Source organism: Primulina eburnea, chromosome 10 (genome assembly GCF_022965805.1).
Source record: "Primulina eburnea isolate SZY01 chromosome 10, ASM2296580v1, whole genome shotgun sequence".
Lineage (NCBI taxonomy): Eukaryota > Viridiplantae > Streptophyta > Magnoliopsida > Lamiales > Gesneriaceae > Primulina > Primulina eburnea.
Window position 1 is genome coordinate 36177673 of NC_133110.1, and position 72089 is coordinate 36249761.

Consider the following 72089-nt stretch of genomic DNA (forward strand, 5'->3'; position numbering starts at 1 on the left):
ACATTAGTTTATACATTTATCTTCTCGCTCAGAAGAAGAAGAAGAAGTCCCGACTCTATCTCGGTCCATTCTCAATCTGGTAATAACAATATCGAACAGCTATAATATCAATATACAACTCAATTCAATATCTGTTCTGATCAATATTCAAATCAAAATATACTCTGATCAATATCGAATCAATATGAAATCTAAATCAACACCGAATCTGATCAATATTAATCCCCTGATGTTTTGACGGTATAATAATATAATCTCGATAACCCCGTCAATCCAAACATCACAGATATAATACCAGACTTCGTAATCAGTATCAGTAGGAATCATAATCTCAATGATGACATAAATCTGATATCGATTCTCAATCAAATCGACTCCGAAAATCATAATAATTACATAATCAGTATGTTCTTCGATCTGGCTTCGATTCTACGATGTCTAACATGTCAAGAACATCATATATAAATTATATCAAATTCCTACAACATCATCTTTTCAAATGATACCAGAAATCAATAAAACTTACGTCCAGTTGTAGCTGTCGATACAAGGATCATAGAACTGCTTCCGGATTCAATTTCTGATAACTGATTCTTCCAAATCACAATTTGAAGGTACGATGAAGTTTGGCAATTCCCTGGAACCTTTCTCGGCCGTTTCCTCTTCAGAAATGAGGAATTGAGTTGTTATATATATCAATTGCATGGGAAATCACACGTGCCATCCTCCAAATTTTTTCCCAAATTCTCTCAATAATTACGAAATTGCCATCCAATAATTACGAAATTGCCATCCAATTTAATTCAAATATTTTTCCACTTAATTACCAAAAATGCCATCAATAATATTTTCTTTTCGGGGTCTCGTACAATTGATAACATCTCGGGCCTTACAATTCTCCCCCTCTGAGACATGATTTCGTCCCCGAAATCACAAGTAATCCATTTTTTTTATACCGATAATCATATTATATCTCAAACCAGATATAAGAAGGAGATGTACATAAACCACCGTAACTTCATATCAACAAATCACTTGTGATAGAATCAATCTCAGAACAATGGCTATACAACATCCGTATACACCCATAAATAGTTCTTAATAACTCAATCTCGGCTTCAAATACCGACAATCATCACCTGACGTTGGCATATTTCATATCAACTTCCGAGCTATCTTCATTGTTTCTGATTCCATCGCATTTCTGATTACAGATCTCTGATATTATCAAATCCAATCTCAGGCATCACCGCAATATCATTCCCATACGAAGGAAATCTGCAGTTCTCATGGTACAATACCTCGACTAAAGCTATTTTGATACTCATCTGATAGCTATTATTGTACAATAATTCACAAGTGACAATGAATCATGTCAATTAGTGCTAAAATCCAGCACTACAGTTCCTGGATATCCTCTAGTGTTTAGATAGTTCGCTCCGACTATCTTTCAATCTATAAATCATAGATGAAATATCACCTTATGCACTCAGCCAAAAATATAAAATCAAACGAAAATTACAGTCTAATATAATTAACTTTGGCATTCCATACAATCTAATCTCTGTTTCTGACATAATTTTCCATCATCTGGTCATGTCTGTATCTCTCCCTGTATAATATAACATGTACAGATTTGAACAATCGTTCAATCACAATCACTATCTTAGTAAGATTGCAGTAGTGTCATCACACAATCCATAGAAATGTACTCCCATGTCTAATCAGAAATATACAAATTCTGTAATAAATCTTCTGATTTCTATCTTTCTGTCTTCATTTATTGACAATTCAGACATTTCAGTACAATTTCTGCCAATATTTCAGTACAACTGATTTAATCTGTCTATATCAACACTATCTGTTCGAATTATCATGCACTGTCTGTTACCTGAACGAATACTGAATCCATTTCTGTGCGCTTCTGACAATACCTGTCATTTCAAATTCGAATATCTGCCACAAACAAATCAGCTAATAATATAAATTAAAGAAAATAACTACCTGATATTCGGTTCTGACTATCAAAATCAAGTTCTGAACAGTCTGATCAAACTTCTGAACTGCTTTAATTTTCAAAATCAGTTCTGACTCGACTGAACTGTATATAAGCTCAACGGTTCATAACAATCGGTATCAAACACGAACTCAGAGTGATAATAATATCGGACCAGATTCAAAATATCAATATGCAATACTGATTTAATAACTGCATAGAACGCAATTTCTGACAATTCTAGATTCTGCCATATTCAATGTCGTTCTCAGCCACTGATCACGGTCTCACTGTGTTACAATCAATCAGTATACTATCCTCAAATATCACAGATTCTGAATACAATCTATTACAATCCCGATTCATATCCGAACACTTCTGTATACAACAATCTCAGTTCCCAGAATATTAAATACAATTTCCACTGTTCGATTCAATCAATCATACGCTGCGAATATATCAAAATATCATAGATAAAACGAGCATATATCATGAGAATATCTCTGAATACCGGATTTATCAACCCATGCACAGAACTGAAGTATTTTACCGAGAAACATATAATCAGATGTAACTCTAACTCTTCAGGCAGTAAATCTTTCAACTGATATCTCAATCTTCTCAATTCAATCAGTATCAGTCTATAAGAAATTCTAAAATGAAACCAATTCCTGGTATCAAGTCAAGACTGAAATCACTCTCCCTGATACGGGACAAACCTGAAATCTCATCAACAAGACTATAGCCAACTTCTGCTACTAGTAAATCAATCCCTGATAGGCTAATCTTCAGTAATCAACTGAATATATGAGGAATTACTCCATTCCTTTCGATAATCATCGAATCATATATAATACGGATATCAAGGAATTCAAAATCAAGAATCCTTACCGTATATCATTCATTCTTTGGCCATTTCAGGTCCGAATCTTACCATCTCCTGGCAAGAATCTAAAATAGCTATGTACTTGTTCGATATATCAATATCAATAACGTAATCCGAATCAGGCAACACAAGTACAACACAGTTTAATTCGTTTTTATTCTCAACTTACTGTCGTATATAATATATCACAGAATTCACTGCTATCAATTCTTTTCCCCAAAAAGTATAAAGGTCAATACTTCAGTAATACAGACCCAACAAGTAAAGCATATATCAATACAACTCAATCAAGGATAATCATAAGGAATGCATTAGTATACATCAATACATATGCAACATAATCATAAAAGATCAGTACCTGTCACTGTATCATCAAATGTGTCCTGGGTCTGTTTCTCGATCCCTCCCACCAGAGGATTCTGCTCCCTGAAATCGTCGGGAACCTCTCTGTGGACAAGTTCTAGCAAAATGTCCTTGCTGTTTACAGATATTGCACCTACCAGTTACTCCTCGGCATTGCTCCGTGGAATGTCTTCCACCGCAATTCCTGCAATAAACTCCAGTATAACTAGGGCTAGAACCACTGGAGCTAGATGAACCACTCAGTCCGCTCCCCAACTTTTTAAACGGTATCTTTCGAGTTTTCAGCAAATCTTGCTTTCCACTCGTGCTGCCGCGATCAACCCGGAGAGAAGGTTGCTGTGTCTGGGGTTGCACCGCACACAACCTTTTTAGTTGTCTAATCAGACTCGTCTCCGCTCTCTTCGCTCTACTCAGGACATCAGCAAAATGGTAAGGCCGCTGCATATTCATCAATGCAACTATCTCGAGTTCAATCCTCTGATGAACTGAGCCGTTACAGCTTCATCATTCCCAGCTACATGAGGAGCAAAACGCAGTAGAGTAGAGAATTTATCAACATACCCTTCCATATTCAGTTGACCTTGGCTCAAATTCTCAAATTCTACTTTCTTGTCCTCTCGGTACGATCCTGAGAATAATCTTCGATAAAATTCAGCTTTAAAGACTTCCCATGTGATCACAGTACCACGTAGTTCTAATATTCCTTTGGTTGTAATCCACCAACTCCTGGCGGCCTCTTGTAACTGACGGGGCACCAGTTTAACTCTCTGTTCATCTGTACAATCAAGTAAATCGGACAGTATTTCTATGTCATCAAGCCAGTTTTCACAATCTTCAGACGTCTCGATACCACTCAGAATCGGCGGCTGCAGTAACTGGAACTCTCTCAACTTTATTTCCATCTGAGTTTCTGATACATCTATCTGATCAGACGAAGTACTACCCCTTTCTGGAATCCTTCTAGGAGGAATATCTGATAATCATAGATATTAGTAGTAACAGGAGACAAATCCATCTCAATCTCAATCCTGATCAGCTTACCTCTGATCAAGAATTGGTTTTGATCCAGTTCCAAATAATACATATTACCAAATCAACTCAGATATTCAGGTAATATGTAGCTTAATAGACAGTAAAAACATACTGGAATCTTAGCATATACAATGTAATTTCAATATTATATTCAATCATATGCCATATAAATCCAGGTAGTAAAACATAATATCATGCTAGCATACACAATGTAATTCCACATTATAATCAATCACATGCTAGCAATCAAACGCAGGTAAGAAAACTCAATCTACCCCGCTCACTCTCTTCTATCTCAGTGCTAAGGAACCTACAGTTCAAGGACCTACAGCTCAAGGACCTACAGCTATGATACTACCTGTTGTGGGGACCCGGACGTTAATCAGGTTTTAAATCATAATTATGACTAATTAATCAATTAGTATAAACAGGGATACCACATGTTGTGGGGACCCGGACGTTAATCAGGTTTTAAATCATAATTATGACTAATTAATCAATTAGTATAAACAGGGTCTACATTTTTTTTAAAATACAAAGCGGAAACGTAATGTAATTAAATTCAAATTACATATTAAACATATCCTACAATTATTGTATGTTCTACAATAATCCGACTGGATTCAACTACAAGTCAGTGCTGAATCCTAAGTTGCTTCAAAGCCCGGATCTCCATGCTATCTAGTCCAGCCTCGTTCTCTTCTTGACCCTGGTCCTAGCCCACATGTTGCCATGCACACATACAAACAAGACAACAGCCGGATAACTCCGGTGAGATATAAATATCCCAGTATAAATAATGTATACATGCAATCATATAAACAATATAAGAGCATATAACAGAAAATCATATCATATATCAGAATCATGATATGAATCAATAACAAGAATAAATCATATTCTAAACATGTACCAATATCAGGAACATAATTCAGTATTAATCAATACAATAAATTTAACTGTCACTCAGGCTCGTGACTCTACGTTGTAGACTAGATTCAATCCTAGCCTAGGGATCCCGATTTCCAGATGTGGTGATCCTATATCGAATTCCGTAATAGAAGGAACTCTGATCATATTACTCGATATAACCAAATATGGTGTTCCTATATCGAATTCCGTAATAGAAGAAATTCCAATTCTATTTACTCGATATAACCAAACATCCGGTGTCCTGACCTAACCGTCATGGACTGTAGCTCCATCGCTAACATCCTATCTTGAGACATCGTGCAATGTGCCCGTGGCGATACCACCACTATCAGGCACTTCTGTCACAAGATTACTCGTCTAACACCTGTCATCTATAATTCAAGAGAACAAGTATATCAATCAACTCCATGCAAATATCAATGCAATAAAGTAAAGTATGTGATTCAGGGAAACTCGAGTCAAACCTCACTCGAGTTGTGCAATCCCAACTCAACATTAGTTTATACCTTTATCTTCTCGCTCAGAAGAAGAAGAAGAAGTCCCGACTCTATCTCGGTCCATTCTCAATCTGGTAATAACAATATCGAACAGATATAATATCAATATACAACTCAATTCAATACATGTTCTGATCAATATTCAAATCAAAATATACTCTGATCAATATCGAATCAATATGAAATCTAAATCAACACCGAATCTGATCAATATTAATCCCCTGATGTTTTGACGGTATAATAATATAATCTCGATAACCCCGTCAATCCAAACATCACAGATATAATACCAGACTTCGTAATCAGTATCAGTAGGAATCATAATCTCAATGATGACATAAATCTGATATCGATTCTCAATCAAATCGACTCCGAAAATCATAATAATTACATAATCAGTATGTTCTTCGATCTGGCTTCGATTCTACGATGTCTAACATGTCAAGAACATCATATATAAATTATATCAAATTCCTACAACATCACTTTTCAAATGATACCAGAAATCAATAAAACTTACGTCCAGTTGTAGCTGTCGATACAAGGATCATAGAAATGCTTCCGGATTCAATTTCTGATAACTGATTCTTCCAAATCACAATTTGAAGGTACGATGAAGTTTGGCAGTTCCCTGGAAACTTTCTCGGCCGTTTCCTCTTCAGAAATGAGGAATTGAGTTGTTATATATATCAATTGCATGGGAAATCACACGTGCCATCCTCCAAATTTTTTCCCAAATTCTCTCAATAATTACGAAATTGCCATCCATTAATTACGAAAATGCCATCCAATTTAATTCAAATATTTTTCCACTTAATTACCAAAAATGCCATCAATAATATTTTCTTTTCGGGGTCTCGTACAATTGATAACATCTCGGGCCTTACATTGTTCATCGGCTAACATATATTTATTCATGCAATTACAAGCAATTAACTTTAGAATTATAGGGATAGCCGCTAAAATTCTTGTGTTTTCCTAAAATAATTGACCGAACCCAGCATCCAGTCAAAACTTATTAATAATTAACTGGGCACGATAGCGTTCCATATTAATTAAAAATAGCATTTTCGTTTTGTGAAAACAGTTAATCCTAAATCTAACAACCGAGATAGCTGCAATTGATAGATTGAGTTTCGTTGATTTATTTAGATTAAATATGCTAATTAAATTGTCAGATTAACCGAGATATAACTTTCATATAAATAAATCATAAATCAACGAATACTTGAACAAAACACGAATATTAAATTAAAGTGCAAAAAGCCTCACAGTGATAAATTGAAATAGTAAAAATGTCCCTTGAATAAAAAAAAATTAAAACTTAGCCTACAAGTGTGGAGAAAAGTTGAGAGAAAATCCTTGAGCTATTTTTCTTCTCTTGTGCGTGAGTTGTGGAGGAAAAAATCTGATTCTTGCTGCCACCTCCTTTGTACGTGAGTGGTTGGTGAGAGGTTTTCCAATTTTTGATTTTCAAATCTTCTGTTGCGGCTGTCTTCTTTTGTGGGGTGGTGGTTTTTATTTTTTGGGTCTAAATTATTTGATAAAAGCCCACTAATCTCTAATTAACCCTAATTCTTAAATATAAAATAATAGATAATATTTTATCTAGAATTTCCCTTCTTGTAATTTTTTTCGCAGCTGAAATATCGCCACAAGGCGTGGCCACGTCTTGTTCCATGATTTCTTCTGGTTTGGTCATTCACTTTCAAACTTTATCTTGGAAACTTCAAATGTGATAAACATCATCTTTTTAACTCAAATTTGCTCCAAGATCGTAAAAGTTCCTCTTACAATAAAATTACACGAAAATGTGTCAATTAAACATATCGGAGGTTAGAATAATGAGAAATATGAAAATAAAAATAATAACTATTACGAGCCTATCAGAAACCAAGAACAATATAGTTTAGAAGGGCAGAGAAGTTGATCATCAACTAATAGGATGTCATCCTAAGCATCGAGCACATCTTGAAGCACGATAAGAACACCTATAAAGAAAACTTTCAGAAGAGCACACACTCCAGCTAATGCAAGTTTTAAATATTGTAATTGATGGACATGTGGAGCAAGAGATCATTTAGACCAATTGTCCAGAAAAGGATAGAATGATGATAAAATGCTTCGATCCAACCCCATATATTGAAGAAGCGTTTTATTAATAAGATCTTGTTCAAGTATACCAGTTTGAGGATATTGTCTCAGATGAAAGTATATATGAAGAAGAATAATAATAAGAAAAATAAGTCTTGAGTCAAGAAGAATATAAATTAATAGAATCAGGATCTGACTGAGGACGAGGTATTTTGACACGAAACACATGAAGATTTTTCTGATATCTTTAGCCAGACAACAATATATCATAACATGGTTCAAAAGATAATAAGAAAAATCCTAGACTACAGAGAGGAATCTATGTAGGACATGTAGAAAATTTCGGAAAAATCTTGGCCTAAAAATAGAAAACATCATCTGATTTATAAAATTTTCAGAAGGAAAATAACAATCCCATGGAATTAACAGGAAACCGGATGGAAATGTAAATAATTCCTTCTGAAAAAATTAAAGATGAATTAAAAAAACTCGAGATAGAGTAGCACGAACCATGTCCCTGATTCGTATCGGAGAAATCAAAATTATGATAAAGATACTTTTAAATAAAGAATATATTCACATATTGATATTGCTATATACGATAAACAAATGGGTAACTTTCAAGATTCAATACTGAGAACTGTCTTAGGGAATATCTGTTCATGAAAAATTTTAAGAGTAATTTATCCAAGAATTTCATACAAATTGACAGATCGAGATTTCAGCCAAACTTTAACATTGCATCAAAACTTCAAAGAAAAAAGCCGATGAAAGAGGATGATAGACCATATTCTATTACATATCAAATTTCATATGATCTATCTAATACACATAATTTAGAATTATTATTAAGAACGACTTTATAGAAATCTCAGATATATTTGAAAAATTTTCTCAGAGGATTGATCCAAAAATAACAAGTTTCTTTTAATACAGGAAACATATATCAAAATCCAAGACAAACCGATCCTGCAAAAGAATCAAAGTCTTAAACTTGAACCAAGAAGATTATCTTTTCAAAGTGATAGAATAACAAATCACAGGTAGGGAAAACACATATCCAAGAAACCCAATTGATAACAAATTTTTTTCAACAAAAGGAAAATTTAGATGTCCGGAAGGATGGAGGAAACTCAAAATAGTGTTCGATCTTACAAGACAAAGAAACCAATTTTCTTGTAATAATATATACTATTTGGAACAACCTTTGATAGGTACTTGCCAAATAATGATCAATATCAAAGATTTGGAATTTCACATCAAATGAATCCCATGAAAAAAACCAGATCAATTGGTTCTTGGAAGTTTCTCTATAAACACAAACATTGAAAACAACTTGAGAATTGAATAGGATTCATGGTAGTTGATAGAATGTGGAAGATTCAATGGTCACGAGCTCATTCTCGATATACATCTCAGTAGGGATGTTATATGAAGAGTACAAGGCATAAAATTGTTGCTTATATTGATCCAAGGGCTGTGATTTGTACAGCAAAAAGATGAGTTTTTCCAAAAAAAATTGGAAGAAAATTTACCTTAGATTGTTAGACGAGATTCTCTAAGCGAATCTTATTCTTATGTAAAAATATTAAGATGTCAAAAATATTAATAGGAGGAGTTTTACCAACAATTGGGTACGAGATAAAAATACCACCGATTTATTTTCATGATACAGTAGCTAAATGTTAGGAAACAATTTTCTACAAATGTTTAAGTCTTATACATAAGAAAATGATACTACAATATTAGTGTTCACAATATCACCTTATCAAAAGTCATAGTTCAGAGAGTAAGAAGGGAATTTTATAAAAATTGTCAATTCAGTTTCACATAAAACATGGTGCTGAAGGAAAATTTCTGAATTAAAAAATGAAATATTCTAGACAGATTGGAGAAATAATGCTCCAATTGAGAACATATAAGAACATCAGATCAGAAAAAATAAAATTCCTCGAGATAGCTCTGCACCAGAAAGTTGTAGAGGTTGAATTGGAAGTATCCCTAGAACATATCAAGAAAATGATCAAAGACAATTACAATGAAGATCTTTTGGTATGGTGAGATAAAATTCAACTGAAAGCCAACCTTAAAATCAAGGAAGACAAAGAGTACGAATTTGTTAGATGCAAGCATATCCCGATGAACATAATTGATCAAAAAGATATACAGATTATTATCAAGGAATATTTGGACATTTGACTATCCAAAGCATGAATATCATCGTACAACAATCCATGTTTTCTGCTAAGAAAATATGGTGAGATAAAAACAAACAAACAAAGGTTGGTTATTAATTATCAATAAATTAATAAAATCTTGAAATTTGATGGATATTTCATACCTAGCAGAGAACATTCGATTAGTTGTATAAGAAACACAAAAATATTATCTTAATTCGATTGTAAGTCCATATTCTATCAAATTCAGATGGAAGAAAAAAGCAAGAAGTTCTTTGTTTCCTCGACACCACAAGCACATTATAATTGGGAAGTATTATCAATGCGATTAGAAAAATTATCCCAAATATGTTAAAGAAAGATGGATAATGTATCTAAAGATTATTTTAAGTTTATGTTTGTGTAAATTGATGATGTTTTGATAGCATCTAAAAATATGGATGAATATATTAAACATTAAATATTTTCTCTAAAATGTGTAAAAATGAAGTGTTTAGTCCATTACTAAAAAAAGATGCAACAATTATATGGACAGAAGAACATATAAAGGGACTTACCACCTAAAAGATATTTGTAAAAATCTTCCAGAAATGGTTATTCCTCAATATGAAGATGATATGGTGTTGTACACAGATGTTAGTGATCATTAGTGAAAAACAATTTTAACAAAGCTTGCAACAGAAAGAGAACAACTATGTAGGTATTGCAGTGGTTTATTGTCAGAAGTAGAGTCATATGATGACATATCAACGAAAAAGAATTTTATGCAGTAAAAAAAACTTTTGAAAAATGTCCGTTATTTTTACTAAAAAAAATTACCTTAAAGGTTGATAACACATATGTAATATTTTATCGAAAAATAGAATATAATATAAACCCGAGAAAACTAGATTATTAAGATGACAAACACGATGAAAATATTTTTATAGATTTTTTAATAAGAGATTGACAGCAGTGATATCAATGTCATAAAAATGCAAAGGCAATTGAGGGGGAACACATTGAAATAGTTCAAAACGAGTTTAAAAAGTTTTCCCTAAATATAGAAGTTGCAGGTAGGCTACAACTAGCCAATAAGAAACAAAGGACGTTTACTGCTCCTCTCATGTATGATTTTTAAATTTAACTACTTTACTATATACATTGAGGTAAACAAACGATACAAAATTGTGCCAAGTGTTGTTGAATGGATCTACATCAGGAAACATATGTTGCGACTGCATGGTTAGGCTCTAATGAGCAATCTGTAAAATTAAATTGATATAACTCGACAACACTCCGATCAAAGAGGTAAACTGCTCAATTTATTTTACGGAAGCATAACAAGCCATTATAAATGTAATCAAAGTATATAGGTCGAAAATCTTGTGTACATGTATGTATTTAGGTTATGTGAATTTAAGAACATGCTCAATAGGTATAACAACGTCACGTATCAAGATTAAAAAACTCAAAGATTGTAAGGACCGTGTATCGTATTATCGTAAATCTTATATTTATTATCAATAATTAATGAAATTGTCATGTGATTACGTGTATGATGTATATCATGACAATGGAAATGAGAAAATAGGTTGTGATAATGAAAGATTGTATTAGAAATTTATTTGTGTTTGAAACGTGTGTTGAACCACAACAGAAAAGTGACACATGTTACAGTTTTTGACATAATCATCTGATTATTAGTCCAAATGGGATGATACCAATTCCATTGGAAAGCTAATACATAACACTAAAACTTTCTTGTTCTGAGTTTTGTCCAAATCCATTTGAAAATAGGGGCAAAATCATCCCGAAGTGTATCGTGTGCGTTGCAGTTCTTTCACTGACACATTTTGGGAGAATGGGCATAACTCTTGCATCCGATATCCTTATTGCGTGAGGTCAGTGGCTAATGAAATCCAAGACATAGATCTACAATTTTCATGTTTGCCACCTTTTCTAATTCGGAACCTAAAATAGCGTTTCGGACAGAAAAAGATGCGCACCTGCACAGGCCCCCGCGCACGGGTAGAACTGGGCGCGCATATGCGTGAGTTCAGGCGCACATATGCGCGTACATTTCTGAAACACACGATATAAAGGTGATAAGGATGATTTTGTTGATAAGTATCCTTCCATTTCCTCTGAAGCTTCGAAGGAAAATGTTGGAATTCGAATTCTAACATACGAATCTATCTCGAAACGTTGTTCAAACTTTAAAAAAATGATATATTTGGAATCCTCGCGTCGAGAGCTTCCTTTTGAGATAAGTTTCTTCCAGTTTCGACACCTTTAATTATTGAAGTGCTGGAATAACATGTCTTTGAAGTCGAGATCCATATATGTGGTGGAATAACCGACAAGAAACTAAGTTTTGAAGTCAGAATTGAATTATGTTATGATCTTGATTTGATATGAATTTTCAAAGTTTCAAAATATATTTGAAACTTATATTGTTGATTTTGAATGATGTTATTGATTGAAATGATTATTGACGTAGATAGATTTTTATACTGATATCTTCAAGCTACATCGACTGGAACGAATAATTGAGGTATGTTGTGATCGAGTAACATACGACAGGTATCTTCTGTATCATATGATATATTTTTGATTGATTGGATTGAGAATACATGTCTATATGTCTTATTTGTTTAATTGATGTGGCATACATGACATGCACGTTGAGCTATGATCCTTGGATACCTTGATATAATTGGATTTGATTCTGGAGTTTGTGAACACGATGCTATGTTTGGCATTATGTGCCCTTAAAGCATAGACATCAGTGGCCCTGATGATTGATTGAGATTTGGGATTTGATAGCGCTTTGTCGACGCTATCATACGAGTATCTCTTATTGAGACCGGTATGCCAGCTCGAGCATTGATTTGATAGCGATTCGTTTGATTCTGATTTGTGCTCAGTGGATGGGCATTTGACCTGATAGATCCACGACATACATGCATTGCATATCCTATATCATTGTTTAGATACTTGTGATATATATTGTGGTTGTTTCATACTGAGCTTTGCTCATCCCATAGGGGGCTGTTGTTATATTTGTATGTGGTCAATGACAGGTACTCCAAGATATCAGGGGACCGAAGACGGTGCTTCTGGAGTGAGTCACAGTTTGAGCTGAGGTTTTATATTTGTTTCCCAGTATATTTATATATATATATATATACCGGGACATGTCACGAGGATATGAGTTGTTTGTATGTGATTGGTTTTGATTATGTGTGGGCATATTTTGTGATATGAGATGAAATACTATTTTTAGTATTCAAATAAGATATTTTGTGCTTATTGTAAAGAAGATTTTAAACTCGTTTTTCGTTGTAATTAATTTACTCTAATCAAATTACGTTGTAATAACGATTAGGAGTTAAGGGCCTCACAAAAATGATTTTGCAACATTTTCAATAAAGTAGGAATTTTAAACTAACTTTCAAAAAAGAAGAAAGTAAAACTTAAATGAAACTAGAGTCTAAGTATTTATTTACAATTTGTCCATAAAATCATACTTAATTAAATTTCTATTAAAACTTGACATATACGAGCGCATCACGCGCAATATATGCTAGTAATATTTTAAATAACATTTTTTACAAGCAATGTATAACATTCACAATATCATATTTTCGAAGCATAAATCATACATACTTATCAAGATGAAAAATTATATGTATATTAATAAATATAAGATCAAATGTTTATTATTTTATTAAAATTTATTGTTGATAGTAACTGTACAACTCAAATATTTTAAACCGTATAACAACTCGAGCACTGCATTTCGACTAGAGCGATTAAACTAATGAGCATAGATAATTATTACACCAAATAATTTCTCTGTCAATAACTGCGCTTCTTGCAATAAATGAGAAACGAACTCGCGACCTTGCCTCTGATATTGATTGTAAGATTGAGCGATTATCGCTTTACCAAAAACTATAACTGATGGTAATGGCACAACTCAAATATTTTAAATCATAGATCAGTTCAAATATCTCGTTTGATTGTAACATAAGACAAATATTGTACCAATAATAATAATAATAATAATGACAATTTATCACGCGTAAATAATAAGAAAAGGGTGAGACATAAAAAATACGAGCACTCAAGTGGATTTCTTGCATTGCATGTTTTATGTAATGTTTCAAATTAGTGGTGATTCGTATTGTAATATAATTTGGAAATTTAGTCATACTTCATAGTGAATTCTGTGTGTATAAAAAATATATATTTTAAAAATAATTTTAATAAATGTTTTTTTTACTTGAGAAATCACAAGGGAATTTCCTTTTTAAGGATAAAAAATAATAATCAAGTAACGCCGTAAAATAACTTTTTTATGTTAATTTCATAGTTACTAATTCAGGATATAACGTATTAAAGAATTATATAAAACTTTTTAAAAATTTATTTCACTAATCAGTCGAAATTATTTATTTATCGTTTAGCTCAATTTGAGATCAATAGATAATAATTATCAAATTAAAAATTATTATTTTGTAGTATATTGGTTTATAGAAGTCAATTCTTTAGCCAAAATGGTGGCTATAAATGAATTTAAATACAAGTAATTGGCTATAGCTCCTTCAGACGTGTGAGTAATACATCTACATTAATTAAATAATAACTACTACAGACAGGATTTTTATTACATTACAATCACCCTTCTTTCAACTTAAAAAAAACACGAATTCAAGTGAAAAATATAATACAAAACCTTAAAATTATAGTACTAATATATGATATTTGAGTATTAGTTATTTCAGATAAGTTATTAATATATGATTAATGAGTATTCAAACTTACATAGCAAATACCGATATTAACATTTGTCTTTTCAGATAAAAATCAACACAGACATTGAAAATATATTATTAATATATGATATTTGAGTACCAACTATTTTATATCTGATATTAATATATCAATCTCGAATACTCGAACATGTGTAACAAATGTTGATATTAATAAAGTTGTTCCAATTTTATACGCAAAATCTTATATTTTGTATCAAATATTATATATCAGTAGCATATTTCAATATTTTGTGTTGGTTTCATCGTGAAAAACTTTTGGGCTCATGAAGTGCGTAAACAATTTTTTTGTAGATCGTGGGATACAAACACATATTTTTTTAATAGAAACTGCATGCTTTTATTTTAAAGATTTGAAGCAAATTCACCAATTTTAATCCTTTAGTCAACCATAGCTAAAAAAAATGCTTATGAATAAATAAATAATTACTAGTTTTTTTGCTTAATTTTCTTTAAATTTACTGTTTCTACTGTTATCTTTTCTTGGCGAATTTATTGGTTGAATCAAAAGTTTCTTGGATTCTGTGTGACTGTGAGTAATATTTTAGTTAATCGGTGTTGGGAAACGTGAATCACAATCAAATAATATATGGAATTACTAAATAAATTAAATGAGAACAAAAGTTTCGAGAAATATTTGTTAACTCGATAAAAATAAATTGAGTCAAATAGATTAATTAATCAAATCAATTCGGATGGAATACTGTTTAACATATAAATAAGAATGGTGTGTATCATGCATAAGTGTTATTTCGAATGTTACAATAATTTGTGGTAACATACCGCTGAATAGCATACAAACAATTAACTTAATAAAAATAATACAAATATAATTATGTACAAATAAACATATTTTTGCGGTATCTCGATACAAAATAATCATTAGAAAATAAATCGAGTTTACAGAATCAATATACTAACGAAGAAAAGAAAAAAACTATCATCTTTAACAATGTCAATGAATTAAATTATATCCTAAAATATCATTAACAAAAATAACCAACGCTCAAGAATACCAATCCGTGTGACCGAAATTTGCAACAATAAAATAATTCTTCAATCAATCAACTCTTTGGACGAGTGTTGTTTTTAAACGTTTCCAACATGTCACGACAACACAGCGAAACAGCAATGCTTCGTCTTTGCGAGTTCTTCAGAAATTCTCCCTATCTTTATAGTCTCTTTGTTCTCTCGTATCTCGCATGTGCATCAACTTTTGTTTTGGCGTTGATTGGATTCCTTAAATAGGTTTCTACAATATAAAAATAATAATATGAGTAGGTCTCTTGTGAGACGGTCTCACGAATCTTTATATATGAAACAGGTCAACTTTACTGATATTCACAATAAAAAGTAACACTCTTAGCATAAAAAGTAATACTTTCTTCATGGATGACCCAAATAAGATTATATGTCTCACAAAATATGATTTGTGAGACCGTCTCACATAAGTGTTTACCAAATAATATTTCACTAAGAACAAAATCTTTTAAATATTATAAATGAAATACAAAGTTTGAGAAAATCAATATTTTAGAAAGATAAAACTCTTAATATATAATTTCATTTAACAATAATAATTTTAAGAAATTTTCTTACAATGCAAGTGAAGTTTCCTTGATAAATGACTAATTGATTTTTAAATTTTTTTGGTTGGTTAGATTCGATTTGATAATTTTATCTGGAAACAAAAATATACAATATATCACACTTGTCCAAAATAATTGCGATTTCTTTTTGTTATTCTATGTGGAACAAATAGAATAATGATATTGGATGTGGGACTAAAAGATTTGAATTTTTTTTTTTGGTAAAAATAAATTCATTTTATTTTAGTTAATAATTTACAATTAAATGGTAGGTTTAGGGTCAATAAATTTTGTAGCAGATATTTTTATTTTTCAAACAATTCGTGTTCGGGTAGGTCCGATAAGACAAGGCCTTTATTATTTGGCATGGCCCTTCACGATTTCGTAGGTACAAATTATATATATCCCACGTAATCATAAGATTTTTATTTTCAAAAAATAATTGCATTCTAAAATAATCATGGCAGGTAAATGATACCACATTATTGAATTTCAAGCTCTTTTAAAATTATATAAAAATCTAGAGTAGGTCTCTTGTGAGACGGTCTCACAAATCTTTATCTGTGAGACAGGTCAATCTTACCGATATTCACAATAAAAATTAATATTATCATAAAAAGTTAATAATTTTTCATGGATGACCCAAATAAGAGGTCAATATCACAAAATACGACTCGTGAGATCGTTTCACACAAGTTTTTGCTAAAAATCTATAGGAAATTATTTTTTTTATTATGTAACTTGAGCATTTTTATTTTCAATATTATTGTCCGTGAATTCTATGTTTTTAATCTAATATTTTATAAAAAAAAATATATTTATCATTTTTCAACATGACATATAATAATTTCTCGATTTCATGTCAGCACACCAATAAAACAATTGAAAAAGTGTAAATTAGTGATTGATCGATAAAACGGTAAAAAAATTATATCGTTAATCAATAAACATTTTGATTAAGTATATATCTTTTTTTTAAAAAAAACAATCAATGATTGTACATGACTTGTGTTCGTATATTTAAAGATAGTGAAATATTACCCTATTTTTATTGTCTCTTGATATCCAGGGATGAACCCATCAAGATTCGGTCCCAAATTTCCGGCCCATCTCTAAGGCCCACAGATGAATAAGCCATGACAGGTGAATGATCCATGACAAGCCCATGTATTCTCCTATAAATATCAGGTTGGAGCGTATGATTATGAATTCATTATATTGTTTTCAGCAGTGCCCTTAGCTGCTCCTCTCATACATCCTCAGTCTCTGACTTGAGCGTCAGAGGGGCTACGCCAAGGACACCCTCCTGGCCCTCTCCTAACGGTCTTATTTGTGATTTCAGGTCCAGGGTAATTTTGAAGCCCGTGTCTGGACTAGTGACGCTTGTGTGGATCAGACCCTAAATTTCCCGTGAGGATCAGCTCTGGTCGAAACTTTTGTTATCTTGTTAAGATATTCATATTACATCGAGTGAAACACATTTTATTATCTTGTGATAATTAGATTATTCATCAATTATATGATTTTCAATCAAACCCTACTTATTAAAATGAGTAAGTCTTTTGTGAACCGGTCTCACGAATCTTTTTCTATAAAACATATAAGCACTACTGATTTTCACAATAAAAAGTAACTATCTTAGCATAAAAAGTGATAATTTTTCATTGATGATCCAAATAACCGATATTCACAATAAAAATAACACTATTAACATAAAAAGTAATATTTTTTCATAGATGACCCAAATAAGAGACCTGTATCACAAAATACGATCTATGAGACCTGTTTCCCACAAGTTTTTGCTTATTAAAATTGAATGAGACATATTTCAAGCCGTTTATTTTATATGATTATTTATATATATAAATTGCCAAATGAATTAATTTATATTTAATCATATATAAAGACCATAATTCATTGGGACACAAAGTTTGGTAACGAGTCATTATTCTTGACAGCGAGAGTTATTATAATTATTTAATTTCGACGACAACTATGCAAAGTTCATAAAACCCTTGCAATTAATTAATAGTGTTTATGCTTATACAGATAAATCGACGGGATCCGGCGATCACAATTACCTGTATTCAATGAATTTCTTTCAAACCCGACAGAGAATGCGATACTCGACTCTAATAGAAGAAGATATAAAAGATATTTTTAACTCAATTAAATAAATGAATAATTGAATTTGGATATGAGGACATAGACAAGTTTTAAAGAATATAATATTTTGTTATTTTTTTATAATGTTTAATTTGCTAATTTTTAAATATTTTATCTTATTTTTCTCAACAATTTAGTAAATATTCATAATTTAAGTCGAAATAACTAAAATTTGAGAGAATGCATTTATAGGTGGTAATATGATATTTGGGTGAGTCTCTAATATGTATGAGAATGATGATGAATGAATACTCAATAAGGATGAAAATTATTATGAATATAATAAACGAGGACGATGACGGAAGACATGAAATCCTACTCAAACTCGACTTCATTGTCATCACTATCGATGTAGTATTGAAGATGCTTAACGTGGAGACGTTTAAACTAGAACATGAAGTTTGGAAATGTCACTAACATTATATAGATTAATTATTATTTATTTATATTAGTGAGATCTGATTATCACAATTACGTGTATTCAATACATGTTCGGATTGTGATCAATCTATGAATTTACTTGATAGGGGCAACAAAATTCCAAGTTGTTCCAAGAAAATTTTTTACAAGTGAAGTCTCCCTTTTTTGGTTGAGGTACATTTACTAGATTTTGTTTACTCTTTAAAGTATAAACTTGATTTCTTGATCACAATTGTTTTTTGAGACGGTCTCACGAGTCAATTTTGTGAAATACATATCTGATTTGTGTCACATATGAAAAATTACAACTTTCTATGCCAAAAATATAATTTATTATTGTAAATATTAACAAGATTACACGTCTGTTTCTTGATTATGAAAGCATAGCTTGACAGAATTTCTTTAAAAAAAATTAAAAAGTTTCATTATCGCTCAAAATGATTTACTTGAAGATTGGAGGCGATAACTTAAAGCAACAATAATGAGACTGAAATTTTAGGTAAGAATTTTAGCTAACTTTGTCACAATTAAATTCGAAATAATATTACTAAGCAAAGCTAAAATCACACCCAAAAACAACAAATAAAAATAAAGGTAATATTGTGCTATTCCAAAAAGGGCATGACAGCTTTGTCACGGCATATTGTGTTTTTTGTCGGCAAAGTTGAGGGCATTCCCGTCTACATGAACTTTGGACCACATGGGAAAATGGATAATTTAAGATAAAGTAATACTAAATATTTGCCATGTCATTTTAAAAAAACAAATATATAAAATATTATTTGCAGTCCTCTGTAACTCAAACATACAAATATCTATATATCAAACATTTATCAAATAACATAAATTTGTGTGAGACGGTTTTATCAATCATATACATTTATCAAATGAATTAAATTTGTGTGAGACAGTTTCACCGATCATATTTTGTGAGACAAATATCTTATTTGAGTCATCCATGTTATTTTTTATAATAAGAGTATTAATTTTTATTATGAAAATCGGTAGGGTTGACCAATCTTACAAATAAAAATTCGTGAGACCATCTCACAAAATACTTATTCTTATTATATTATCATTATTTCATTTTTCCCCTTAAAGAAAGGATTTTTCTTATTAGGGATGAGATGTTTCAAAGATCTCCGACATAGCATCCTTCTCTTCGAAAGGGACATAGATGTAATATGAGCTATCCGTGTTTCATAAAATAGATTCGTGAGCACGTCAAATGTGTAACATAAGATCGATTAAACGTTTGTTCAATCTTTCAAGCCAAGCTATTGTTAAACGACGAAGACTCTGTTTGGCTCGGCTTTTAGTTTGATTGTAATAAGAAAAATTAAAAATAATTAATGGTTAATTAATTAAAAAATGGTTATTTATCCTTTTAATTAACTACCATTAATATAACACATTTCCTCCCTATTCCCTCTCACCGAATTTAAGGTCAGTTGGAACGTCACAACTCGGCAATTTTAAACTGATGTCAGTTGTATGTCATCGTTGACAAGTCAAAATAATCAAGATTATCTAAGAAAGATTTGTTCGATTAATTTAGAAGATAGCATAACAACAACAAAAATAATTGCTACATCTTAAAATATAGCAGGTCTTTTTGTGAGACGGTCTCACGAATTTTTAGCTGTGAGACGTGTCAACCATACCGATATTCACAATAAAAAATAATACTTTTAGCATAAAAAGTAATACTTTTTCAATCATAGATGACCCAAATAAAACATCAGTCTCATAAAATATGACCCGTGAGACCGTCTCACAAAAGTTTGCCCTAAAAATATTAGTCGCCCAACATTTTTTATATATGAAAATGTTATAATATTGTTGTTTTTGCTCCAAACAAACAATACTTCAGTGCTTGCAGTCATATGCATGTAACAACTATGTATAACAAAACCTTAGTGATGACATTCTTGGGCAACCCAATTTCAGGAAAAAAAAAAAAAAAAACCCCCCAAGAGAACAATTGCAAGAGATATTCGTATATAGCGCAAGGTTTTACGGTTATTGTTTTACCAAAATTATAATAAGAGATAACAATACAACTCAAATATTTTTTTAAAATCGTAGTCTTCGGTGATTTCACACATTTGGACCACTTTTATTCACAAATGAATAATAAACCCAGATCCGTGATAGTGCACACGGCCCAACAAAAAAGTTCGAAATTTAACATATCTCAATAGGTTTCTTGATTTCTACTGTAGATCCATGTGGCTAGTTTGTGTATCTTCCACGCAACAATTATTACTTAACATTGGCCCAAGTATGACCCGGGACCTTAGGCCAAGTCCAAAGCATCATTTAAGTACTTAGAAATACTATTAGGAATTGCAACAACACAATTTGGATTGTACAAGTTATATGCATATGGTAAAAACTTGTGTGAGACAGTCTCACGGATCGTATTTATAAGATTGATCTCTTATTTGGGTTATCAATGAAAAAGTATTATTTTTTATGCTATTATTATTTTTTATTGTGAATATGATGATCTGTGAGACGGTATGCATATATAATAAATTATTCATCCCGGCATTGAAAAATTCAAATTTCATATGTAATTTAGCTTTTAAAAATGTAGGAAAAGGAAGCTGTATTTCTTAATTTGTCTCGAAAATAGGCCAAAAGTTCACTAATTCAATGTTAATATGCAATAAAACGGACGGAACCAAGATTTTCTTGAGGAGAACAAGGTTTTCATACACATTTATTTAAGTTAAATTGATAATATACAAGTGACCCTAAATGCTGCTACACAGAAAATAAGCTCGACTCGAACTCGAACTCGAACTCGAACTCGAACTCAAACTCGAATCATAACCACACGAATGGTGTAGTAAAAGAATCAAATAATGATGGTGGTACATAATCTCTGCTACTCTCTCCATGCCTATTCTACGAACTCCAATTGATTAGAGCAACTCCTTTTCGCCCGTATGCCGCGATTTTAACAAACCTTGGAAAAGTCGTCGACTTGTAGTTTAACAATCAACTAACTAATCAAACAACGATCGACATCATCATCTCCGTTTTGAGCTCGCCTGCTGAATCTCAATTCGTCAACTCTGCAAGATCCTAGTCTACTCGACATCAGAGGCTCTTCCGCCATCCTCTTTCGGGCCGAAAATTGGCAGACAAAGGTCTCTAAAGCGTCCTTCATCCAAGAATGTGAACATGCTTCTCTAGCTTCATTCACAGACATCTGTATGGATCATATGATCAAACTACATGTTAGAGATCATCACACAGAATACGACATTGCATCGAAACAATTGGTATGGCATTCTGAACATACCCAAACTCGTCGGCGGACGTCTTTCTCCGGCCATACATCGAGTTCCTCGGTTACAAGGAGGGGGAACATCGATCCCTCGTGGTATTTATCTTGGCTTCTGCTCTTGAAAACCCATTCGCCTAATTTATCCTGCAAGAAAATGGCAACCAAGAAATCTTTAGAATTACACAAGAATTCATGTACATAAACACCATCCAAATTTCCAATGATTCTACAAGAAGGCGAGATATTAACCTCGAGCAAGCCGAGCACACCGGCTTCTTCGATGGTTTCTCTTGAAGCAGCCATTCTGATATCTTCATCAAGTTCCCAACCACCCTGAAATTCCATAGCAAAAGATCAGTCTCAAACCAAAGATCACGGGCCTTCAATAACTACAAAATTTTAACTCAAAGTCAAGTTAGATGTGAAAAAAACTACCTTAGGGAACATCATTCTTGGACTCTTTTGAGAGCTAATCAAAAGAATCTCCAAATCATCAACTGAAATATCATGGATTTGGGCTGATTCGTTGGTTTCCCTGATTCTATAAGGAATACATCTGCACAATTCGTTAAAAGGGAAGCGATAATCAGATAGATACAAAAATTTCAGATAGTTATTGTAAAATCAAAGAACCAAAAAGAGTTCCATCTTTGAAGCTTAAAATCCCCATTCAATATTTTCAATCACAACCAGGGACCCTTTTCCCAAAATTTACAGGGCAAATCCCAAAACTTGTTCTTTTCTTGAAAAGAACAAAGGGGTTTCAAGAAAAATACCCGACAACCAAGAAAAGAACAAAGGGGTTTCAAGAAAAATACCCGACAACCAGACGAAAACCCTGGCTGTAACGCTGCAAATGTCTCCCAGTGCGGGAGGGCATATCCACCAATTTCTTGATTTGCATGGTCATAATCACTAATCAATCTTCTATCTTTTTTTTTTTGCAGAGAACGAATCTCAAAAACTCCCCAAGAAAGCAAAGCTTTCGACACCGTTTGAGGAATAACCTTAAAAATTTCCAGTTGCTTAATTATTTGCAAGAAAACTAATGGCAGGTAATTTGTCTCGAAGGTCTGTGGATAACTGATGAGATGAATCAGCCTGTCCACTCGCTTTATAGGGGAAGATACATCAATTTAGTGGGACCCAATTGCCCAAAAACTCCATGATTGATGTATTATCTTGGTTAAATGCGTGTGAATATATAATATTCTTGAAATTATATCACAAAGTTATGTATTTTGAATATTATATCAATTCTTTCTTGCGTGTCTGCCATGCTCCATTTTGAAAACAGGCCCGTGTTACAAACGAGGCGTATACAGTCGAGGAACTGGTCCCTGACCCCCCCTTGCATGTTTGTTTCGTCTTCCTGAAATTGCACTTTGGCCCCTTTACAATGGAGCCATTGGAATTTCAGTCCATCAGTCATTCTATTTCTCCCACTTTTCGAAAAAGAAAAATTAACTCTGAACTGAACTGAAATATGGACTTTAAGGTGAGCTGAACTCAAGCTCAAAATAGCTTTTTTTAAGCTCTAAGTAGAATAAAAGCATCGAGTTCGAGCTCTACTATGAAAATTATCTATTAATCTCAATTCGAGTATGAAGGTGGAACTAGTTTTCAACTTTTTGACGTCATTTTTAAATATAATAATTTGAAAACTTATCAAAACTCATTAATATTTCATATACATACCAATTAACTCATCACAACAAATCGATCGACTTACCTTATAAATTAAAAAGTGGCATGAACACAAAATACCACAACAAACCAATTGGGCAAATATGTAAATTATTAAGTGGTATGAATACAAAGTATCATTATGCCAAATTCAATTCGAATCTCTACGAATTACCAAAACCTTGGACAATGAAACAAAAATTGAGTTCCCACTAACGCATGCATAGGGGTAATAAATAGACTACATGAGCTTAACTAACATTGATTGTAGCAGCAACTTTAATTTTTATTTATGTTTTTTTTTGTATTATTCTTCCTATACTTGATGTATTTTGCATTTGATTTCTTCGTTATTATAATTTTGTATTTTGACATCCTCTAAAATTACGGATCCGAGCCCATATTAAAACGGATCACTTGCCAAGGACCCAAGCCCACAATCCCTAGGCCTAATAATACCGAGCTCTACTAGGAATCCAATCCCGCAACCCTAGCGCTATCAGAAATCAAAGCCCACCAAGAGACCGGGAAATCCGAGCACACCGATGAGTCGGGAATTCTGAGCCCTGGTGTGACTTAAAGATATGAAGATATTTTCATTAATAGATAAGGGTCCCGACGAATACAGAATTCGGATAAACCCAATCAAGATAAGGTAATAGTACCAGATGCCATATTTCTAGAGTCGTAGTGTTTGAAATCTCCTATCTCAGGTAGTATTCTATATCAGCAGGAGTCCTACTCCAACAAGGAAACTAATCTCCTACCTCTATAAATATTATGAATGTGTTACAGTTTTACACATTCACATTCTTCCGCTAAATTAGCACTAGTATATTTCAATTTTAAGTTTGCTCTTAGGATAGACTTAAGCATCGGAAATGTTAAACGGGAAAACTCTCCAGTGTCCCCTAACCTTGTTTATGTCTGTGCAGAACCTAGAGATCCGACCCGACTCAATCAACAGTGAAGATTTGAAGATCCGTTCTCCAGACCGAACCCAACATAAAATTTTGATATCATCATATTTGATAAAAGGAAACAAGTGACAAATACACTAATTACAGGTAGGTGAACGCCAAAACCCCATTTATTTAGTTGGAACAAATTATTTAACATGTCGAATATTTTCAGGGGTCGAACGGGGATTTACTTATAGATCGGGGACCAAAGGGCGAACTAACCTACTAATTTTCTACAAGGTGGGTTAGATCTAAACTTGGTTCAATTCAAAGTCAGACACCTCCCCTAGCACTAGGATCGGCAAATGGTTCAAATGTTTTTATTATCATTATAAATTTATAACTAATAATAACTAAATGGGGCCATTGTTAATTAATTATCTTAAATACATGCAATTACCTAGAATCACCACCTTTTTTTTAAAAAATATAATAATGATGTATCTAGACTCTAATATTATATTTAATTCACGAAAATTACATTCAAATTCTAAAAATGTAAGTGAATAAATAAGCATTTAATTGCACAAAAGGCAAATGGAAAATTGTGTACTTTTAAATCAAGAATGGATCCTTTCTTCGAAATTAATGATTTTATTCTAATAGACAATGTCGACTTATGGGGCCTATAAGTGTACACTCTTTCAAATATGTTAATTTATACTTAGTCACCGACGCATACGTATTGCATGTTCGTAACATAAATAATATATATTTAATTAATTGGTCATGATATTATATAAAAAATAATTATTATTTTTAAATATTTTAAAATTTAGTGTTCGAACAAAGGGAAACGAAGATTTTTACACGAGTACAAAAATGTCAACGGAAAGAGGGGCATCTAGTATGTGCGCAATTTTTTTTTAAAAAATATTATAAAATAGAGACTTTGAAATATTAATTTTCGAACACAACGGGATAAAAATGTCAAAGAGTTGGTCTCATGAGACCGTCTCACGGATACTAATATGTGAGACTGTTCAACCCTACTCATATTCACAATAAAAAGTAATACTCTTAGCATAAAAAATTATACTTTTTCATGGATAACCTAAATAAGAGATCCATCTCACAAATTCGATCCGTGAGACCGTCTCACACAAGTTTTTGCCAATATCAAATTACCAGACGCCCGTTATATATTTTCGCTGATCTTAGAAAGAATTCACTTCTAGAATAAATTTATTTATAGTTTCTAGAAATAAAGAATTTTAGAAGGTGAGAAAATGTCAAAAATGGGGCCTATAATCAGCTTAAAAAAACCAGTGTGCAGTCATTTAAAAACATGTATATTATCTAGAACGAGACCTCAACAACAATAGGATAATATTACTGAGAAATAATGGATTAAATTGTGAGAAAATTTTTCCCTTGTTTATTATTATTTTTATTTTTATTTCACTTTCTTCTATAAAACTTTGACTTAGCCTTATTTTAGAAATCTTGTGTCTATTATCTAAACATAAATGAAAATTTTAGTGCTTTATAGTTCATCAGACACCAAATCTCAAGTTTGGGTCCAGATTACATATTCGAAACTCAATTATAACAATCATCTCTTTCAAGTGAATGATATAAATACGAAAAAAACTGGTGTGAGACGATCTCATGAGTCGTATTTTGTGAGGTAGATATCTTATTTGGGTCATCTATGAAAAATATTATTTTTTATACTAAAAATATTATTTTTTATCGTAAATATCGGTAAGATTGATCCGTCTCACAGATAAAGATTCGTGAGTCCTCGTTTTTTGGAATTTATTGAAAATTTTGTCGTGTAGAAAGGGTCGTATGTATGGTGGACATATTACAAGGACAAAGTTGTGCAATAAGTCATAAAAAGATGTATGGTAAGATTAAACAATATATTATAAAAAATATTATATTCAAATGAGGAAAATGATCTGATTAAATAATACAAGCACATCGAGTCAAGAGCTTGAAGTGATACAACAACTAACACTTGGCTTTTTAACTAAAATTTGGATCTTTCAAATCAATTTTACCGACAAAAAAGATCATTATCATTATTTTTTACTAATTTTTTTAATATAGTAAGTAGTTGTGCAGTCGTAACGTAATTAAATTTCGATAATACGAAAATATATTGTGTTTTTTCGGAGTACCTAATTGTAAAGATGACTACCAAAATTAATTCGCGAAAGTAAAAGAAGAAGTGGCTTTCGATATTTTGTTTTTAGTATAAATAGATAGAAAGTTTTAAAAAGCGTGAAGCATATTAAATATTATAAGTTTAAAGTGATTGCTTAAATAATAAGCATTAAAAAGCAATTTTTTAGCATAATTTTTGTTATATCAAGGAAAATAATAGATTAAATAATATAGAAACATAACAAAAATCAAGATTATGTGTATTAAATTTTAAGTCCTCAAAAGTAGAAAAATATCAAAATTATAATTATCAGTGGTTTTTTAAATTAAATCAAATACCAAAAAATGAATTTTTCTAACTCTTTATTGGATTTTGATTCACTCATCTTTTATGTGATCTAAAACAAGCTACTTTTTTTTTTCTCGAGTTTTATTTGGAGAAAATGAGGCCAGAATTCTTTTGAGGAAAAAAGTTCAAATTGTTTAAAATAAATATGAAAGTTTTAATATTAAATTAATCTTTGTGCTTTTATTGAGCATTAGGCGTGCTTAAAACGGTCAATTATGAATTTGGCTCCTTTTTTTGTCCCCTCAATTTTGGCAAAATCGTTGCATGTTTTATCAACGATTTCACGCTTAATCTCATATTTAGAATGTTTTTAAGAATATGCATGAAAAACTTGAAGAAATGACAGAAAATTTGTAGCTAGATGAGGCTATTGTTGAAAACACTAGGTTCTTAAAAAGTTTTGCCCCGCTCTTGGTGCTTCAGGAATGTGACATTCTTCTCCCAAAATACAAAAAAATTGAACTTACGTTTTTATCAGCACAGAAAAACACAAGTTTTATAACCAGAAATGTATAGGCTCTCTTCTCTACATAAAAAAGGAAAAGAAGTAGATGATATATATGCAAATGATTGATTTTTTGTCTGAAAAGTTACTCAAACTTGGTTTGATCTTCTCTTTTGAATGTTTTTTTTTTTTTTTTTTACAAAAAGAGATGTTGATTCAAACATATGTGTGTCTTTTGGTCCATAAAACTGATTTTAACTATCAAAGAACACTAATGAGATGAAAAGATATCAAGAAAACTCAAAAAGACAAGCACCTGTTTGTGAAACAGTGTGTTAGGCGTTGAGGCGCCATTTCCCGACGCCTCAATGCTTCCTTCACTGCCTGGAAAAACCAGAAAACCAGGAAGTGCCACAAGTGCATGGGCACTCTGAAAATGCACCCTTGTTGCCTGGAAGTTCTAGGCAGCCTTTGGGAAGAACCACGGTCCAAGGCGTGCAATGAAACAGTTCCCATGTGCTGACCTTGTTGCCTGGAAATTCTAGACAGCTCTTGTAGTGCGGGTTATTCCTCAGGTGAAGTTATTTTGAGTCGTTTCGAGTTTTCCTTAACTTCCTAGCTTAATTTTCATTAATTAGGCCTTCAAATCAAACATAAAAAATGCGTATTTTCATTAACTAGGGTAAAACCGTGGGTAAGATGAAAAAAATTCATTTTAATATTTTATGGTGTATAATCACTCACTGTGTTTCCAAAGAAAACACACTCTTTTTTAATACATGAGAACAAAACAACTCACAAATATTATAGAACTAAGCACTCAAATGCTATAAAATGAGAGAAAAAATCGAAGAAGGGATGCTTTCAGAATGAGGGATGAGAGCTCTATAAATAGAGCTCCTTGTCCATGTTAAGACGCGTATAAAACACGTCATCTGAATTCAACTTTGCAAATCCATGTTTTTATTCAACAAATTCAGCCAACTATTTTTTTAATGCATTAAATGCATTTTCACTATTTTGCTGACGTTTCTCTCACTTGGAGATTTGGAGAATCAAACACATCTCCACACATCTTTTCAATTTTGTCATTCTTTCCTGCTTACGTTTCTGCTAGACCACTTGATGATCTACACCATTCAAACTTATCAGTAAATCAGTTATGTTATCTTTTGTATGGATCTTCTGCATATCCACACTTCCTTCTTCTATTACTTCCCGCACAAAATGAAATTGAACTCTAATGTGTTTCGTTCTGGAATAAAAGGCTAGATTCTTTGCGATGTGCAAGACACTCTGATTGTCACAAAAAAAAAAAATATTCTCTTATTTGTGTCTGATCTCTTCCAATAACCTTTTAATTCATATTGCCTCATTGCAAACTTGAGTAGCTGCCATGTATTCTGCCTCCGTTGTAGATAATACCACAACAGTTTGCTGTTTTGAAACCCAGCTTACTCCACCCCTCACAAGTGTAAACATATAACCAGTAGTATATTTCCTCTTATCAGGATCACCTGCATAATCTGAATCGACATAAAATCTGGTCCTCCATAATATAATGCAGCATTTGAGGTACCCTTAATGTATCTAAGGATACTCTTAACTGTACTCCAATGCTCTCTATTCGCCATATATCGACTAACTGCTTCCACCGCTTGAGCAATGTCTGATCTTGTACAGATCATAGCGAACATCGAACTTCCCACTGCCGATGCATATAGTACTCGAGACATCTCCATCATCTCTGCTTCACTGTTAGGACACATCTCGGAGGATAACTTGAAGTTAACGGGAAGATGTGTCGATATTGGTTTGCTATTTAGCATGTTGCAGCGTTGCAAGACTCTCTTCATATAATTTTTTTGGGAAAGCCAATCTTTCCGTTAATTTTATCTCGGTGAACTTGCATCCTTAAAATCTTGTTTGTTGGTATCAAGTCCTTCATATTAAATTTCCTAGCCAACTGTGCATTCAATCCTTGGACCTAATCTTTGTTGGGGCCTGCTACCAACATGTCGTCCACATACAACAACAAAATGATATAATCATCACCAGACCTCTTGAAATATGTACAAGGGTCTGCACTCAGTCAGCTCTATCCAAGGCTCATGATATAAGAATCAAATCTCTTGTACCAACATCTCGGCGCCTGTTTGAGACTGTACCAAGATATGTTCAACCTGCAAACCAAGTTCTCTTTGCATTTTTCTGCAAAACCTTTTGGCTGTAGCATATAGATTTATTCTTCAAGATCTCCATGAAGAAATGCTGTTTTCACATCTAGCTGTTCTAGATGTAGGTCAAACACCACACATAATCCCAGAACTACTCTGACTATTATAAGCCGAACCACAAGATAAATATCTCATTGAAGTCAATGTCTTCTTTCTGAGCATATCCTTTTACCACCAATCTAGTACAATGCCGCTCCAATTAGTTATTGCCATCACGCTTGATTTTATAGATCTATCTATTACCAATGACTTTCCTCACTCGTGGTAGTGTAACAATATCTCAATTTTTATTCTTGTCTAATGTCTCCAACTTTTCTTGCATTGCTATCATGCACAAGGATACATCCGAGCTTTGAGTAGCCTCGTGGAAAATCGATGGCTCACCATTCTCGGATAATAGAAAATATGCAATATTGCTTTTAGTGACATAATCTAAAAGCCAACTTGGTGGTCTTCTGTCTCGAGTTGACTGTCTCGTATTGTAAATCTCAGACTCAACATGTTCTTGTTCTTCGTACTCCGATACTGCTTCACAAGAATTTTGACTTTTGTCCTTCCTATTTTTCACCTGAAATATAATAGTTTCTAAATTCAGTGTGTCTTTGTCTCTCTTTACTTTATCTTACTCGAAGATAACATCTCTGCTGATGACAAGCTTGTGGACATTAGGATCCCACAAGCGAAACCCCTCAACTCTATTAGCATAACCCAAGAATATACATTTTCTGGATTTCAATTCTAATTTCGATCTTTCTTATTCATTGTACAGAACGTACACATGACTTCCAAATGTATGCAAATGAGAATAATCTGTCGGCTTTCCTGTCCACATCTACATCGGAGTCTTCGGATCAATCGCCACTGAAAGAGAACGATTGAGAATATAACAATCGGTTTTGACTGCTTCCACCCAAAATGACTTGTCTAGACCTGCAGTAATGACTAGTCTTCGGATCAATCGCCCAAAGTTTTGATTGCTTCCACCCAAAATCCACATCTTTGTGTGTTTCTCCCAAAAGTACATACAGATTTGCAGCAATCTTTTCTGCCTTTATAACTACAAGCGCATCCTTCACAATTTTTATGATCCCGTACTCGATACGGGTTTTGCACCCGATGTCATCCAATTGTCCCAAAGACAAAATATTTTTCTTCAGTCCCTTCACATGTCGTACCTTCTGTATGGTGCGAATGGTGTCATCAAACATTTTAATTTTCATAGTAACGACTCAGCGATTTCCAAGGCATGATCATTTCCCATAAATAGAGATCCTCTTGAGAAAGGTTCATAATGATTTAACCAATCTTTCCGAGACGTCATGTGCCACGTTGCTCCTGAATCCATAATCTATGTGTCACAAAATTTGTATATGCCTTCTGCAATTGTTGCTGCTTCGCTGAACACCACCGCCTGAAGTACTGGCCACATTTCCTTGAGAACTTTTGTCGATACTCATACACTCTTTCTGGAAGTGCCATTTACCGTCACATTTAAAGCAGTAAATATTTTTCTTCTTATTTCTCGACTTTGATCTACCTCGTCTTTAGCTCTTACTAGAGTCACGATCCATAAATCTTCCTCTTATGATCGACAAAGCCTCTGTCTGCTTCGAAGTTACCAACCTATATTCCTTATTCTTGCACCGACTTTCTTCTCCGAGAATCGCAGTTAAGACATCGTAGAATTTTAGATAGCCCATAAGAATATTGTTAGTTATTTTGATGATAAATTGATCGTATGAATCTGGTATAATTTGAAGAAGAAGTTCTGCACGTTCATTTTCCTGTATTTTATGCCCCATGGAAGTGAGTTGGGCAAATAGAGCATTTAATGTGTTGATATAGTCGGTCATCAATGAGGATTCCGCCATCCGAATAGTATGAAGCTTTCTGTTTAGGAAAATCATGTTGTGTAGCGACTTGACTTCGTACAACTTTGTCAGAGTATCTCAGATAACTTTTGCTGTTTTTATCTCATAGATACTTGACAATACTTCGTCTACTATAGCCAAGTGTAAATTGGCAACAACATTATCATTTATCTCATTCCACTTTCTATCGTCCGTAATTTCCATCGGTCTATCTCCAATAGCCGCCAAGCAATTCTATTTTCGTAAAACTTCTTGTATCTTTATTTTTCGCATCATAAAATTGCTTCCATTGAACTTTGTTATCTCGTACCTGCCCGTCATTATGTCTACAACAATTTAGTATACTGGACAAAACAATCTCACCTTAATAAAAAATCTTTAAAAAACTTTTCTGATGTGGAAGATCAGTCTAGGCTGCTGCAACCACAGAACATACTCAGAATTTTAAGAAATTTTAAATCAATGCTCTGATACCATTTGTTGGTCCTACGTGCGATAATTTGAGATAATAAATATGAAAATAAATAATAAATTGGACACCAAGATTTACGTAGAAAACCCCTAAAAATTATTAGGGTAAAAACCACAGGCAAGATAAAAAAAATTCCACTATAATATTTTATAGTGTACAACCACTCATCGTGTTTCCAAAGAGAACACTCTCTTTCTTAATACATGAGAACAAAACATCTCACAAATATTATAGAAATAATCACTCAAATGCTATAAGATGAGAGAAAAGCTCGAAGAAGAGATGATTTTAGAATGAGGGGAGATATCTCTATTTATAGAGCCTCTTGTCCGTGTGAAGACGAGTATAAAATGTGTCGTCTGAATTCAACTTTGCCAACCCACGTTTTTATTCAACAAATTCAGCCAACCTTCTTCTTTAATGCACTAAATGCATTTTCACTCTTTTGCCGATACATATGCGTTTAAATATGTATATATGAGTGCACACATTCAATCGATTTGGCGTCAAAATATGAAAATTTTGAGATTTAATTCGTAAATCTTTGAGAAAAGGGAAAAAAATCCCCTTGAATATAAAAAACTGTCCCTCCTTGTCGGCAAGCTAGTCTTCTCTTGTCCTCTTCAAAACATATATATTTATTGAGTCTGAATATGTATGTGTGTCTCTCATAGTCATTAATGTCAAGTGCCTATTTTCTTAGAGAATGCACATGCAAGTGTTCCTTAGATATACACATGCATTATGGGGGCGGAGTTGACTATAGATACATAGGGTTTGTGGATATGGATTGACATACTTCTTTACTAATTTTTTTGATTTTATTATAGAGAATATTGAAATTTTGATTTTAAAATTTGTTTGTTCCGAATATTATCCGTGACGCTAATATGAAACCGACGCAGTGCTGATACGATATTGATATAAGCAACGATACATCAGCACTTTCATAAAAAAAAAAATTAAAATTACCAAAAATTAAAAGATATTGAACTAACACTGAAATTTGACAATATATATAACAAAAATTACATTATTAATTTTAACCAATTCGTGTCAGATGTATTTTTACACTAAAATTTAAAAAAATTATACTAGCATCTTCTTTTTTTTATTAAAACATAACTCCATCTACATCAAATTTCAAAACCTGTAAACGACACAAGGGAAAAAATGAAGAATAAGTTTTTTTTTCCCGTGTGCTTGCCACTAACTAACTAGGACACAATGGGACCTTGAAACATGACTCGATTGGACCTTCAAAGCATGTTATGAGGTACGATTTTAACTAAAATATATGATTCGTGTCACACTAAGAAACATATACCCAAAGATTGTGATAATGGAGGCACTTTTTTGGCATCAAATTATTGCATCTTTCTGTATTGTCCACTGTCCCGAGTGGTAGAAAATTCCAATGCTCGAGATAGGACCACATTGGACATAAAAGTATTCGACAATTTTTTTTTAATACACCACTTGGCTTGTCATTACAAGAGATAATAAAATATGTATAAATATAAATATATGGGTAACAAAATGATGTATATGACTCCAACTATGCAATAAAACGGATGAAATTAGTACACGTGGGCCTGATTCGCTAACGGAGATGTTCAAAGGTTTCTTCGGGCCGGACGGAGATTGGCCCTCGAGTGTAAAGGCAGAAGGGAGCTTGACTGCAAGACTCACATGTGAGCAGGGACGAAAGTTGGCCTTATTAAGGACAGATTAATTTCATTTCAATTTTTGTCGTTTCCCCCAATGTTTTGCGAATTCTATAACAAAACACCCTTTTCTTGATTTATCGATTGAACTAATGTCATAAACAACAATAATTCAATTTTTATAAGATAATTTGTCACATTCAGATATTGATTGTGCTACTTGAATAGTAAAGACAGCAGAAAGCAATCAAATGCACAACAAATGAAACATATATGAATAGTTTTAGAAAGGTGCAGTTTCATCCAAACACCAAATGATATTGGACAATGGTTCAGCTGATATCTTTATGGTTGCCAGAGGATGGTGGTTTCCGCGACCATAGACGTGACAACGTATGGATCCATGTTCGAAGCAGGCCTGCGATCCTCGAAGTAACCTTTTCCATCCCTTTCGGTCTCCCTTCCGACCCTGATGGATGCTCCGCGGTTCGCCACACCCTGTTGACACACAATAACTTCAAGAAACTCAAACAAGCAAGGGCAAGGTATGAGGAAGGCTAGTGGGAGAAGTGTTCCAACTTTGGACTTTTCGAAATCTTTTACTAGTTTGCACTAAAAATATGAGTAATTTCGATAACCATATAGTCATAGATACCAACAACTAGCACCATATAACTGCAATTTTTCTGTAAGGTGTCGAGGCAAGGATGGAATATCAGAGATCATTTTTCCCAAACCCTCAAGTTCATTGGAAATGGGCAAATAATGATTTCATATTTGAGCTAAAAGAACTAAATGGTTTACCCATGAGAATGTGTCTATGCTGGCTGTCTCGTGTTTTCCTGTAAGACGACGTTCGTTGCCTTCTCCATAGGCAGCAATGTGTTCCTTGTGCCTTAAACCAAGCTTACGGATCGCCTCCTTAATGACTTCATAGCCTCCATCCTCTCTCATGGTCTTTGTACTGGATATTTTCATACGTTTTGCTTAGGGGGCATGGAGGGAAAATTAACTATGATAACAGCGTTAGAGAAGTTGAGATGGAAGAACATAATGGATGATAGAACTGAACCTGTAATTTGTATGAGCCCCGGCACCATTCCAGTCACCCTGTCACATAAAAGATGACACCACAAAAACCACCACAGATTTGATACAATGTGTATTGAATATTACAAAGTTCTAACCTGAATAGGCTTGGGATCCAGGGAGAGGACGACTCCAGCTATCTCAGTAATCCGCTGTAGAGATTTTTCAAGAATGTGTGAAAAACGGTGCAATTAAAGGTGACCAATGTAGGATGAATCCGAGAATAGTTTTTCAGATAAAAAAAACATAAAGCCACGTTTTGGGCAGAGTGTGTACCTCGAGAATGTAACGAGCAATCCATATTTGGTCAGCTGCCGAGATACCAACAGACGGCCCAACTTGAAATTCCCACTGAGCAACAGAAGCACAAGCATGAGCACATTTGATGGTGCAAACAACATTGTGATATAATCCTATTGGATACTAAAATGTGATTTTTACCTGCCCGGGCATCACTTCTCCATTAATTCCACTAATGTTTATGCCAGCATAGAGACATGCTTTGTAATGAGCGTCAACAACATCGCGGCCAAATGCTTTTTCAGCACCAATCCCACAATAGTATGGTCCCTAAAACAACAAGGGAAGACTATGATATGGCCGTAAATTCAGTTCTGAATCTGGTAATAGAAACAACTAGACCACGACTAGAGCTAAAATCCCACAACATGATAAAGAATTGGGGAAATGGGAATTCAGTACCTGTGGTCCTGGGAACCCTCCAAGGGGCCATCCCAAAGGCCAGACCACGTCTTTCTGCAGCAAAGTGTATTCTTGCTCGATACCATACCTGCATTTTGATAGTTTTAGAAACAGAATCTTGAGGAAAATGTAAAATGTAAAAGAAACAGGAATCAAAACATACCAGGGTACCTCAGCAGCAACCTTGGGATCACTAAATATTTGAGCAGCTCGATGCCTCTTGTTTGTGGGAATAGGTTCTCCAGCTGGAGTATAAGTATCACACATGACCTGTGGAAAATGAACAAAAATATTTGGCAAGTTTTCACCAACAAGGATAGCAATATAATTTCTCTGTCGTGCTAGGATATGAAGTGACGGGACTTACAAGCTTGTGGGTTCCTCTCCTGAACGGATCCGGAAAAATCGCCTGAGGGCTGCATAAAAACAGAACAAGAACATGTTTCCACTTCATTCGGAAAAAATGTTCAAAATCTTCCATTGAAATACAAGGAAATGGTTGATACGTTTCCCGTAACTAATATCTCTAGTTCCACTTTTCAATACACGAGTATAACAAGAAAATGGTTGATCATAGTGGAGGACTTAAGGTGAATGAATCATTACTAAACAAGAACTTCACTATCGGCGCCAGGGGCTTGACCGGTACTTGAACCGTCAAAGTTCCATTTCGGAATCTCTGAAACATCAGTAACAGGACCAGGTAGAGTCTGATACATAGCACAATAAATGAACAATCAAACTTCACAGAGAACTTTTATCTTTTCAAGTTACTAATGTGTAGTAAGGAAAAAACTTACCCTAGCCTTGCTTCTGAGCCTCCCAAATCCATCAATCCTGGCATATGATCAAAACATACATATGAGAAAACGAAAACTTCCCGTCGAACCGAGACACAGAGAGTTCTGAAGTGTGGAGCCGGAAGGAGCGGGAGCCATCACTCTCTCCACTCAAAATAAGAAAAATTCAAATTTCATTGGTTTAGTTTTTTCAAAACACAAGTTCTACATATATCATTCATAATTTTACATTTAGGAAATATCAAATTTAATGAGTCAGATGACTTCCTTTAACTTTCCATAATCAAAGTTTTCCGACACGAAGTAATAACAGGTAACAACAATGACAAAGTTACACAAAACGGACATCAAATCAACAGAAACCCAATAAAGTTCACAAATTTAAGGTTCCTACAAAGTTAAAACATGCGGCATAACACCAAAGCTCCAAACTTTTCGTCAATCTCATCACGCAAGAACATTAAACAACCAATGACCAACATTTTTCCGAAGAAAGAAACGAAGCCCACAAAACCAAAGCTGGTAAAAATCAAGCCTTAAGCATCAAAACACCAAAAATGGGGGCAAACACAGAAAAACAGAAATGTAAACTTGTAAGAACTGACCATATATACTCGTAGATGGATTTTTTAGTGACTCCGGAGAGGTCCAAATTGATGAGATCATTCAGAAGGGACATTTTTCCTCGTACAAATACAAAGGAATACTAAACAATATAGCACCCTTTGAGTTTGGCCAATCGGTGGTATTGTAAAAATGTGGACGAATGAGCGTTTTATAGCCATTTAAGGCGTGGAAAAATATGAAAGCATCTACACATTTTAATTCTCACTGTTTATTTTCGTATGGAAACATGCTGCAGTTATTTTTTTAACTGTGGATTGAACTTAACGACAAGTCTCCAAAAATCTCCAAATTATGTGAGAAAAACATACAAACTCGGTCGAGAAAATATTGTTACGGAGTCTAAACAAACCAAATGAATTTCAGGATTATCTATTAGCAACCATTTTATTTCAAGATGATACCAAACAATTAAGCAAATGAGCTTAAACAAAATTTGTCCTTTGCATGGTTCTAATAACATTTCTTTTACCTCCTTCGTTAAGCCACTCCCTATCTCCAAATGGCAAAAGGATTAAAAAAGCAATTTGAGAAAACACATATTTCCAACAATATTTTATAAATTATTTGATTTAAATTGTCTTCAAATTATTTCATTTCTTCTTCGATCACGTATTATAATATTTGAATTCGAAACGATAATTATCTGACAATAAGATCTTAAATTTAATAGTTTTTTTAGATTATAGAATTTACTCATTCATATGAATCCAACAAGGAATCAACAAGGAATAAGTCCTCTACGGCCAACCATACATTATATTCCTCTTATCGATTGTCCAACATATAGATACGCCGCAAGCTAATGGAACACATTTTTTTTTCAATATTTATATAATTTGAGGCTCTAAATTAAAATATGAAAAAGATATTTCGCTGATAACTCAACAACAACAAAATATAACAACTGCAAAATTTGGAGAAAGAAGTTTGTGCAATAAAATTTATTTGGCTCGTTTGTAACCAAAAATTTAATTGTAATTAGGCATGTATTATAATTTGGAGTAGGTCTCTTGTGTGACGGTTTTCACGAATCTTTATCTGTGAGACATATCCAAATAAAATATCCGTCTCGCAAAATAAGACCCGTGAGACCGTCTAACACAAGTTTTTGTACATAATTTGTTGGACGTATTTTCTTTATTATGAATTTTTTAACCTGTCCAAAGAGCACGTTTAAGGACAACTACCTTTGCCACTACATAGAATTTGACAAACAGTCTATGTGACAGCTCATTCCAATGGCATCAGTGGATACCAATATAGAGGTAGATGAATTTAAAAAAAACAAAATTCTCGAATAATCTTATAATTATAATTATTATTCCAATAGAATAGGTTTTTATATCATGAATTATTAAAATATAAACATGTATTTCCAACATATATTTTTTAAATTCTTATATCAATATAACAAAAAAAAAAAAAGAAGAGAAACTAGTGATTTCATTGGCTTTCTTGTTGGTAGTTGTGTCTTAATTCTTTTTCTTGTTGTATAACCTTAAAGGCAGCACTAAAGCACAAATCAACTTTGTTTTCTTGGCTTTTGCCTTGAAATTATTGCCAACTTGACTCTTTGTTCTTGTATTCTTCTTGAAGCCAGCAGGATCAAGGATTCAAGGCTTGCTCTTGTTCTTCTGTAAACTTTGTCTTCATCACCATTGAAAACGACGATTTATTAGTTTATGTCCAAAGACTTGTGTCGAATTTAAATTCACAAGGATAAAATTAAATAGCAATACAACCACACATGCAACTCAAACATTTAAAACGATACAACGAGAGCACATATAGACCACAAAGGAACGAAGATGAATCGATGATATTTGTATGGACTGAATATGGATAGTTATTTTATGGACTAGTTGATCTCTCCGTATGATCTAATAATGCATACAGTTTGTTCATTTAAGGAATCTTATATAGACCACAAAGGCACGAGGATCAATCGATGATATTTGTATGGACTGGATATGGATAGTTATTTTATGGACTAGCTGCTCTCTCGGTATATATGATCCAATAATGCATACAGTTTGTTCATTTAAGGAATCTTGTCTAAATTATGTTGAAGGTATAACAATTTTTACCACTCTGTGAGAGTAAAAGATTAAGTAACGGTGCTGTAATATTCAACTAATCATACAAGTAACACAACATAAGAAACTTAAAACATGCATCCACTGGTAAGAATGTAGGTACAATGGATTTCATCTAGCAGCTAGTATCATAAAGATGAAGCCTGTAAAAGATTGGTTTTGGACCAGAAACATCAGAGTCGGGCCTATACATACGGACGCCGGTTCTAACTGAGAGCATTGAGGGGCCAAGTTGAAAAAACGAGCTAAATCTATTCTATCAAAGATGGAGGAGATGGTTTGGGAGGACTGGTGGAGCCCCTCTGCTTTAGAACTATATATATGTGGCCATCTGAATCAAAGTTCAGGGTGATTGAATAGCCTTCTTTGACATCGTGGGCAAGCATTTTCTCAGCCATGCTGTCCTTCCTCGAAAACTTGATCTCTAAACCTATCAGTAACTTGAAGTTCGACGTCCTTGGATGCTTTAACATGATATCATCTCTCTCCTTCACCTCCAGCCAGGTATGCAGTCGGAGAACGATTATCTCATCTAACCGGTTCAAGAATTCCAGCCTGAAATACAGTTTCAGCTCCACTGTCACCAGGCTCTTGATTCAGTTGTAGCTGCTGTCCTTTTACATCAAAGCCTATTCGACGGCCTCCCTCTCGATTACACTGCTGCTAACTGTCCAACCTTTGCTGTCTGCAACTTCAATGTTTCTCTCGTGTCTTAGATTTTATTGACTTTTGTGCAAAACAATATTTATTTTAATAATATTTTATGATTTTATCCAATTATAATATTTATTTTCTATGTAGATTTTTAAAAACTACATAGATAAAATTCTTGAATATATAATATAATAGATATCATGAGGTATGCTTCTCAACATAAATCATAAAACTCATTAGAAAACTATTGTATATTCAAAACTGGTTAATAGTCGATTCAACCATAAAAAATAAAGATAAAGTTCGTTCGAACTTGAGACTATCATATATGATATAAACGTCACGTTTCATTGGTAATGATGTAGAGATATCATTCTTACATATGATTGGTCATTTGATTGTGCACAGAACAATCCTACTTCGGACATTCCAAATGGTTATTACTTGTCGAGTAGAAAAGTCCATAGTTATAGTTGTACACCATTAGTCCTTTGATACGGGACAACGTGAAAGCTCTACGTACTAGCATGCACTTTGATCCGTTTACCGACTCTATTGAGGGTCATCAGATAAAGAGGTTGTGTATAGTTCAAAATTCGTAGGAGTCAATATATTGTATTCGGGATTCACCACTCACTCTCAGATGAAGATATTCTATGTGATATGATGAGTTAATAGTGGAAGGAATCTCTGGCCAAAGTAAGACATGTACATTTTGAAAATAGGTTTCCTCAATTATACTTAACATATTACTATTATTACTCTAAGATATATCACATTGTTTTCGAATTTGTTTGTAACTCTAGATATACAAATAGTTGCATATTCGAACATGATACATGAGTTGAAGGGTATTGTATGCTAACCTTAACTTAACGTTATTACAGGCACTATCGGTGATAGCTAATGGACCATGGGGCGACGCTACTAGACGTTTTTACCATAATCTGATAGGTGCAATCGGACTCGAGTTCTGGCGTTCTTGATCAAAAGGTTGATGAAAAGAATGATGATAATTTGGGTAAGCCTGAATATGAACAAATGTTGTTCTGAATCATATGAAGTTGTAGATCCACAGCTAGTTGTGTCTTTGAACCATTGATGGTCACACAAATATTAGATTATATGTTCACATTGAGATAATCAAATTCAATAAGTTGAATTTGATGACTGTAGTTCGATGAAAATCAAACAAATTGCTTATCAATGAATTTATGAATTGATTCCATGTAATAGAAGTTTTGAAATCTATCTTAACTGCTAGTTAAATGAGAAGAGTGGAACTGTCTGTTTAGTTATTGAGTTTACAAACTGAAAGCTATCAAATTAGATCAGTAAAAAATTTTGTTATTCGAAATTTTCATTTTTCATCATGTGTACGAGATTTATACCATCGATACATCATTGTTGTTTGATTATTGATCGGGGTTATAATGAGTTCACAATTATTTATTTAGTAAATTTAAAATATACTAATGAAATAGCAAATTAGTAGTACTGACTGCTAAGTGCAAAATCTCGTGGAACATTCTAGAAGAGTTTAGAATATATTAATTAATAAATAATAAATTGAGTAATTAAACAAATGTTATTTTATTTAAAACATATAAATATATATACAATATAAATATATATATATATATATATATATATATATATATATATATATATATATATATATATATGTGTGTGTGTGTGTGTATTATCAAATATGGATGATAATTTAATTATACATGATGTTTTCAAGAGTGAAAAATATACATGAGAGTTTTTGAATAATGAAAAACAATATCTTGATAAAATGAGAGTCATGATTAGACCGGGAAGAGAATTTTAATATATGTATAATTAATAGTTGAATTACATACATAACTTTTACACATAAGTTTTTGTCCACAAAAAAATTTCTCTCTCTACCTCACACAAGGAACTACCGCCGTCGGATTTTTGAAATTCCAGCGATCAAATCTCGATGAAAATTTCGTTTGGATCTCTAATGCGATTTATACGATGAATTCAGTTTCTGATCATGGACCTGATTCACGAGATTGAAGGATGTTGATTCCAGTAGATCGTTTACAGGGATTTACAAGAAAGAAACTTCACTAATCTTAGATTTGTTTGGTATCAGGCATTTTTAAAAGCAAAAGTAAATCAATTCTAAACGACTTATGAATGTTAAATCGATGACCAATAGAGTTTTGATTATCAAAACACAAAATTTTTAATCTTCTGCTTCTCCTTTGAGTGCGAAAAAACCATATATCAGCACTTCCCGTCTTCAAGAATCTGAAGCATCATTTTAAAGACATCAGGATAGGCCTTCTAGATTTCATCTATGAAGTTCATCCTCCATATTGAGGAGGCAACGGCATTCATTGTCGACGACTCAACGGGGATGTCAGTCCAAGAAGAGACAGTATGCTGAATGACAGCTTTTGTCATAGCATGCTTCATTTGCTGCCATGGTCCATCTCCTTCCTCCTATCAACAAGAGTAGATATATTTTCCATGACATTCATTTCTCAGTCCCTAAGCTCCCCAGTCTAAAATTTAATTTAAGTACAGTAACTGAGATACGAACCATAACAATGTACTAGAAATTCAAGATCTAAATCTTAATCTATTATCCATATAGTGATAACGATACACAATCACATTGACAAAGTCATGGGATTGCCCATGAATTTGTAAATGTGAGTGTATATCCTTATCATATAGGACCATAGAAGTGGCATAGAGATCATAAAAACGTCTCGACTCCGAACATCTTCTATCGGAGACGTGCTGCCAACCCTTCACCCTCACGAAGCAAGTGCTCCAACAATCCAATGTAAGAATGCCCTGAATCAACATCAATAACTGCTAAGTAATCAAGCAACCTAAATTGAATTCAAAGCCACTTAAATTGAGTTCAAAGAACACCATTTTGGAATTCAACAACACAATTAACACATGTGTTGATTAGTCAAAAATTATGAGGTAAGCCATGAAGTTTTATTTTTTGTTTTTCCCTAAACTTTTCCTATAAATACCCATCCATTCTTCATTTCAAAATCACACAAAAAACACAAATCCTCTCATCTACAATCATAAGTGTAGAAGTGAGATAAAGGATTTAGTGTGAGATTTCTTAAGGAGTGTTTATCCTTTGAAGGAATAGGACTAGTGGAGAGAAAGTGAGTGTTAAAATCAGATTGTTCTGAGTGAAATACTTTGTATTCTCAATTCTCTTGTCTTCTTTGTTATTAATAAAGAAGTGATCTCTTTGAGAGGTTTAGAGTAGACGTAGCCCAATCTTGGGGTGAACCACTATAAATATTGGTGTCCATCTTATTCATTGTTGATATCACTTATGATGTTCCGCTGCGATGTTACCTCGTTTATTTCCGTGATATCCCAACAACTGGTATCAGAGCTAGATTCTCAAATACTATAGAAATTCCTCGTATGCTCTGTGGTTGCAGCTTAGTCTGAACTTCCACATCAGAAAAGGCTTTCTAGACAGTCTTAGGGAAGTGGTTCTTTTGTGTTCAGGCTTTGACGATTATTCGTTGGTAGCATTCACAAAAGATGGAGGTACGCACAAGTAAGATGATTAGCCTTAATGGCTCTAATTATCAAATTTGGAAAAGTAAGATGAAAGATCTTCTATTCGTCACCAAGATGCACCTACCGGTGTTCAGCGAGTCTAAACCAGATGATAAATCAGATGCCAAATGGAACTTCGAGCACGAGCAAGTCTGTGGGTACATCCGAAAATTTGTCGATGACAACGTCTATAATCACATCTCTAACGAGACACATGCTCGTACGCTTTGGACAAAGTTGGAGACACTATATGCCTCCAAAAGTGGCAACAACAAATTGTTTTATTTAAGCAAGCTTGTCCAAGTTCGATACAAAGAAGGAACTTTGGTCGCAGATCATCTGAACGAGATTCAAGGATTCGTGGAGCAGTTATCAAGTATGAGCATAAAACTTGATGACGAGGTGATAGCTCTGATTGTGCTAGCTTCATTGCCAGAGTCTTGGGAGACTCTGAAGGTATTACTCACGAACACAGCACCTGGAGGAGCCGTGAGTATGGACTTCATCAAAAGTGGCATCTTGAATGAAGAGATGAGACGGAGATCTCAAGGATCCTCTACCTCACAGTCAGATGTTTTGGCTGCTAAGTCAAGGGGGAGAAGCAAGATCAAGAAAAACACAAATCAGAAGCCAAGAAGAAGCAAGTCCTCAGGGAGATATGCCAACATAAAATGTTATCGCTGTGGAGAAAAAGGACATATTAAAAAATATTGTCGGCAACCGAAAAACAAACATGAAACCGACGATGAGCAAACAAACGCCATTGACGAGTTCAATGTTGTTCACGAGCTAGAGCAAGAGTCCGTAAATTTGGCAACTCAAGTAACTAGTTGGGTGATCGATAGTGGAGCAACAGTCCACGTCACATCTCGAAGAGAATGCTTTACATCCTACACACAAGGAGACTTTGGTGTGGTGAGAATGGGGAATAACGACTTATCCAGAGTCGTGGGAAAAGGAGATGTGAGCTTGACTACCGTGGATGGCTCTACACTGATCCTGAAAGACGTCAGGCATGTGTCAGATTTGCGCCTGAGTCTGATATCGGTCGAAAGACTCGATGAAGAAGGTTTCTGTACAACCTTCCGAAATAGGGTATGTAAGATTTCAAGAGGATCACTTGTGGTGGCAAAAGGATTAAAGATGTCAAAGCTATATGTAGTTCAGGAAGGTCATTCTGAAGGAGTGAACTACGCAGGGGAAGAAAACTCAACAGAGTTGTGGCATCGACGTCTTGGTCACATAAGTGAAAAGAATCTTACACACCTTGTGAGCAAGTAAGTTCTGCCCGGTATAAAGCAGGTTCATATGAAACAATGCACAAACTGCTTAGCCGGAAAACAAAACAGAATATCATTCAAAAGTTCACCTCCTAGCAGAGCCGATAAAATACTAGATCTGGTGCGCTCAGATCTATGTGGTCCGATGCCATTGTCGCTCGGAGGAGCGAGGTACTGGGTAACTTTTATCGATGATCATTCTCGGAAAATTTGGGTGTGGACACTCAAAACCAAGGACCAAGTTGCAGAAACATTCAACAATTTTCTAAACTTGGTTGAACGACAAACATCCATTAAACTCAAATGTATTCGAACGGATAATGGAGGAGAATACATTGGAAACTTTGATGAGATATGCAAAAGGAATGGAATCAGACATCAAACAACACCACCAAAGACACCACAACTCAATGGATTAGCTGAGAGGATGAATAGAACTTTGGCAGAAAGAGTCAGAAGCATGCTCTCACATGCAAAGCTGACTAAGGAATTTTGGGGTGAGGCCGTGGTTGCTGCTGCATATATATTGAATCGTTCACCTTGTGTTCCTCTCAATTATGATGTCCCGGAGCAGGTGTGGCAAGACAAAGAAGTTTCCTATAATCATTTGCGGGTATTTGGCTGTGTTGCTTATGTTCATATACCAAAGGATGAAAGACATAAGTTGGATGTCAAAACAAGAAAGTGCATATTTATAGGCTATGGCGAGGATCAACTTGGTTACAAGTTTTATAATACAGATCTCAAAAAGCCTATAAGAATTCGTGATGCCATATTTGAGGAGAATGAATTCTTGGAGACTGCGGAAAAGGAGAATTCTGGATCTGAACAAGATCTGGAATGGTGGCCTTCAACGGTAAATCCACAACCGGTTGAAGGTGAAGAATTGCAGAACGATCATGAAGATGATGATGAGATCCGTGTTCACAGTGAACCACCAGCAGAAAGTTCTCGTGGTACAATGACCACACGTTCTGGAAGAGAAGTGCGACCCTCAACCAGATATTCCTCAAATGAATATATCCTACTAACTGATGGGGGAGAACCAGAGAGCTTCGAGGAAGCTATTACCAGTGAACACAAAGATAAGTGGATGGAGGCTATGCAAGAAGAAATGCAATCATTGCATGAGAATGAGACATTTGAGCTGGTGAAATTGCCGAAAGGCAAGAAAGCTTTGAAAAATAAGTGGGTGTTCAGATTGAAACACGAAGAACACAGTAGTCAACCAAGATTCAAAGCTAGGATTGTCGTCAAAGGTTTCGGACAGAAACACGGGGTCGACTTTGACGAAATATTTTCACCTGTGGTAAAGATGACATCCATCCGGATTGTGCTAGGGTTAGCAGCTGAGCTTGATCTGGAGGTGGAACAAATGGATGTCAAGACCGCATTCCTTCATGGGGATTTGGAGGAAGAAATCTACATGGAGCAACCAGAGGGGTTTGAAGAGAAGGGGAAAGAGGACCTCATGTGCAGATTAAAGAAGAGTTTGTACGGTCTCAAGCAAGCACCAAGACAGTGGTACAAGAAGTTTGAATCGGTGATAACTCAACAGGGATTCAAGAAAACCACTGCAGACCATTGTGTGTTTGTCAAAGATACCTCTGATGATGATTTGATGGTGCTTTTACTCTATGTAGATGATATGTTGATTGTTAGCAAAGATGCTTCTGAAATCAAAGGCCCAAAGAAGCAACTAAGCAAGACTTTTTCTATGAAAGACTTGGGGCCAGCAAAAAGAATTATTGGCATGGAAATCCATCGAGACAGGTATGCCAAGAAGACCTGGTTGTCGCAGGAGAAGTATATTGAGAAAGTACTTCAGAGGTTCAACATGGACCAGGCCAAAGCGGTTGGATGTCCTCTTGCCAACCACTTCAAGTTGAACTCAAAGCAGAGTCCTATTACAGAGGATGAGGAAGAAGAAATGAAAAGTGTTCCATATGCTTCAGCTGTTGGAAGTCTGATGTATGCCATGGTATGTACTCGGCCAGATTTAGCTCATTCAGTAGGTGTAGTGAGTAGATTCCTTTCAAAACCAGGAAAGGAACATTGGGCTGCAGTAAAATGGATATTCAGATATCTACGTGGAACCTCTAAATATAGGTTGAGTTTTGGAGGATCCAGACTTGAGCTTGTAGGCTACACAGATGCAGATATGGCAGGAGATGTTGACTCCCGAAAATCCACATCAGGATACCTGATTACATTTGCAGGGGGAGCTGTGTCATGGCAATCAAAGTTGCAAAAGTGTGTAGCATTATCAACCACTGAAGCGGAGTTCATTGCAGCAACTGAGGCATGCAAGGAAATGTTATGGATGAAAGGGTTTATGGAGGAATTAAGTTTTGTGCAAGATCAATACAAGTTAATCTGTGACAGTCAGAGTGCAATTCATCTCGGAAAGTGTAAGGCTCAAGATTTATTAGTCTTCATTAATACGACATTCGAAGGTGTGAGAGTGCATGACATTGCATGAGAAACACTAAGTAGAGTGGGAGTAGGAAAGACATGAGAAAGGTAAGAAAATACCATAATAAGATGAGAAGAGTCGAAGCCTTGGCGCATGTGCGCGGAGAAATGCGCGGCTGTGCGCGAAGGAAGTCGAAGCCTTCGCGCATATGCGCGAGAAGAGGCGCGCATATGCGCGAGGGGGGCGTTTTCCATTTTTAAAGATGCGAAGATCTCGCGCATATGCGCGAGACAAAGCGCGCATATGCGTGAGTTGTCAAAATTCAGGAAATGCCGAGACGAAGGTCTCGCGCATATGCGCGAGTTGAGGACGCGCATATGCGCGGTTGGTCCAGAAGCTTGGGCGCATATGCGCGAGATAAGTGGCGCATATGCGCGAGTGTTATTTTCTGCCAAGTGCCGAGACAGTAGGTCTCGCGCATATGTGCGAGTAATGCCGCGCATATGCGCGAGACGTGTAATGCAAAGGATTAGCCATGTGTATCAAAGCATGCAAGATATATATACAAAGGCCTCGATTCTTTTCTTCATTTCAGCAGAAGGGTTCGAAATTCATAGGAGAGAAGCTTCATTTCTTAGACTTTATAATTGTGATTTTGCAAGATTTAGCAATCCAAATTCAAATCCGACTTCGGTGCTGAGCTTCTCTCTTTATTAGCTACAAAGTGATGTAAGTTTTCTTCGATTCCAGCATGTTTTGAAATGTATGTGTTGGGAGAATTATAATTTAAGCTTTAAGATGTGTTCTTGAAGTGATGGTTATCATAGTAACATAAACGGATCGTAAAACAGATATCGTATGTGATGGTTTTGAATTCTAGTATATATTGAGTATAGATTGTGCAGATTTTTGAGGTTATGATGTACTCATGAGATCGATTATTGATTGTGGAGATTGGATATTAATCTATATTGATATCTGTTGAGAATTGGATTGACCGGTATCGAGAATTACGTCGTTATGCCGTCAAATTGTATCGAGATCACGTAGTAACTTGGTTATGTGTTGATTTAGATTAGATATTGATAGAGTGCGTATCCACATTTCCATTTCAGATTCGTATTGACGACCGTGACAGCAATTCTACGACGAAAGGTATAGTACATGTTTTGTTTGGGGAATCACGACTCAAATGAGATCACATTTGAGTTTCCCAACCAAAATCACATACTTATTTTATTGATTATATCTTGATATGATTATGAATTGTATATAGATTTGTTTATAGAACTTGTATGCAAATCTTGCTATGCATTGTTTACAGATCATGGGACATTGCATTAGAATGATTATGCTTGTTTACAGATTTTGTATTCATACATTAAGATAGGGCAGTCTGGAGATCAGGCAGACTACTAGATGTTCGGCGATATCTCAGCTTAGGGGAAGATCACCGCCCCTTTGTAGACGTGGATACAGATCAGGCCGAAGTCTAGGAATAAGACGTACAGCACCTCGATTGGTAGGGTAGGTGACAGTCAGTGACGTCTTATTCACAACGGGATCCCTAGAGTTCTAGTCGAGTCGCATCTAGACATGATTAGATTCGCATTGCATGATTATATATGAATGACATTCATATCAGCATGTTTCATGTTTTAGATTGTTTTATTTCATGTATACATGTTTATACTGGGGTTTGTTCTCACCGGTTTTCCGGCTGTTGTTATGTCTGTATGTGTGCATAACAACAGGTGGGGCAGGATCTGGGTCGAGACAGAGATGATCGTGTTAGCGTGGAGATCTCGGGCGTAGCAGATGGACCAGTAGTTGTCTTTTATTATGTATTGTTTTTTATTACTGGTTAGGGAGAACATACAGAGTAATACATGTATTTGATGTTTGTATGTTGTATTTAAATAAAGAACTCATGCTGGTTTGTTTACATTAGATTTAATGTAAAAAGCGAAAAATTGACCCACGTTTTTATATTAATGATCCATTTAATCCCAAGAAAAAGAATAAGAGCCCGGGTCCCCACAACAGGTGGTATCAGAGCCATAGTTCCTTTAGACTAAGATAGGATAGAATGAGCGGGGTAGATCGAGTCTTCTTCCTTGCTTATGATGTGCTAGCATGTTTATTGCTTCCCTTATTACATGTTGTTGTTATTTGACTTCTTTCAGCATGTGATTGACTGAATCAGAACTGATTCTAGATCAGAGGTAACTGACTAGAGGATGGCTGATACAGTAGTATATCTTGTATACTAATCTTTTGGATTATTAGATATGCCACCTAGAAGAGCAGCAGTACCTCTACGACCAGCAGCGCCAGAACAGGGGAGCACATCCGGAGATCCTATGGATGTTACGGCGACCCCTATGGAGACGTTGTTGAAGCGATTCCAATCCTTTCGACCTCCCACATTAAAAGGTACCGAGAATGCCATCGAGTGCGAGAGTTGGCTTGAAGACATTGAAATGCTATTCGACTCGTTGGAATATAGTGACGAGAAGAGGATAAAGCTAATTGGCCATCAATTGCAAGATATAGCAAAGAATTGGTGGTTGAACATTAGGAGAGCTTTAGAGCAGCGGGGTACCGAGATTTCTTGGAAGGTATTCAAGACGGAGTTCTATCAGCGATTCTTCCCGGTATCCTACTGTAAAGATAAAGGAGCTGAATTCGCAAACCTGAGGCAAGGGCAATTGAACATAGAAGAGTACGTTGCTAAATTTTCCTCTTTGCTTCGTTTTGCACCCCATGTTTCAGGGAATGATGAGGCCATGGCAGATCAGTTTATAAATGGCCTGAATCCAGATATTTTTACGTTGGTCAATACTGGGAGACCCGATAATTTCTCGGATGCATTGAATCGTGCCAAAGGAGCTGAAGCAGGATTGCTTAGACAACGGAGTGCTCCGTATGTTGCACCGAGTCCGAGACCGCCACTACCTCCATCCCAAGTTCCTCCTCCTCGATTCGAAAGCGGTGGTAGTAGCAGTGGACGCAAAGAACAGCTGAAGGCGAAGGGGAAGCAGTTTAAGCGACCTGGGAGCAGTTCGTCCAGCTCCAGCGGATCAAGACAGACTGGTTTTGATCAAAGTTCAAGGACTTCAGGTGTTTACTGTAATTCTTGTGGAGGTAGGCATGCAACTGAACAGTGCCAAGGAGTTACAGGCCGATGTAACATTGGTAGGAAACCGGGGCATTTTGCCAAAGTCTGTCCCCAGAGGAGTGTACAGCAAGGTCAGAGTGGAAGATCATCCGGTTCTGTACCTCAGTTTGAGCGGCAGGCATCATCAGTTCACTCTTTTCAGCCTCCACCGGCACAGACTCAACCCAGAGGCCGAGGTAGTCAGACTGTGACTCAACCTCCGAGGCAACATGCCCAAGTGTTTGCGTTGACAGAGGAGCAAGCACAAGATGCACCAGATGATGTTATAGCAGGTAACTGCTTTCTTTATGGTTATCCTGCTTATATCTTGATAGATACCGGTGCATCGTATACATTCATTTCAGAGCGATTTGCATTGTTGCATTCTTTGCATGTTGAGTCTTTATTAGATATTGTATCGATTAATTCTCCGTTGGGAAGTGGATTGATATCTGTAACTACGGTTAGACATTGCATTCTACAGTTTGAAGGGCATGAGATTGACCTAGATTGTATAGTGTTGGGTCTAGCTGATTTTGATTGTATAGTCGGTATTGACATGCTAACAAAGTACAGAGCTACCGTGGATTGTTTCCACAAGATTGTCAGATTCAGACCCGAGATGACAGACGAGTGAAAATTCTACGGGAAGGGTTCCAGATCTCGGATTCCCTTGATTTCGGCTCTTACTATGAATAGATTGTTACAGAAAGGAGCAGATGGTTTCTTTATTTATGCTGTAGATATGCAGAAGTCGAGCCCGGCGTTGGCAGATATACCAGTGGTGCGGGAATTTCCAGATATTTTTCCAGATGAAATCCCAGGATTACCTCCGGTTCGTGAGGTAGACTTCAGTATTGATCTTACACCAGGTACCGTCCCTATTTCGAGAGCTCCGTATAGGATGGCACCCATCGAACTCAAAGAACTGAAAGCACAATTAGAAGATCTTCTGGCCAAGGGATATATCAGACCTAGTGTATCTCCTTGGGGCGCTCCGGTGCTGTTTGTGCGGAAGAAAGATGGTTCGATGCGTTTGTGTATAGATTATCGGCAATTGAACAAGGCAACGATCAAGAATAAATATCCTTTGCCTAGGATCGATGACCTATTTGATCAGTTGCAGGGATCCTCTGTGTATTCTAAGATTGATTTGCGATCCGGATATCATCAGCTCCGAGTTCGAGATATAGATATACCAAAGACAGCATTTCGAACCAGGTATGGACATTACGAATTTATTGTCATGCCTTTTGGTTTAACAAATGCTCCTGCGGTATTTATGGGCTTGATGAACCAAGTGTTTCAGAGATATCTAGATGAATTTGTGATTGTCTTCATTGATGACATTTTGGTGTATTCGAAGAATAGAAATGAGCATGCAGAGCATCTCAGAATTGTTTTGCAGACGTTGAGGAACGAGCGACTGTATGCTAAATTGTCAAAGTGTGAGTTTTGGCTGAATCGAGTTGTATTCTTGGGGCATATCATTTCTGGAGATGGTATTTCTGTTGACCCAAGTAAAGTGGAAGCTGTGATCAGTTGGCCGAGACCGACTTCTGTACCAGAAATACGCAGTTTCATGGGCTTAGCCGGATACTACAGAAGATTTATCAAAGATTTCTCCAGCATTGCAAAGCCAATAACTCAACTGACGCAAAAGAATGCACCATTTGTTTGGTCAGAGGAGTGCGAGTCTAGCTTTCTAGAGTTGAAGAAGAGACTGACCAGTGCCCCAGTACTGACGATACCTTCAGGTACGGGTGATTTCGTTGTATATTGTGATGCTTCTCATAGAGGTTTGGGATGTGTTCTTATGCAGCGAGATCATGTGATCGCATACGCCTCGAGACAATTGAAGCCACATGAAGTTCGATACCCCATTCATGATTTGGAATTGGCGGCTATCGTATTTGCCTTAAAGATTTGGCGTCATTATCTCTACGGCGAAAAATTTGAGATCTTCTCCGATCACAAGAGCCTGAAGTACCTATTTTCTTAATCAGAACTGAACATGAGGCAGCGTAGATGGCTAGATCTTCTGAAAGACTTTGACTGTGAAATCAAATATTATCCAGGGAAGTCAAATGCAGCAGCAGATGCCTTGAGTCGTAAGGTATGTTCTTTGTCCTTAGCGACGATAGGTGTTTCAAAACTCGTTGAAAGTTGCTGTCTCTCTGGATTAGCATTTGATACAGATAAGAGACCACTACGACTTGCTGCTATTCTAGTTGAGCCTGACCTGATCAGGAGGATCAAAGAAGCTCAACGAACCGATCAGAATGTGCAAAAATCGATCCAGATGGTCAGAACAGGACATTTATCAGAATATCGGGTACGTGATCATGTGTTATATGTGAATAACCGTCTAGTCGTGCCAGATGTTGCAGATTTGAGACAGCAGATTCTGTCAGAGGCACATTCGAGCCGGTTCAGCATCCATCCTGGTGGCAGGAAGATGTACAATGACTTGAAGACACAGTTCTGGTGGAAGCAAATGAAGTCAGACATTACTGAATTTGTGTCTAAATGTTTGAACTGCCAACAGGTAAAGGCCGAGAGGAAGAAGCCGGGAGGGTTACTTCAGAGTTTAGCCATTCCAGAATGGAAATGGGACCACATTTCCATGGATTTCGTGACGAAGCTACCCCGATCATCCAAAGGCTGTGATGCGATTTGGGTCATTATTGACAGATTGACCAAATCTGCATGTTTCATCCCATACAGAATGACGTATAGACAAGATCAGATGGCGGAGATTTATATTTGTGAGGTAGTCAGATTGCATGGAGTGCCGAAGTCTATCGTATCAGATCGTGATCCACGATTCACTTCACACTTCTGGCACAGTTTACAGCAGGCCTTAGGTACGACATTACACCTGAGTACTGCTTACCATCCTCAGACAGATGGACAGTCGGAACGGACTATCCAGACATTAAAGGATATGTTGAGAGTCGTCGTGCTAGATTTTGGCATTGGTTGGCAAGATTCACTACCTCTGTGCGAATTTTCTTACAATAACAGCTATCAGACGAGCATCGAAATGGCACCGTTTGAAGCTTTGTATGGCAAGAAGTGCAGATCTCCGCTATACTGGGATGACGTTTCAGAGGTACCAGAACTTGGGCCAGATATGATTCGTGACATGACAGAGAAGGTGAAACTCATTCAGAAGAGGATGAAAACAGCACAAGATCGACAAGCAAAGTACGCCAATATCAGACGTAGACCGTTAGTATTTGAGGCCGGAGATAGAGTATTCTTAAAGATTTCTCCATTCAGAGGCGTTGTTCGATTTGGCAAACGCGGGAAACTATCTCCTAGATACATTGGTCCTTACGAGATTCTTGAGAAGATTGGCGATCGAGCTTATCGACTTGCACTTCCTCCTTCTCTATCCGGGATACATGATGTCTTTCATGTATCAATGTTACGAAGATATATGCCCGATGCTTCTCATGTCATTCAACCTGACGAAGCTGAACTTAATCAGACTTTAAGCTATGTGGAACAACCGATATAGATTCTTGATCGGAAAGAAAAGAAGCTCAGAACGAAGAATATTCCACTTGTGAAAGTTCAGTGGAGTCGTCATGGTATCGAGGAAGCGACTTGGGAGACAGAAGCCAACATGCGACAGAAACACCCCGAGTTATTTATATGATGTAAGTATTTAGTCAGTTTTTGATTTTAATACTGTCTTAAATACTTTGATCGATTTATTCAGTTCGAGGACGAACTTATGTCTTAGAGGGGGAGAAATGTAAGGCTCAAGATTTATTAGTCTTCATTAATACGACATTCGAAGGTGTGAGAGTGCATGACATTGCATGAGAAACACTAAGTAGAATGGGAGTAGGAAAGACATGAGAAAGGTAAGAAAATACCATAATAAGATGAGAAGAGTCGAAGCCTTGGCGCATGTGCGCGGAGAAATGCGCGGCTGTGCGCGAAGGAAGTCGAAGCCTTCGCGCATATGCGCGAGAAGAGGCGCGCATATGCGCGAGGGGGGCGTTTTCCATTTTTAAAGATGCGAAGATCTCGCGCATATGCGCGAGACAAAGCGCGCATATGCGCGAGTTGTCAAAATTCAGGAAATGCCGAGACGAAGGTCTCGCGCATATGCGCGAGTTGAGGACGCGCATATGCGCGGTTGGTCCAGAAGCTTGGGCGCATATGCGCGAGATAAGTGGCGCATATGCGCGAGTGTTATTTTCTGCCAAGTGCCGAGACAGTAGGTCTCGCGCATATGCGCGAGTAATGCCGCGCATATGCGCGAGACGTGTAATGCAAAGGATTAGCCATGTGTATCAAAGCATGCAAGATATATATACAAAGGCCTCGATTCTTTTCTTCATTTCAGCAGAAGGGTTCGAAATTCATAGGAGAGAAGCTTCATTTCTTAGACTTTATAATTGTGATTTTGCAAGATTTAGCAATCCAAATTCAAATCCGACTTCGGTGCTGAGCTTCTCTCTTTATTAGCTACAAAGTGATGTAAGTTTTCTTCGATTCCAGCATGTTTTGAAATGTATGTGTTGGGAGAATTATAATTTAAGCTTTAAGATGTGTTCTTGAAGTGATGGTTACCATAGTAACATAAACGGATCGTAAAACAGATATCGTATGTGATGGTTTTGAATTCTAGCATATATTGAGTATAGATTGTGCAGATTTTTGAGGTTATGATGTACTCATGAGATCGATTATTGATTGTGGAGATTGGATATTAATCTATATTGATATCTGTTGAGAATTGGATTGACCGGTATCGAGAATTACGTCGTTATGCCGTCAAATTGTATCGAGATCACGTAGTAACTTGGTTATGTGTTGATTTAGATTAGATATTGATAGAGTGCGTATCCACATTTCCATTTCAGATTCGTATTGACGACCGTGACAGCAATTCTACGACGAAAGGTATAGTATATGTTTTGTTTGGGGAATCACGACTCAAATGAGATCACATTTGAGTTTCCCAACCAAAATCACATACTTATTTTATTGATTATATCTTGATATGATTATGAATTGTATATAGATTTGTTTATAGAACTTGTATGCAAATCTTGCTATGCATTGTTTACAGATCATGGGACATTGCATTAGAATGATTATGCTTGTTTACAGATTTTGTATTCATGCATTAAGATAGGGCAGTCTGGAGATCAGGCAGACTACTAGATGTTCGGCGATATCTCAGCTTAGGGGAAGATCACCGCCCCTTTGTAGACGTGGATACAGATCAGGCCGAAGTCTAGGAATAAGACGTACAGCACCTCGATTGGTAGGGTAGGTGACAGTCAGTGACGTCTTATTCACAACGGGATCCCTAGAGTTCTAGTCGAGTCGCATCTAGACATGATTAGATTCGCATTGCATGATTATATATGAATGACATTCATATCAGCATGTTTCATGTTTTAGATTGTTTTATTTCATGTATACATGTTTATACTGGGGTTTGTTCTCACCGGTTTTCCGGCTGTTGTTATGTATGTATGTGTGCATAACAACAGGTGGGGCAGGATCTGGGTCGAGACAGAGATGATCGTGATAGCGTGGAGATCTCGGGCGTAGCAGATGGACCAGTAGTTGTCTTTTATTATGTATTGTTTTTTATTACTGGTTAGGGAGAACATACAGAGTAATACATGTATTTGATGTTTGTATGTTGTATTTAAATAAAGAACTCATGCTGGTTTGTTTACATTAGATTTAATGTAAAAAGCGAAAAATTGACCCACGTTTTTATATTAATGATCCATTTAATCCCAAGAAAAAGAATAAGAGCCCGGGTCCCCACAGAAAGAATCCTTCAATGCATTCAAGATCAAAGCATATTGATGTTCGTTATCATTGGATACGAGATGTATTGGAGAAGAAGTTGTTGAAGCTTGAGAAGATTCACACGGATGAAAATGGATCTGATATGATGACCAAGACATTGCCGAAATGGAAGTTGGAATACTGTAGAGCTGTTGCAGGTTTGATCGAATTCACAAAATGGGCTTGAGGGGGAGAATTGCTAAGTAATCAAGCAACCTAAATTGAATTCAAAGCCACCTAAATTGAATTCAAAGAACACCATTTTGGAATTCAACAACACAATTAACACATGTGTTGATTAATCAAAAATTATGAGGTAAGCCATGAGGTTTTATTTTTTGTTTTTTCCCTAAACTTTTCCTATAAATACCCATCCATTCTTCATTTCAAAATCACACCAAAAACACAAATCCTCTCATCTACAATCATAAGTGTAGAAGTGAGATAAAGGATTTAGTATGAGATTTCTTAAGGAATGTTTATCTTTGGAAGGAATAGGATTAGTGGAGAGAAAGTGAGTGTTAAAATCAGAATGTTCTGAGTGAAATACTTTGTATTCTCAATTCTCTTGTCTTCTTTGTTATTAATAAAGAAGTGATCTTCTTGAGAGGTTTAGAGTGGACGTAGCCCAATCTTGGGGTGAACCACTATAAATATTGGTGTCCATCTTATTCATTGTTGATATCACTTATGATGTTCCGCTGCGATGTTACCTCGTTTATTTCCCTGATATCCCAACAATAACAACAGTCAACATTTACATAAAAAAATATATATTAGAAGGTACTGTCTTGAAGACATAAAGATTCTTGAAATATTATCTTTAAAATATGGAAATATTTTGAAGGTAATTGTTGATTGATTCATGATTACACTGAAATATCCAAGATATCTGCCTGTCGAGGGTTTTAGTATATTATAGACATGCTTATTTGAGTAGAAAGATTCAGTAATGTGTTGGATAGAGATTTGAGATTGCCTGTGAATCTATCGCTGTATTTTGTGGCAACATCTTTTTTATACAAGTTCAGGATTAGCTTTCAATGTCAAATCTGTTATATAATTCTGTGATGATGTGAAGCAAAACGAGATGGAGCATATCTATTTTAGAATTTCTTGATTCATATATTGCTGGTGAGAGGAAGGTGTTGTTCCTGAAACGCTCCGCACATCAAAGAGAGTTGAGTGTTGCTGGCCAAAAGAAGATCTACCATGAGTGTATTCAACACTCAGGCGTCAAGGGTCTTTACTTGGGCAAGTCCATTGGTTTGCTCAGTAGTTGGAATAAGTGAATTAGATCGAGTCACGTTCAAATTGTTTGTGTTCTAATTTTCGCTCTCGATTTGTACATTAATTTCTAGTAACAGATAATGACAGGAAAACTCGACATCAATTCCCGCGGATAGAATTTATTGTTGTCTGCATTCCACCCCTTTTTCGGGCTAAGCAAATTAAAGATTTGTTGTCTTGTGCTGGTTTTTCCATTTACAATTTTCACCCCACACGAGATTCTTGATTTTTTCTTCATATTACGAGTTAAATTGAGATATAATATCAGTGATTCCAGAATTACTTTTGAGACATAATATGTAAAATATCGAAAATAATGTAACTTGCAAGTATTAAATGAAATTAGGAAAACTGGAAACAGAGGATCACTGTGGAACCGCTACAAGATTCACATCATTAATATTACTTGCAAGAGGAAAGACCAAGACAGACACTGGACTCTGTGTATCACTTCTTAATTACACATCTGCTGGGAATTTGCAAATACATATTTACAGGCCGAATGGTTGAGAAAGTAATGATACTTCTATAAGGTCATATACTACGTATATCAAACATAAAGCACCATATGTTGGCACCAAAACTGTATAAAAATAAAAATACTAGTCGTTTTCGTCGAAACTTCATCACATAAGCGTTTCTTTCTCCATTTGATGTCCCCAAAATTGTAACCGGTTCGATGATATTATATTCCTCCCCCTACATATATCTGTAAGGTTGCAAAGAATATGTCAGAAGCATGGTATAAGAACTGATGGATGAGAAAGCAACAGATCGAGGTTACTCCATGCATGAGAAAACAGGTCCCAGTGGTGATCACCCCCCTCTCCATCGTGAAAAACCCTCCAGTAGATACGTACCGGGATAGAGGTGAACAACTAGTAATTTCCCAGGTTTGATGAAGAAGTCGTGGGTATGTTCATTTCTTTAGCATCTGTTCCTTCTGCAACAGATGAGGTTTCTTCTCCTTTAGAAATCAAGGTGCCTGGATTCATTTTCTGGACCTCCTCTTTTGTAACAATTAAGATTTTGCGAACCATCCTACAGAATTCTCTGTTTTCAACAGCAGAAACCACTAGTAAAGAGCAAACAACAGCATGGAATATAGGTACGTAAGGTGTGTTCAAAGCTGTCTTAAATACATAAATTCCAAAGGAAATCTTACTCCCAGGGGTCATCTCCAACAAGCATCATATCATCCTCGTCATCAGTATACACAACAAGCCAATCACTGGTCCGAGCTTGGAGTGCACCATTGAATTCAAACAGATTATCCAATTCACTAATTAAATCGCTATAGTTGCTGAACTTAGCAAGTTCCACAGATCTACCAAGGGCTGTCCCCTGCTTGTGAACCTAAATTTGGAAAATTTCATTAAGAAGTGAAGGATTTTAAGAGAGAAAGAAAGTTGTTAAGCTGAAACCTTGGTACAACTCCTTGTCGAACCATGCCCTTTGCTTTCTCTATCTCTAGATACAATATTGAAGGTTTTGAATTGCTTCTCCTGCTCACTAGTGGCAAATGGATCCAGCAGTTTTGTTCCCTTCACTTGATCAGAAGATTCAATTGCAGGGGTTTGATGAACATGCTTACAATGCTGCATATGACTCAATGGCTCAATCATCGCATTGGCGTGTGGCATTGCTGTATCCAATGGCGCAGAATCACTTATGAGAGAAATACCAAAAAGCTTACAGCTCCCTTCATTTAGCTTCATGGCATCATGCTGCTTTGAGAATAAAGATTTAGGAATCAGCTCTCTTGATTGGGATGACATTTGGAGGAATGGTGAAACAGGTGGAGGCTTCAGCCAATTCGCATGCTGATGATCACTTTTGGGATCATTAATTATTGAAAAATCCCTAAAAGCACCATATCTAACGTCCCCGTGTGTCTGATAAGAAGTATCAGCACCTTGTCCATGGGTCTTTAAGCTTGAATCCATCAGATTAAGTGAGAAACCACAAGGCACTGTAGACCACGTGTTCCCCGTTAAGCTAAATTTATCTTCACGCACTAAAGCTACTTGCTTTGAAGTCATTTGATCACCAGGAGGCAAACAGAAATCACGTGGTGAATTAAGCACCTGAAAACCAAAACCTGATACAAGATCTGTGTGTGAGGACTCGGGTCTGCCTAAAGGTGACCACTTCTCTGGCCCACATCTTCTTGAAGCAGAGGCATCAATCTTCCCATCGTCCAACGAGGGGTTCCATGGTAGTAATGGCTTCTCAGAAGAATCTGATTCATTATTGCCTCTCAAGGTCGATAACTCTTGACCTTGGAAGACCCTTGGAAACCCACCAGCAGGTGAAGGGTCTACTGTCATCTTGGATGGACCTATATCACAGAAAAAATTTAATGAAACAAATTTCAATCACCAGTAGACCAGATGGATGTGGCAAAAATAGCCATTGCATAAGCAACACACCTTCCATAGTAAGAACTGAAGAGTCGGGGGATGAGGGTAAAACATTTGATCGCCTTCTTTGCCTGGGCACCGGAAGTGAGTTCAACGCAGGAGGAGAAAGAGCAGGTTCTATTTTCCACGGTGAAACTCTATCTGGTCGAGAAATTGTTGAAATTTCATCCCACCTCACCTTAAGCAAAATTGAGAGATGAAATGTCAAAACTGAGATAATGAAGGGACTTTTGGAAAAACAGGGGATTGAGTCACGAACTAATGATATATTGACACTTGTTACCTTTAGGCACCTCCATTTTGATTCAACCCACCTTGTGGGCTCCGCATCTTCAATACCAATAATAGTTCCAGTAAACCTACAAAATTAATATCTGTAAAAATATATAAACTATGCCCACTGCATTCATGACAAATGTCACATATCATCATTTAAGATGCTAAAAAAACTGCCTACCTCTGCTCTGGAGCTTCTTCACCTTCAAATCTCATTTTGAATCTCATCCCTATAGAATAATTGTTTTTAACAGACTCCATGTACTGATCGAAAGGAATAATAAACTCAGCTGGGCTGGTCCTGTAATATGTACAGCAAACACATGGACAATAATTACAACTCCGAAGAGTAGAAAATATGCAACCGGCCATATTTATCGACAGCCCACTGTTTTCAACTATTCATTAAGTTATCTAGGTTTTTAATCGATGAATTTTCGACATCTCAAATGTCATTTGGACGTCAGCAGAATCATATGCTTCCGATAACAAGGTTACTGTGATAATTACCAACACATAAGCAGCTGATTGTACTTTCAGATGTAATTGGAAAACAATACAAAGACAAGGGGTGTAGTCAAATCACATACCTGGGCTTGTAATATACAATGAACAAGCTTTTGGTCTGAACGGCATGCCAAGCTGTCGCCAAAACACCAAGATGCATACTGTGGCTTGATATGACTGATGATGGAGCAACTCCTTGTTGTCTCAAGGCACGCCTAACTCCAACTCGCATCTCCCCATTCTCCCCTCTGAAAATATTCCGCACTAATTTAATAAATGCTAAATAATGATGCAGAAAGATGCATAGGAAGCTAGTAGAATCAAACCTTAAAAATATAAAAGCATCACCAGCAACAAGCCTCTTCGAACTAACAAAGACGCTCCAACCACTCTGAAGGAGGTGTCTTCGCGGTTGACCTGTTGCACAAATTCGTCAAAACCATCATCCCCCACTCTCACAAGAGACATGCAATGCTTCAAAAATTTACATACTTGGAAAAACTTCAAAGATAAAACGTGAGGATATGAGCAATTCATCTATCTATTATGTTGCTTTTGCGCTTATTTTAGCTGTTTCTCCATAAAACAAATAATATCGTCTTCAAATGCATTAGTTAACTTGGTACAATATTTTTAATACGGCCATAATCAATCAGTCACTAATTCGCCAGCCTTCTCTAAATGAAGATTATATAAAAGGATTGAATTAGGAAGTAAAATATAGTCCAAGAAAAAAATACACCAACATAAAAGATATCAAGGTATTCAACATATAACATGGTCAAACAGTCAAAGGCTGCAATTGAGACATAATTCCAAAAACTTAAGCAAAGGTTACAAAATCATGTAGATAGATTCAATTTTACCTCGAAAAATATGCCTGAATCGCCACTCATTCCCATGCAAATCTTTGGCCACTAATTCTTGAGTGGGGGGTTGTCTTGACATGTCCTATTTTTAAATGAAATCAAACAATCACTATGGCCACAGAAATTCATCAATTTTCAGCTTGATTAATTCTAACCAGTGAAGGAAGACATTCATCAGCATGCCGCCTCAGCACCGAAAACCCCCCATGTGTGCTTGTATCTGATGCAGTAAGGGTCTTACAAAAAGAATGAACGTGGAAGTATGGTGGCGGAGGGGGTAGAGGTTCCTTCTTTACTGTATTCTCATCTTGCTGCAACACCAAGCTTCTTTAGAATTAACCCAAAAATCTCAAAATCTAAATTCAAAGAACAATACATTTACACGAACAATCGATTATCTTACCTCAGGTTCGGGCATCAAAGTAACTTGAGCATACACCTCATCAGTATCAGGTTCAGCCTAATCACACAGAAAGCCCGTAACTCAACATGAACTCATTAAAAAGGGTAAACTTCACCAAAATTTCCAAATACCTTCAAATCCACATTAACCACTCTACAAAGGATCTTGGAAGGAAGATTGTACAACGGCATCTGCTGGTCTGCGCTTTGATTAGTCGATGCCTCCACCTATTTAAAAAAAATACCCCACAAATTACATTCCGTGAAAAACAAATCAGCACAAAACTACTTGCTCGTGTATCGTGAAAAGTCCGAAATCAGAAATGAGGTAAAGGAAACAGTAATTAACTTAGATCAATCTAAGATGAGAAAGAAAGCTGGCACTCTTACAAAATTTGATAAATGATAATGAATTACAAAACAGTAAAGAGAGGATGTAAGAGAGAAACCTGTTCTATGTGACCCTGAGGAAAATAGAAAACGAGCTCGTTTTTACGAGGAACAGTTACTAAAGGACCGGCGCAGGCCTTCCACAGCTCCGTGTACAACGCCATCTCAGCATCCACTGAAGAAAACCCACAACAAAAGAGAGAAAATGGAGTCCAGGGAAACAATCAAACCCAAAAAAACTAACACAAATCCACCACAATTACCTTTTCCGGTGCCGAGGCTCCCCATTTCCGGCCTAGAATCACAACCATTCACCTCGCTATAGCCCTTGATCGATACTTCGGAAGCAGCCATCTCGTAAAACCACAATTTCAACTCAGATCTCCCATCTTCCCATATCCAGATTCCCAGTAAGAATCACGCAAAACCCACAAAAAATTCACACTGCTCGAACTACAAAACGCGCGTCCACCCCACTACAGAGAGGAATTCCACAAGAACTGAGAGGAAATCTGGAAGAAAACTTGATGGGTATTCCTGCGTCCGCGTGCGAGTATCGGAAGTATATCTCCAGATGGGAAGCTGAATGGAATGGGACTGATAGCTAATTGGTGAGGAGAGAGAAGAAACAAAGCTTGTCGAGAAGAAGAGCAGTCCAAAACCGATGTGGACTTGGTAATATCACGTTACCATTATTTTCACTTTTTTTATATACAAATTTAAAAGTAATTGAAAATAAATCCTCAATTAAAGTATAAATCTTAATTTTCTACGTTTAAAAAATTTTGTTAAACTCAAAAAATACTAAAAATAACAAAATATCCTTAGATTTATTAATTTTAATTGATTGATTTATCTGAATCAAAAATGGTATCAAACTCAATGTAAAATTATTTCAAACATACAAATTTTTATTATTGTATAATTAAATATTTGAATATGAGAATGTTCTCAAATAATATGGATCCAAACACATGTTCGAAATTAATTATTTACAGAAATTATTCAAATACTTTGGAATATTGAAATGAGAAGTAGATATCATGAGTAAAATGGACTTACCAGAATCCAAAGGTAAATTTATGATTCAGTTTAATAAGTTTCTGGAAATTGAATCGGATTCCTCTAAGTTTCTGAAGATTTTAGGGAAATCCAAAAAGATGATACAGAATTATGACAATATGTTGTATTATATACCCACAAAAGTGAAAAAATCCTTGAAAAACAAGAAGAAATTTTTATAAAATTAAATGATATTCAAACAAGAATTCAAACTCTAGAACAATAAACAAGTTCTAGTAAAAGAATTTCGTTAGGAAGACTATCATCATCTTTTGTTACCGAACTCTTATTACATCAAAGAGGGACGAGCAAGATGATGCCAAAGCATTTAACCAACGAAGATAAAATGATCAATCTAATTAAAAATATCTCAGAAAAAAATTAATATGATAATAACTTTAGAAAAGATGGGTCTTGGTGACCTCTAAGTTATTACAGAATATTTTGCAAATCTCAAGGTAGTAGATTTGAAGATAAACACAACTAAGGGTAAACCACGTCTCACAATAGCATGATCATCTTCTCATGAACCACCAAGAAAAAATATGAGATCTCATAATACAAATATGAGAGAACCCTAAACAGATTTTCATGTTGGTGAAGAAGCACTCCCAGCAGGAACTAGGTCAAGGAGAAGTCAAATTCCATTGCACCAAACAACTTATGGAAAATCGGTTTTAGAACATATATATCCTTATGGGGTTATGCTTAACCTTGATATCATAGATTTTAAAAACAGAGAAGATCTCATAAAAATTATTAGACATCGGCTATAAGAATCACAGTAGAAACACTTGATGTCAACAAAGAATGATTCATTAAACTTTTAGAAATGAGTCTTATGATATCAGTTAAAATTGCATTGGACATGACTTCGGTAGAAATCAAAGAGTCAATCGTAATCGAATAATCTCTCGGTGAGATAGCCAGAAGAATGACTACCCTATTTAAAGCACAATTTATAGGGATAAATTATTTTAATAGTCAAGACAGAGAGAAGAAAAAGAAATATACTCAAACTTTATATAGTTTTGGATTACATGATATATGTTTAGTAGATGAATATATTATATTATTCACTAAATACAGATGGAATTTAGAGGTCGAAGAAAATATAGCAATACAAATTTTCCTTTCCAAAATGTCAAGTTCTTGGAGAGAAATACTAATTAGGAAATATGTCTCTGGCAATCCAGATAATTTGACACAGAGAGAATTTTTTCTTAAAGAAAAATTGGCAGAATAATGTCATCTGACAATATTAAAAAGATTACAAATTTAAGAGATATTAATAAATATAATCATTTAAGTTGTAAAGAATTTATCTTCCAAAAAATATTTGAAATGAGTCACAAAAGCAGAAAAGGAAGATTTTCATATCTCATCCTTATGCCAGGTTGGAAGAAGCAGAATTAGTTCTTGGAAACTAATAACAATATTGTCTAGAAAAAAGATAGAATTTACAAACTCGGTAGAAAAGTGAACCATCAAGGAGTAGAATGTCATCCCAAGCATCGAGCACATCTCGAAATACGGAAATAACAACTACAAATAAAACTTTCAGAAAAGCACATCTAAGCTGGAAGTTTTAAAGATTGTACTTGTTAGACATGTGAAGTAAGATGTCATATTTCAACTAATTGTTCGGAAAATGATAGAAGGGGGATTAAATATTTCAATCCAACCCTGAATGATGAATAAACAGTATATCAAGATCTTGTTCAAGTATACCAGTTCGAGATATTGCCTCAGACGAAAATATTTATGAAGAAGTAGAAGTCTCAAGTCAAGAAGAATCTGATGGAATAGAATCTGAATCTGACGGAAGACGAAATTTTTTGACACGAAACACATGAATATTTGTCTAGTTATTTAGCCAAACAACAATATCTAATAACATGGTACATAAGATCATGAGAGAAAATTCTAGCCTACAAATATATCAAGGATTCTCTGCAAGACATGTTATAAAAGTTCTTGTGAAATGTTGATCTAAGAAACAAAAAACATCATCTAATCTATTAGTTTTCAGAAGGGAAATGATAATCCCAATAGAACTTATGGGAAAGCAGATGAAAATGCAATTAATTCCTTTTGAAGAATTTAAGGAAAGATTACAAAAATTCAAGATAAAAGTAACACAAACCATGCCATAGATTCGTATCGGAGCAATCCAGATATGATAAAAGTTACTTTTCAAGAAGGAATAGATTCACTCATTGATATTGTTATATGCGATAAAAGAATGAGTAGTTTTCACGATTCAATACTGGGAACTATCTCAAGGAATCTCTGTGCATGAAAAATTGTAGGAATAATTTATCCAATAATTGCCTACAGCATGGCAGATCAAGATTTCAGTAGAACTTTGACGTTGCATCAAAACTTCAAAGAAAAAAAATCTAATGAAGTAGGAATATAGACTATATTCTATTACCAATCAAATTTCACATGCTCTATCTAATACACATTATTCAGAATTTTTTATTAGAAATGAGTTTATTGAAATATCAGAAATATTTGGAAATGTTGTTCGGTAAATTTATTTTGAAAGAATCGAGTTTTCTTAGTACATGAAACATATATCCAGATTCAAGACAACCAGATCCTACAAAAGAATCAAAGTCTTAAATTGAAACCAAGAAGATTAACTTTTCAGTAAGATGGAATAACAAGTCAAAGATGAGGGAAAACATATGTCCAAGAAGTTCAACCAAGTTCAATTTTTTTTTTCAACAATAGGATAACTTAGATGTCCGGAAGGATGAAGGGAATTCGAAATATTATTTGTTATTACAAGACAAATAAATCAGTATTCTTATAAAGTAACATACTATTTGGAGAAACCTATCATAAGAACTCACCATGGATGATCAATATCGGAGAATTGGAAGTTTACATTAAATGAATCCCACAAAGAGAACCAAATCAATTGGTTATTGAGCTAGAGTTTATCAAGGAACACAAACCTTAGAAACGATTTGAGAATTGAATGTAATTCATGGTATAGATAAAATGTGGAAGATTCAATGACCAAGAGCACATTTTCAGTATATATATCCCAGTAAGGATGCTACATGAACAATATAAAACAAAATATTTTGTTGTTTATATTTATTCAGGAGTCGAAATTTGTATGACAAAAAGAGAAGTTTTTTAAAAGAATTGGAAGAATAATTACCTCATATTACTGTACGAGATTTCTAGCCAAAAAAAATTTAAAACTCCAGATCATAATATCGAGTTTTAAGTCAAGCCCTCAACCCTCGGGGATTGAAGATGGAGAGATCAGTCTTAGATCTCATATAGACAAGTGTAAATCTAATGTTGATAATAATGAATGTGTAGTTATCTTTTTCATGTATATCAACAGAATTTGGAGAAATTGAAACCATAATATACATTAACCCAACCATAATTCGGGTTCATGTAGCAGGAAAATATCACATGGTATGGATGAAACCAAATTCATATTCAAAGAAGGTCAAGACATGGTATGAATTCGGGCTCTTGCCTAGTTTATACTACATGACCCTAACTTCTTAGAAATTCAAGATTACCTGAGTGGATTCAGGAAGCAGTACACGAGACATGGACAACCAATGACTATTTGTCCAAATGAGATATTATGGAGTTTTACTTTTTCAGTACAACATCAGAACTAGTAAGAAAAGGCTTACACTGAACCATTTCATTTTATCAAGCTAAGGAGGCCATAAATAAATTTTCAAAAATTTATCAAAGATCATTCGACCAAAGAAACATCCTTTGTTACTTCATTAGCTGAAGATGACATCTTTACCAGAAGAGCACGAGATCTATGAGTCTGTTTAATCGAGATGGACAAAGTCAAGTTTCCATTTAAGTTTTGTTAGAATTCTGTAAATAGATCATTTATGTTAAATACTATGAGAGAAAAACAACAATTTTTGCAGAAGTCCTATTTGAAAAGAAAAAAAAATTTCTGTGGAATAGCAAGCTGCCGGAGAGCAAAAACTCACCGGAAATTTTGTAACATGATTCATGTGGAAAGATGGTCAAAAAGCATCTGTCCAGAATACCCGAACCAGAAGGAGCTAGAATTCGAGAAAATTTTTCAGCCAAGACTAACCGAAACATAAGGCATAAACAAGTCCAAGTGGTGAGGGACAACAAAAAAAAAAAATTTCTCGAGGACCATACAAAAGCAGAAGATTCTCCGACAAAGATAAAGCAGACATATGATCCAACTACTCTATTAGTGGAGGATGAACTACCAACAAAAGACGATTTCACTAACTAGGGGAAGATTTTCCACTCAATCACCTATAAAGACAAGTCATTGACCGTGGTTGAAAGGACCATCATTCACAAGATGTTGTCGGTCACAACTGACAGAATAAGTCAAAAGATTTGAAGTTCATATTTAAATCTATCAGGACTTCTATAAATACCAAGGTAGAATGAAGATGAAAACATCATTCATCATCTTCATTTCTATCAAAATAAACTTGTAATATTTTCTTCATTTTATGTAAGTAGTAATATCAACTACTATAGGTAGTTAAGCAAGTTCATCATCATCTATATGAGGTTACTATACATTAATAAATTCTATGTTTGAATAAACAGACTAAGGATTATACCTCTTTCATATATTATTTTTTATTAAATTGAACTACTTTACTATACATCTTGAGGTATGAAACGAAACAGAGTTGTACTAGGTGTCGTTGAAGAATCTACGTCACGAATCATATGTTGTGAATGTGTGGCCGTGAGGAACAATTTATAAAACTCGGTGGATACAACCCGATAATACCCCGGTCAAAGAGGTAAATCGTTCAATTTATTATACATAATAACGATGGGTCATTAAAACAAAATCAATCATCTGAAACATGGTATATAGGTTGAAAACCTTGTGTAATTGCATGTTTTTTGGGCTACATCCATTTAGGAACATGCTCGATAGATATAATAAAGTCACACATCAATATTATGAAGATTGAGGATATTTTTGGAAATTATAAAAGATTAAGGAACTCAAACAAACATTTGAGGTAATAGGTAGTGAGGAGAAAACTATGTTTGGAGATAAAGAGTTATTGATAGTTTGCTCAATATTTAAATAATATAATATATAGTTTAATAATTTTTATGAAAATTTATTTTGGTTTATATTAGATTTAGCCCTCAATTTTTGTGGGCATGGATTTCTTGAATCAGCAACAATATCCATTTCTATGTGGATTAATATGCCAAAACATTTGCACCGATAAAGAGAATGGCCGGAAAAACGATAATTGGATCACGACGGATTCAAAATAGTTAAGTTATCTTTGCATATAATTTTTAATAAAATAATAAACACGAGCATACCACAAATACAAAGATGAAAAATATTCAAAGATCCCACCTAGCTAACTACACAAATAATATCTCATTTTCAGGTGCAGTGTTTAATGTCGGATTTTAACAACGTCAGGCGGTGCCAAGATCCGATTGGGCAAGAACTTAACAGCGTCTGTCTCCAATGTTCATTTTGTTCACATGGTGTTGCTATTTACGGGCATAGTACGATGACACCCCCTAATCAGGGTCAGCGCCTTTTCAACCATGGTGACTTTTACTTTCCCGATGTACCCGCTTCCCTGCGCTTGGGTGGTACAATAACGAGTATGTCTCTTGTAAGACAGTCTCACGAATTTTTTATCTGTGAGACAGATCAATTCTACCGATATTCAGAATAAAAAGTGGAGTGAGTCTCATGTGAGACCGTACGAATTTTTTATCTGTGAGACAGATCAATCCTACGATATTCAGAATAAAAAGTGGAGTGAGTATCATGTGAGACCGTCTCACGGATCTTAATCTGTGAGACGGGTCAACCCTACCCATATTCACAATAAAAAGTAATACTATTAACATAAAAAATAATATTTTTTCATGGATAACCCCAATAAGATATCGTCTCACGGGTCAATCTGTGAGACGGGTCAACCCTACCCATATTCACAATAAAAAGTAATACTATTAGCATAAAAAATAATATTTTTTCATGGATAACCCAAATAAGATATCTGTCTCACGAATACGACCCGTGAGATTGTCTCACACAAGTTTTTGTCTAAAAAGTAATATTCTTAGGATAAAAAGTAATATTTTTAATGGATGACCCAAATAAGAGATCTGTCTCTAAAAATACGATTCTTGAAACCGTCTTATATAATTTTTTGTCTATAATAACCACCCTAGCGCTACCCACTTTTTTGTGGTTTTTGTTTGATTTTAATGACAGAGTACCAAATTTGGTAATGTTGTGGTCCTCTGACTGTTATTGTATTTCTTGTCACTAATAAAGCTTTTATTTTTTATTTAATACATTGGAAGTCCTTTAATTTATTAAGTAACTAATAATTAACTATTTGGTTAGTCAGTTGTAGACTAACCATTATTATGATTTTGTGATGTCTCATTTCTACCTGATCCCCCAATATGATAGGGCAAACTTGTATATTATTTTCATTCTTATTATTTGTGATCCGAGTAATTTTATTGTCAGATGATATAAAAAATCTTTATTTTTGAGACGAGTCAACTTTGCTCGTATTTACAACGAAAAGTAGTATATTTGGTATAAAAAAGTAATATTTTTTTCATTAGTGTCCCCATAAAATATACGTCTCATAAAATTGACTTGTGAGGCAATCTCACAGGAGTTTTTGTATTTCACATGAGAATGACGTGACACCGACATAATGCTGACTTGTGTAATAAGCGGTCTCATTTTAAAATATAGTAAGAGTGAATTTATACAGGTAATTAATATTTCGCAATTCTTTTTGCAAAATGTTCTTGATGATAACATTCTTTTATCAAATAAGTATAACTTTTTAAGGATAAGTTCGATCTTAATTGTAAAAATTCTTATTTTAATTTTCATTAATAAATTTGTTTATTTAATTTAAGGCAACACTAATATATTTAATTATATTTTCTTGACAATGTTGTATGAAAAATTGATCACATTTAATTTGCGTGCAGAACGAACACGTGTGCTTTCTCCCTTTCATAAGCTAGGTAAATATAGCTGCTGCCTCTATACGCAGTAACTGATTCAAAATATGTTCAAGTAGACATTTTAAATCATAATACCGTGCCCAAAAAAAAAAAAGAAAAAGAGAAAAGACCATATGCTTAACTCGTATTCGAGTCGAATTCGAATGTGTGATACCATTGTCCCACATTTTAAAAATGAAAGATTTAAAATGAGTTTATTATGGCTTACAATGGACTTCTATAGCAACTTGGGTTAATCATTTTCGTAAAGCGAGGACGAATACGAAGTAGTTGCTATATGGGCTCATTATACAGTCACGCAGGCGCGGGCCCGGGCTCGGGATGTGACAGAATGGCATCAGAGCCGGTCACTGACATGGAACATCGAGAAATAAGTGCTATGTGGGGCAAAGTGCTATGTGCATGAGAGCCACCTCTTGAACTTGCGGGACAAAGTGCTACATGACGGGAGCCACCTCTAGATTCTCGGTGCTGGTGGATCGAGGGGTCAGGCCGCGACGAGTACGTCGCGTTCTGAAGGAGGGGTGATTGTGATACCCTTGTCCAACATTTTAAAAATGAAAGATTTAAAATGAGTTTATTATGGCTTACAATGGACTTCTATAACAACTTGGGTTAATCATTTTCGTAAAACAAAGATGAATACGAAGCAGTTGCTATAGGGGCTCATTGTGCATTCACGCAAGTGCGGGCCCGGGCTCGGGGCGTGACAGAATGCGTTAACTAAGCTTAGGAGTTATTTCTTCAACAAATTAGTGCTGGTTATTTTGTGTGTGTGTGTATATATATATATATATATATATATATATATATATATATATATATATATATATATATATGTATGTATGTAGCTAGTTTTTTAATTAATTAAAATTAGTGAAATATTTAAAATTTTGATTATTCAACCGTTGCTTAAATTGGATCGGTCCTAAATTCGATTGGGTGGATTCGAAGGCCTAACTTATAATAAGGCTGTGTCCCGAAGGGTCCCAACCAAATTGTCCACTAGCAGTTCTATGAGGTCTGAAAGTTGCTAGTGGATGAAGGAATCTAGCACGCATGTATATATATTAATTACATTTTAATGGTTTTCTTTAAATAAGAAAATAATATATTTGTGAAAAAAGTGTATGTTTGATGACAAAGCATGTGTCTTGCATTGAGCAAGTATATTAAAAAAAGGGTGACTCCATATGATAACTTAAGTTGGTCGAGTACGTGAAGTTTGAGGTTAAGGTCTCAAGTTCGAGTCCATATGTTTGAGTATATTTGCAATCTTTTGTAGGTCTATGTGATGTTTATGGTTTACAGATTATTGACATATCTGAGGTTTTATCCGGTGCATACTATAAAAGTAGTGAACTCAGGTCCTAGTCCTAAAATAATTAATTGGTCTTGTTTTTTTATTTTAAATAATGTTTACACTATATTTTAGGCTTATGAAATGGTAATATCGATAACAATTTGGGTTAATCATTTT

At 35.1% G+C, this 72089-nt stretch overlaps 4 protein-coding genes across 5 annotated transcripts; all 4 read right to left on the reverse strand.

Annotated features, from left to right (window-relative positions):
• Positions 1–21932: 21932 nt before the first annotated feature.
• Positions 21933–23378, reverse strand: LOC140803400 (nudix hydrolase 17, mitochondrial-like). The gene is made up of 5 exons (XM_073159267.1): positions 23093–23378; positions 22710–22830; positions 22524–22607; positions 22290–22418; positions 21933–22196 (listed from the first exon to the last, which is right to left on the reverse strand). Exons 1-5 carry the CDS (start codon positions 23182–23184, stop codon positions 21987–21989), a joined length of 636 nt encoding a protein of 211 aa, XP_073015368.1. The 5' UTR covers positions 23185–23378; the 3' UTR covers positions 21933–21986.
• Positions 23379–29193: 5815 nt separating this feature from the next.
• Positions 29194–29600, reverse strand: LOC140802896 (secreted RxLR effector protein 161-like). Its single transcript, XM_073158515.1, has 2 exons — positions 29411–29600; positions 29194–29357 (listed from the first exon to the last, which is right to left on the reverse strand). The coding sequence occupies exons 1-2, from the start codon at positions 29598–29600 to the stop codon at positions 29194–29196; spliced, it is 354 nt and encodes a 117-aa protein (XP_073014616.1).
• Positions 29601–34236: 4636 nt separating this feature from the next.
• LOC140803401 (glutamine synthetase cytosolic isozyme-like) lies at positions 34237–37433 on the reverse strand. Its single transcript, XM_073159268.1, has 12 exons — positions 37275–37433; positions 36670–36706; positions 36476–36579; positions 36237–36285; positions 36033–36139; positions 35870–35957; positions 35609–35737; positions 35444–35518; positions 35266–35319; positions 35151–35188; positions 34883–35042; positions 34237–34576 (listed from the first exon to the last, which is right to left on the reverse strand). The coding sequence occupies exons 1-12, from the start codon at positions 37346–37348 to the stop codon at positions 34424–34426; spliced, it is 1068 nt and encodes a 355-aa protein (XP_073015369.1). The 5' UTR covers positions 37349–37433; the 3' UTR covers positions 34237–34423.
• A 20550-nt stretch (positions 37434–57983) lies between these two features.
• On the reverse strand, positions 57984–63143 carry LOC140803402 (auxin response factor 2A-like). Of its 2 annotated transcripts, none has more exons than XR_012111864.1 (15): positions 62749–63143; positions 62545–62660; positions 62228–62323; positions 62097–62153; positions 61849–62004; positions 61691–61775; positions 61151–61241; positions 60908–61072; positions 60499–60618; positions 60325–60400; positions 60051–60219; positions 59043–59959; positions 58784–58974; positions 58403–58671; positions 57984–58327 (listed from the first exon to the last, which is right to left on the reverse strand). XR_012111864.1 is itself a non-coding variant. In XM_073159269.1 (15 exons), the coding sequence occupies exons 1-14, from the start codon at positions 62837–62839 to the stop codon at positions 58497–58499; spliced, it is 2505 nt and encodes an 834-aa protein (XP_073015370.1). In that variant the 5' UTR covers positions 62840–63143; the 3' UTR covers positions 57984–58327; positions 58479–58496. The 2 variants fall into 2 exon arrangements, 1 of the variants encoding a protein (XP_073015370.1); XM_073159269.1 differs by having other exon boundaries at positions 58479–58671.
• Between the last annotated feature and the right edge of the window lie 8946 nt (positions 63144–72089).

What these genes read in the sequence shown, in the direction of transcription:
- LOC140803400 (XM_073159267.1), bottom strand. Translation starts at nt 23,184, where the DNA reads ATGACCATGCAAATCAAGAAATTGGTGGATATGCCCTCCCGCACTGGG. An exon ending in GGTTTTCGTCTGGTTGTCGG is followed by an intron (nt 22,831 to 23,092) that starts GTATTTTTCTTG and finishes CGAATTGTGCAG; the next exon opens with ATGTATTCCTTATAGAATCA. An exon ending in GTGTGCTCGGCTTGCTCGAG is followed by an intron (nt 22,419 to 22,523) that starts GTTAATATCTCG and finishes ATTTTCTTGCAG; the next exon opens with GATAAATTAGGCGAATGGGT.
- LOC140802896 (XM_073158515.1), bottom strand. Translation starts at nt 29,600, where the DNA reads ATGTGTCCTAACAGTGAAGCAGAGATGATGGAGATGTCTCGAGTACTA. An exon ending in TATCCTTAGATACATTAAGG is followed by an intron (nt 29,358 to 29,410) that starts GTACCTCAAATG and finishes ATGTCGATTCAG; the next exon opens with ATTATGCAGGTGATCCTGAT.
- LOC140803401 (XM_073159268.1), bottom strand. Translation starts at nt 37,348, where the DNA reads ATGTCCCTTCTGAATGATCTCATCAATTTGGACCTCTCCGGAGTCACT. An exon ending in GGGGCTCATACAAATTACAG is followed by an intron (nt 35,043 to 35,150) that starts GTTCAGTTCTAT and finishes GAAAATATCCAG; the next exon opens with TACAAAGACCATGAGAGAGG. An exon ending in GCATAGACACATTCTCATGG is followed by an intron (nt 34,577 to 34,882) that starts GTAAACCATTTA and finishes GTGTGTCAACAG; the next exon opens with GGTGTGGCGAACCGCGGAGC.
- LOC140803402 (XM_073159269.1), bottom strand. Translation starts at nt 62,839, where the DNA reads ATGGCTGCTTCCGAAGTATCGATCAAGGGCTATAGCGAGGTGAATGGT. An exon ending in CTCAGGGTCACATAGAACAG is followed by an intron (nt 62,324 to 62,544) that starts GTTTCTCTCTTA and finishes TTTTTTAAATAG; the next exon opens with GTGGAGGCATCGACTAATCA. An exon ending in ATTGTATATTACAAGCCCAG is followed by an intron (nt 60,619 to 60,907) that starts GTATGTGATTTG and finishes TACATATTACAG; the next exon opens with GACCAGCCCAGCTGAGTTTA.